This window comes from Pipistrellus hanaki, assembly GCF_964339955.1.
Source record: "Pipistrellus hanaki genome assembly, chromosome: 4".
Lineage (NCBI taxonomy): Eukaryota > Metazoa > Chordata > Mammalia > Chiroptera > Vespertilionidae > Pipistrellus > Pipistrellus hanaki.
In genome coordinates, this window is record NC_140506.1 from 78,438,454 (window position 1) to 78,509,760 (window position 71,307).

Here is a 71,307-nt window from a genome sequence, read left to right on the forward strand (position 1 = left end):
AGTTGAGAAATCTTTACCCTGTCAGAGATGGGAACGGGATTGGGGGTGAAAAAGGTGAAGGGATTTATAAGTACAAATTGGTATTTATATAATAGTAGGATATAAAGTACAACATGACAAAATACAGTCAGTATTGTAATAACTACATATGGTATCAGATGGGTACTAGATTTATCAAGGTGATCACTTCAAAAGTCAAATATCTAATCACGGGGTTTTACACCTGAAATTAATATAATGTTGTATTCAACTGTAATTTAAAAAATATATGTAATTTAAAGAACGTTTACCCTGTCAGATCTTTGGAGGAGCAATTTAGCCTTCTCACCTCGTCGGCAACACAAGGTTCCTTCGCCACGCCCCCCCAAGTGATTGATAGCGACTGCATCCAATAGGATATTTTTACGTGCGATTTCCAACCAATCGAATGGAAGCAGCGGCCTTGGGGCGTTACCACCGATGCAGATGCGGACAGCGTCCTCCCTACGTCGGTCTTGCGTCATCCGCCTGCGCCAAGGGCACGCTTGGCCCGCTTCGCCCCAGGGAGTCGTTGCTTTGTTGTCGCCGACAATGAGCTGCGCCCCGTTGATGGCGTCTGGCTCCCTGTGGCGGCTGTGCTTCGGTGCCCCACGACCCCTCTCAGGTAAAGGGGGAGCGCGGCCGCGGCCCCGCGCTGGGCGGGACTCCCGCCCGGGAGTGTTCGCCTGGGGTTTGGGCCGGCGAGGTCACGGGGGAGATGTTTACGGTAACGTCACAGGACTGCGACGGAGCGCGACTGCGAGGCTTGAACCTCGGGGTGCCGACGGCTAGGGGGCGCTGTTGTGCGCCGCGGGGATGCGGGCGTGGTTTTCCGCGAGGACTCCCAGGGGCGGCCTCTCAGGGCTGGCGCGTTGGGGAACTGCACACCTGTGCCGGCAGTCACTGCAGCGGTCGGGGTTCCGGGCCGATGACAGTTGCGGGTTTTGAAAGTTCAGTGCCCCGGGGTGTCCTCGTTGCCTTGGCTCAGGGCCTTGTCACGCGACCGGCGTCTGCTGCCCCCACCCCCACCCCCACCCCCACCCCGACCTTGTTAGAAATGCAGATTCCCAGGTCACTCCACTGACTTGCTGGGTGCTTTACCAGTCTGTGGTATTTTAAAAAAAATTTATTATTATTTTTAAAATATAGTTTATTGATTTTTTAGAGAGGAAAGGAGAGGGATAGAGTTAGAAACATCGATGAGAGAGAATCATCCATCAGCTGCCTCTTGCACACCCCCTACTGGGGATGTGCCCGCAACCAATGTACATGCCCTTGACCGGAATCGAACCCGGGACCTTTCGGTCCGCAGGCTGACTCTATTCACGGAGCCAAACCGGTTTCGGCAGTCTGTGGTATTTTAACACGCTCTTGGAATGAGAGCACCAGTCTTTGGACTAGGAGGCAGAAACTTGCAAGAGGCTAACCTTGACTTTATCAAATGTCTCAAATTGTTCTCCACATAAAAATATGGCCACAGTTAACATTGACCCATTGTCAGAAGGCACAGAACTGAGCAGTACATTATACCTGGCAGAATTTGGAGTGCAGGAACTGGACTAGTTTCTTGAGTCAAATATGCTCAGTGAGGTGGAGCAGGTTGTGCAGTGGAGTAGACCAAAGCTGGGTCACCATGCTTCAGACCTCCATGCCCTCCCTCACTTGTGTGTAGTGAGGCATTTAAAACTCCACCTGGCCAAAAAGTTCAAATGCAGAATAGTTCAAATTGACCCTAAATCCCACCAGGCCTACCCCATCACCTTATGTCCAAAGCACTCAAGCTTTTTAATGAAAAAACTACTAATGTACCCCAAATGGAAAATTTTTTTTCAACACATTTTCTGGGTGTTGAAATTAAACTAAATGAAAAATATTTGTTAAAGACAGAAAAACATGGTTGACATACATAAGGCTTGGAACACATCTCAAGGTGATTCCAATGCCGGTTAAAGTTCACTTTACAAACTAAATATTTTCTCTGGGTCTCCATTTCCATGTCTGCAAAATGGACTGATGACAACGTATACATACCTAAACACATTACAAAACTCTTCCCTCAGGGGAAAACCTTTTGGGATACCACCATATGAGGCTGAGAATACAAATCCAGGTGTCACTATTAGCAAATTTTTAAAGACAATATCTAATCTGTCCTGAAGAATTTACATTTTGAAGGCAAGAATAATTCAGTTGAATTGGATCTATACCATAATGAGATGAAACCTAAGTTCTAAAGCTTATTTATCAAAATCAGATGCTCATGGATATGGGTATTTTAAGAGAATTTAAATCTATGGTTCTCAACCTTAGCTGCAGAGAAGATTCCTATACAGAGCTTTTTTAAAATACCAGTGTCCCCTTCCAGAAGTCAATTGGGGAGGAGCATTCATGGTTTTGAAAGCTCCCTAGAAGGTTCTGTGTAGCCAGGGTTGGGAACGAAGTGGGCCCTGAGGGGTGAGTGAACTAGAGTGGTGGTCGCCAACCTTCCGGACCTCACGGATCACCAGTGGTCCTCAGACCACCGGTTTGCGACCACTGAACTAGGTCACCATGCCTATCTAGAGCCAGCTGCCACATTGACTGCCTTAGGAGAAGTTAGACTCAGCATTTCCATATCTTCATACACTTAAACCAGAAATCCAGATGTTTAGGTGTAGTCTTTTGATTTAACCCTTTGCACTCCGAACCATTCTGGACATTGGCTACCAGCTACTCGACGCTAACGGCGGAAACGTGCATTGAATTAACTCAATTCCCCGTAATCACTAATAAACTGCAATGTCCCCTGAGAGGGGACATCCGAGTGATATGCTAGAATTCCGATGTCCCCTGAGAGGGGACAGCGGAGTGCAAAGGGTTAAGTGTAGGTAGCAGTCACTTCTTTTAAAAACCAATATGCAGGATAAACAATACACTTAAGGGCATGTCAACTAAGGGGAACTCATTTGTTACCTTTGTTCTAAGATACTGCTTCCTTCCGTCTGTAAAAAGAAACATCTCAATTTTACTTGAGAGTAATGAAGAATAAATACTTGCATTGCAGCTTATGGAAGAAGAATCAGTGTCAGATTTTGCAGCTCAAGAATGACTTTAGACAATATCAATCGGGCAGCTGTGGATCGAATTATCCGTGTGGATCATGCAGGTGAATATGGAGCAAACCGCATCTATGCAGGGCAGATGGCCGTCCTGGGTCGCACAAGTGTCGGGCCAGTCATTCAGGTAGGCGCTGCTTTATGTCTCTCAGCCTGGTCCACTGAACAGGGCTTACTGGGGTGGGGACCCAAAGGCTTCAAGTAATGAATCATATCAGGTCATGTATTCCTAGGGGACGTACTCTTTGTCCCCAAATGAGTAAAAATTGGATATTGGGGAGAGAAGAGTGGAAAGAATATTATTCTTTCTACATATAGATTACAGATGGACATCCTATATAATAAAAGCCTAATATTGCTAAGTGTCTGACCGTTTGTTTGACTGTTTGACCAGTCGCTATGATGTGCACTGACCACAAGGGGGCAGACACTCTGACTGGTAGGTTACGGTAGCTTGCTGCTGAATCGGGACTGGGGGAGACGGACCATACATGCCCTGGATGAATCTGTGCACCAGGCTTCTAGCTTAGTACATAAACAGATAATACAGTATATCTGTAGTAGTAAATTTTTATAGTGGGGGTGGGTGATAATGAAAAAGGGGTCAAGCCCTAACCTGTTTGACTCAATGGATAGAGCATTGGCCTGCAGACTGAAGGTTCTCAGGGTTTTCTTTGTGTGTGTTTTTAAAAAATATATTTTATTGATTTTTTTTTTTTTTTACAGAGAAGAGGGAGAGGGAGAGAGAGTTAGAAACACTGATGAGAGAGAAACTGATCAGCTGCCTCCTGCAAACCCTCTATTGGGGATGTGCCCGCAACTAAGGTACATGCCCTTGGCTGGAATCGAACCTGGGACCCTTGAGTCCGCAGGCCGATGCTCTATTCATTGAGACAAACCGGTTTAGGGCAAGGGGGTCTCAAGTTTGATTCCAGTCAAGGACACATGCCCAGGTTTTGGGCTCAATCCCTAGTAGGGGGCATGCAGGAGGCAGCTGATCAACCATTCTCTCTCATCAATGATGTTTCTATCTCTCCCTCTCTTCTCCTGTCTGAAATCAATAAAAAAAAAAAAATTAAAAAAAAAAAGAAAGAAAAAGGTTCGATTTCGGTCAAGGGCATATACATTGGTTGCAGGCACATCCCCCGTGGGGGGTGTGCAGGAAGCAGCTGGTCGATGTTTCTCTCTCATCAACGTTTCTAGCTCTCTATCTCTCTCCCTTCCTCTCTGTAAAAAATCAATAAAATATATATTTAAAAAAGAAAGAAAGAAAGAAAGAAAGAAAGAAAGAAAGGAAAGAAAAAGGGGTTGAGAAACAGCTTTAGGTAAAAGTACCAGTGCTGAGAGGTTGCACTCCTGCCCCCAGTGGAGAGCTGCGGAGATATTTTATACTGAGAAGCAGAAGGAGAGACCTCGCTTTGTACTCACACAGACCCAGCTTCACAGTCAACTCTCTCCCACCCGCTACTGTGTGACCTTGGGGAAGTCACATAACCCATAGGTCTTCATTTCCATATTTGCAAAATGGGCTGATGACACCTACCTCATTGAGTTTTGGTGAGGAATAAATGGCTGGTATGGAGCAGCTTGACACCATGCCTGGCATGTAACAGACACTCAGCATGAGTTAAATTGCCTTTTCTGAATCCTCAGGCAAGTTACTTCACCTCTCTGTGCCTCACTTTCCTCATCTGTGTAATGGGAATAATAATGGTTTGTCCTTCACAAAGTGGTTGTGCAGCTTAAATGAGTTGCCTACATTAAACTATTTGACCGTGCCTGGCAGGAAGTGCTGTGTGTTAGCTGTTATTATCATCCACCCTTTCTTCTCTGATGTACATGATACTTTTATGCTAGCAATCTGGAAGGAAATTATGTGATACCTGATATTCTTCCCTCCTAATTTTAAATGAGCTAATAAACAGCTCATGTAAGTATGGCTCTACCTTTTTTAATAGGCACTTTGTGGGTCTGAGGGCTTCTGCTAGAATCATGGTCACGGATAGGACATGTAGCTTCCTTGGGATACAGCAGAGGCCTGCATGGGAGGCCTACATGTTCTTATTGTTATGTTTCTTACAGAAAATGTGGGATCAAGAAAAGGAACACTTGAAAAAGTTCAGCGAACTGATGGTTGCATTCAGGGTCCGGCCGACGGTTCTGATGCCCTTCTGGAACGTGGTGGGGTTTGCGCTAGGTGCGTGCCTGTCCAGAGAGCTTATGGGAGCTGGAAGGTCTGGGATGAACATATTCTTTAAGTGCCACTTCACAATTCTTGCTGTGTTCTTTTATGGTCTTTTTTTTAACTTAATTTTTTTCTGAAGTTAAATTGGCTGACTTTTTTTCCTCTTAAATTTATTTAAGATAAAACCTTAAGATCAGTAGTTTTATAAATAAGAGATACAGTAAAAATAGATACAACACAAGGGAAAACAAAACTTGTAGCCAGATAATGTTTCCTGACAAAGTTGCTCACTCTTAAAAAGGGAGAAAAGTAAATGGTATAGGAGGATCAAAGGCATACCCCAAAGGACAACTTTCTCCTTGGCACAGTCAGTTAGGGAGAACATTGAAAAGAGAATAGCCTTCTTATCGCATTAGTCAAGGTTTAACACTGTGACCTGGTACCACCTAAAACAGTGGTTTTTATGGGGTCACATTGCTCTTGAGGACACTTGGCAATATCTAAAGACATTTTGGGTGTCATATCTGGGAATGCCACCAGCATCTCATGGGTAGAGGCCAGGGATGGTGTTAAACATACTATGATGCATGGGACAGCCCTCACAACAAGGGTCTGATTATCCAGTCCCAACGTTTGTACTGCTCTACTTTAACAGTGTCAGTCCTCCCCTTTACTGCTCTGGCTTTACAATTCCAGGCGCAGGAACTGCCCTGCTTGGGAGGGAAGGAGCGATGGCCTGCACTGTGGCCGTGGAAGAGTCCATAGCACATCACTACAACAACCAGATCAGGACACTGATGGAGGAGGATCCTGAAAAATACCAGGAGCTTCTTCAGGTATTTGACTACACTCTGAAAGGGGCTGATAAAGGGGGAAAGGGGCAGACATGCAATTTAGTAAGAAGGAGGAAAAACAGAACATTAGGAAATTGTGGGACCTTAGAATCTAGGTCAGCACCTCATTTTAAAGGCAAGCAAACTAAGTACTGAGAGCTGAAGCTGTGTGCCCTGGTCACATGCTGGGCAGATATCAGAACCCCATGTCTTCTGAGCCCGGACCCGTATTCTCTCCACTTCTGGATTATTGGTAGGTCCTGAGCAATGCTGTTAGCACAAACCCTTCAGATTAAATGACCTAAAAGATACCCTCAGATTGTGAAAAACAAATAAATAATCCTTTAAAATTTTTACTAAAAATAAAAGATACTCTCAGATAATTCCCCACAGCATGTAAGGGAGCAGATTCAGGTCTGGCTTTTTAAATTTATTTTCTTTTTTAAAATATTTTTATTGATTTCAGTGAGGAAGGAGAGGAAGAGAGAAATATCAGTGATGAGAGAGAATCATTGATCAGCTGCCTCCTGCATGCCCCCTACTGGGGATTGAGCCTGCAACCCAGGCATGTACCTTTGACTGGAATCGAACCTGGGACCCTTTAGTTCACAGGCCAACACTATCCATTTAGCCAAACTAACTAGGGCAGGCCAGACCCTTTTTTTTTTTTTTTTTTTAAACTATATTTTATTGATTTTTACAGAGAGGAAGGGAGAGAGATAGAGAGTTAGAAACATCGATGAGAGAGAAACATCGATCAGCTGCCTCCTGTACACTCCCTACGGGGTATGTGCCTGCAAGCAAGGTACATGCCCTTGACTGGAATCGAACCTGGGACCCTTGAGTCCACAGGCTGACTCTATCCACTGAGCCAAACTGATTAGGGCATGGCCTGGCTTTTTTTAAAGCCTAAATCGGGTTGGTAAACTATGGCCTGTGACTGACCACCTGTTTATGTAAATAAAGTTTTGTTGGAACACAGCTATACCCACTTGTTCAAATGTCCATGGCTGCTGTCCCCTCTGCAATGGCAGAGTTGAGTAGATATGGTAGGGACCATACAAAGCTAAGTATTGCTTCTGTCTCTTTATAGGAAAAGTTTACCTACCCCTATCTTAGATGATAATATGAGTTTTTAGTCTCACTCGGAGAGTTGGAATGCTGACTTCTATTTCTTTTTATTTAACCAGGTGATAAAGAAATTTAGGGATGAAGAGCTTGAGCACCATGACATAGGCCTTGAACATGATGCAGAACTGGTGAGGACCTACCTTTACTGTTGCTTGTGGTGCTTTGGTTACCTTATTTGGAAGGCTGCGGGTGGGAAGGTGTCTGTTCCCACAAAAATGGATTTCAGAGTGACCGCCAAAGAAAGAAAACCAATCACTGCTTTGACAAAGAGCAAGCTCCCAATTGGGAAACTTCTTACTTCCTCCTTATTTTCCCTGGCAGCTCTTTTTCCCTTTCCAGTGAGAAACCAGATGACTCAATGCTTTGGCAGCAGTGGAGGCATTCTAATCTTTTGACTAGTTCACCCCCCCAAATTAAAGCGTATTATCTCTTAGATCTTCTTTCTTATCCAGAGAAGTCCCAGTCCTGCCAGGCACATCTCACAAGTCAAAGTGAACATAGTCTGGCCGGTGTGGTGCAGTGGTTAAACATCGACCTGTAAACTAGGAGGTCACAGTTCGATTTCCGGTCAAGGCGCTTGCCTGGGCTGTGGACTCAGTCCCCAGTATGGGGCAGGACCTCTCTCTGAAACTGATAAAATATATATATTTTTAAAAAGTGAACATGGAATGTGTTTCTTTTGCTTGCTTATGGTCTTTAACAGGCTCCAGCATATGCCGTTTTGAAGAAGGCTATCCAGGCTGGGTGCAGTGCAGCGATATATTTATCAGAAAGATTTTAAGGTATGTCCACTTTTCCCTGTCTGTAAAAGATGATAGTGATTTAACAAGTGATGGTGGCGGAAAAGGAAATGTACAGTTATTGTTACTGAGCAACAGCTTACTGTCCCACACGCATGGGAGCCAATGCTATGACGTCATCTTTTGAGAAAAGAAAAGGCTTTAATTGTGAGGTCCACTGGCAGTGAGACCGGAGGCGAGGCTCAAATCTGTCTCCCTGGTGAGGGTTTTGGGCTACGGTTAAAGGAAGGAGCAAGGGATTTTTGTGTATTTATAGGGTTACATTGACTCCACATAATAAGAGCCTAGTATGCAGATGCTTGGGAATCACAGCTTTTCATTCATTGAATGTTTGAATTTAGAGGGAGGGGTTTGTAGTCCACAGTGGATTTTGACCTGGTGTCTTTGAAAAGTTATTTTAGGGTAAATTTTTTCTCTAGTGTGTTGTCCTACTATTCCAGTACATGGTTTGCAGTCTTATTCTGCTAACTCTGAAAAACAAGTTAGTATTTCTTTTTTTTTAATATATATATTTTATTGATTTTTCACAGAGAGGAAGGGAGAGAGATAGAGAGCTAGAAACGTCGATGAGAGAGAAGCATCGACCAGCTGCCTCTTGCACAGCCCCTACTAGGGATGTGCCCGCAACCAAGGTACATACCTTGACCAGAATCGAACCCGGGACCCTTCAGTCCGCAGACAGATGCTCTACCACTGAGCCAAACCGGTTTTGGCAGAGGTTTGTTTTTTAATAAAACTCCGTGGTGATTTTTGTGTATGCCATAAGGCTGACAGTTCAGGTGCATTCAAATTTCAGCAAACAAAGCTGGTCAATGTTTGGGCCATAGCTAATTTTTTCCTAAAGCATCAAGAATAAATCATTAAGAAAGTTATAGGAATATAAAGGGAAAATTGTAGCTTATTGGTAACAAAATGAAATTGAAAACACAAGGGTATTTATGTTTGACACAAAGCAAGACTGTCAAGTTCATCAGGTAAGTGGAAGACTCACTGTTTCTTTTTTGAATTGTGGATTCTTCTTTTGGAGAATATACTAAATTTTGGATTATTTGCGAATTTGCGTTATAATAATTTTCTTTAGGGCTGTTACCAAAATATGGACCAAAATGGACTAAACTTTTCATACTGTGTCTTTTGTGATTTGCACATTTTTAAGTAATTGTGAACAACCTAGATCAGTGATTCTCCTCTCAATTCGAATGTCCTGAGGAGCTTTTTCCAGATGGCAAACCAAAGATTCAGGATTAGAGAGGGGCCCAGCATCAGAATGGTTTCCAAAGCTCCTAGGTGATTCTAATGTGAGTCAGGACCTAGGGACTCCTGGCCTAGCCTCTTAAGCTTCTTGTGGAGAGGAATTATAGCATTAAGGCTTTTGCCTTTCTGGGTTTAATCAGCACTGCCTGATGGGGCATGACTTGCCTCCTGGGGGTCCAGTTTTGAAGAATAGTGGACACTGGGATAGTTTGGTTTAGTCAACTTCTCTTTTTCTAAAGCAAGAGTGAGTTTAATTTATGTGATAAGTAAATCAGTCTTCTGATGATAATTGCAATAAGTTAAACATGGGAGAGAAAGGTCAAAGATAATTTAGATCTTCAGCTCTTCAGTGCTAGATTACAAACAGACACCTGCAGTGTAGTTTAGTATAATTATTTAACAACTGAAAAGCCAAGTTTCTACACAGTGACTGCTTCATGCCTACATTGTTTTATAAATGTCCATTTTATGTCTTTCCTATATAAGACAAAGAGGGCAAATAATCTTTTCCACTCCCTGACACATTGTAGGTGCCCATTTAAAAGAAGGAAGACAGGAAGGAATGAAGGAGAAGGAAAAAGGAAAAGAGGAGAAAGGAGTAGGTGAGGGAAGGGTCAAGATGTTACTAAGGCCCGGCCAGTGTGGCTCAGTAATTGAGCTCAGTCAGGGCACATGCCCAGGTTGCATGCAGCCATGGATCATTCTCTCATCTTTGATGTTTCCATCTCCCTCTCCTTTCCTCTCTGAAATCAATAAAAACATATTTTAAGAAAAAGATCTTAAGCAGTTGCAAAACTGCTATGAAAATGGCCTCCTATGCTGTTCCCCCTCTCCTTTGGATCTCGATGCTGGTGGTATTTGTTCTTTAATCTTTGAAGTGCTGGTAGTATTTGTTGCCCTCATGTCAAGGCTAATTTTGTAAGGATTGCAGTCAGGAATCTTAGGCATATGAAGGCATTTTGCACAATCCTTATTAAAAGCCCAGATTTGTTGCTGTTTGTTTAGCATCCCCTTCAGAATTGATGGCTGATGCTTTATGCTTGAGAGCTTCCAAAACAAGACCAGAGAGATTTTATGGATTTCCCTTTGGTTGTTTTTTATTTCATTACAGCTTGTCCTCATGTATTAACAGGGTAATCTTGTCTTTCCCTTACTTTACTGCTCTGACCTTTCAGGGAAAATGAGATTTTAAAATTGGACATCATCCAAAGGATGGCAACATGACAAAGGATGTTATTCTTGCAAGCAGTATTGTTCCAAAGACATGATCTGAGCTATCATTCTTTGCATAGGTGATCCTCTCTCGACTCAAAGTGTGGTCCAAGACCAACAGCAGTGCTATCAACTGTGAGCATGTTCGAAATGCAGAACTTTGGGCTCCTCCCCAGACGTACTCAATCAGAATATGCATTTTAATATTGTGTACTCCAGACCCAGTGGTGGTTTTAAAGTATGTCCACAAAGTCCTCAATACTCCTCTGCTCATCCGAACCTAATTCCCCTTGCCTTGAGAGGGGCTGTCCTTAGTGGCTTGTTTCTAGCAAACAGAATATAGTGGAAATGATGAAGTATGACTTCAGGGCTGGTAGGTCATAAAAGACACCGCAGCGTCTGCTTTTCTCTCCAGGATCACTCACCCTGGGGGAAACCAGAGGCCATGTGATGAGGACATTCAGGCAGGTACTCTGTGAGAGGGCCACATGTCCAAGGACTGAGGCCCTCTGCCAACAGCCATATTTGTGCAATATCTTGGTAGTGAGCCCCTCAGCCCCATTCATGCCTTCAGATGGCTGCAACCAACATCTTGACTGCAACCTCATGAGAGACCCAGAGCCAGAATCACCTGGTTAAGTCAGTTTTGAATTCCTGACTCAGCAACCATATTAGATAATAACTTTGTTTTCAGCTGCAGAGTTCTAGGCTGATTTGCTAAATAATAGATAACCAATATGTAACATTTGCAGGTGATTGGAAGCACAATAAAGTTTGAGAAGCACTGAACTAGACCATGAACTAGAAGGCAGAGACTGTCTTAATCCTTTCCATGTCTTCAGAACTTAGCACAATGTCTAACGCTCAGTACATCTTTCTTAGACTAAATACAAAGCTAAATTGCCTCTGGGTGTTTTGTGGGTTGTTTTTATTTATTTATTGATTTTAGAGGAAGGGAGGGAGAAACATCAGTTTGTTTTCACTTATTTATTCATTCATCGGTTGTTTCTTTGTTTGTGCCCTGAGCAGAGATCGAACCCACAACCTTGGTGTATGGGGACGATGTTCTAACCTGAGCTACCGGACCAGGGCTAAATTGCCCTGTTTTAAAAGATTAAAACTTTTTTTGTAGTAATGCCTGTGTGAACATGGTAAAATTCTCCATATGTGCAGTGACAGGTAAATCTCCATGTAGATTGCTTGCTTGTTGGTGGGAAACGGACCACTTGCCTTACTTTGTAGTTAACTATTAGCAATCTGCCACAGAGGACAGCACATTTTTTTCTTTCTTTTTCCCTTCCAAACGTAATGCTTGCCGCAAAATCAAACAGTGTAAACTACATGTAACTAAAAAAGAAAGCACCCTTAGAAGAAACCACTATTGATAATTCATTGTGTGCCTTTCCAGATGAAAAACCCCAACACTACCTTTTATCCACACATGGGCATGTTTGGGTTTGTGTTGTTCCTCAAATGGAGTGATACTGTGCATCTAGATCTGCAATTTGCCTTTTTCATTCAGTGACCTACTTGGCCATCTTTCCAAGTCAATATGTATAGATCTACCTCATTCTTTTAATTGGCAGCAGTACTTTTCTTCCCTTTTACAGCTGAGCCACTGTGGCATCGTGCCAGCTCAGACCATGTACTATTTTAACTGCTTTACCCCTGAACTCTCAGGACCACCCTAGGGGACCCGCACTCTCCTGGTCCCCCTATTTACAGAGTCTGCTAGGGGCTGAAAGCTGGCACTTAACCCGGAAGCTATCCGGCCTCTTCCTGTTCCCTCGCCTACCCTGTCGGTGGACCTTGTGGTTATTACAAACAAACTTTGGGGACCTCTAATGCTTCAGGGGGACCACATTTGAACATAGCTTCCATGAAATTTCAGGAGGAGGGACCCCTCGTAGTTCTTAATCCTTTTGGAGATCCCATACTTCCTTGAGAATATAATAAAATCTCTGGACCCCCACCCAGACTCCTAAAAGTCCTCCTTAGGACCCTGGGATCTGAGTGATTTGTGGAGAAGAAAACATGACCTTTCCCTACAGGAGGAGAACAAAAAACCTTTTCTCAAAACCACCTTTTTTGGCTCTGCCAGAGCACAAAGCACTTTTCTATTGAATATGTTTTCAACTGTTTAAAAGGCCCCTCTTGCCTTTGGGATGTATTTCCTTTCACTCCTGCCTCCTGAAATGGCAGCCCTACAGGACTGTGACTGAACAGGAGGGCCCTTTGATCCTGGTTCAGGAAGAAAGATCTGCTGCTGGGCACGCCAAGGGCAAGGAAGGTCTAGGGCTTCCCAGCGCCCGCCTATGGCCACCAGAGGGCGCCCTTGTCCCTAATTTCCGAGTCCAGCGGCCCGTAACAGCTCTGTCATTTCCAGAATGTCAAAGGGATGATAACCCCTGAAGAGCAGAGACAGGCAATTGCTACATGTGGTGATATTCTGGCCCCAATAATCCCACCTCCTGATTTTTGCCATTAGATGAGAGTGGACTGTCACATTTGCACACTGCAAGGTACGGAGGACTTGCTCAGCTGGCTGTTCTACTCTGTGCTGGGCAACTAGCTTGAAAGTCCTTATCAGGGAGAAGACATTTTCCTTTTCAGAAAAGGGAGAGAGAAAAATAGAGGAGGTCGATTAGTCTCTGTCTGGAGGGTACCACATGTGGAGAAACCCGCATTAAACACCATGTAGTGTCCAAGGGGCTGCACTGAATGAGTATTCATTAGTTGGCACTGCTCCCTGGACCCACTTTGCTCACCCCCACCTTCCTGCAGTCTGCATGCTCTGCCCTTCTATTGATTAAGGTGAAATCCTCCCGTACCCTCTCTCCTATCCCTGCATATCTAGCTTCTGTGTTGGTATTGCATTCTATAATTGTGTGGTTGTCACCTGCTTTCCTACCATTTCTCCAGCCTGGCAGCAAGCTTCTCAAAGGCAAGGGCTGTGGCCAGTTCCTGGAGCTTAGCAGGCCCTCAGCCAACTTTTGATAAACGAATCTAAGCTGAAAACCAATCACGTGGGCTCATGGAATGGAACAAAAGTAATTGAAACAAGTAATGACTATCACCTGATCTCGATATGAGCTCACCTAGAAACTTCTGGGTCAGAGTATGATGTGGGGAAGGAGGCTCAGACTTCTGGGTGCCCTTCAGTCCTCTTGTCCATCTGTACTCCAAACCCAGCGGAAGCTTGACAAACATTCACCTGCCACTGTGTCTCAACTCCTCCCTCCATGCTTTTTATTTATAGCTGCTGTGTGTGTGTTTTGAGAATTTTTCATCATGATATTTTTTGTTCCTTTTTAAAAAAATCTCAATTACATTTCCAGTTATATAGAATTTTCTAATGTTTATTTTTGGAATTCTTAATTAGGCCTGCAAATCAAACTAAACTCTTGAGGTTAAAAATATTGACTGATGCCCCTGCTTCCCCCAGTCCTCCTGAAGCAGGTGCTGCCGAGCTGGCCGAAGGGATGGGTCTAGTTTAAAAGCTCACACAAGGACTCGATGTGCACCCTGGTTAAGAATCGGTGGTTTAATTCCATAGGGCTTTATTTTAAATCTGCCCCCAAATTGGTGCTTTTCCCTGAGGGCTGATTCAAGATTTACATTCTGTCCCACTTTTCCACTGAGATGTGACTTGCTGTTCCGATTTTCTCCAGTCCACTTGGTGCTGTGACAGCTGGAAATATGTCCCAGATCAAGTTGTCTTCTTCAGGGGTAAACAGTGGTGACAGCAGTGCTCCCCGTTCCACGGGGGGTGGGTTAGGGGGGTGCCTTTGTGTAGTATTTTCCATGCCTAGCTTCCAAGCGCTTTATTGAAACAATAAAAAATTGCCTGGAGATGCCACCTGTTGCACTCACTTGCTGATGCTCTTTGTGTTTAAGACAGCATGAGATTAATTATCTCAGTTGTTTATTTGACTGCTTCAAGGGGCCATATTCTAAATGCTGTATAAGAAAAAAATTAAAACATGAAATTATTTCATATCATTTAGAAGAGTCACAAAACATTTCACATTTCTTCTAATAAGAAGAATGAAAAATTCAGAGGTCATTTTCTTCAGGTATGGCTTGACCCAGGAGCTCAAACCAAACACTTGGCTTCTCTTTCTCCTCTTTCTGCTTTTCATAGTGTTGAAATTGGGCTCACAATGGCTCCCAGTGGCCCTCCTCATATATGGCAGCAGAATTGCTGAGCCCCTTCATCACCTCTTAATACTCCTTCAGCCACATAGAGGGCCTCTTCCTCTAGCTTCTACAGAAGCAAGAGAAAACTTTGCTTTCCCAGAGCCCACAACAATGCCCCTCCCCCACCCCAGTCTCATTTTTCTCCAATCAGGTCACATTTCTTTCCCTCAACCAATCACTGTGGCCTGGGGAATTGTGATGCTTTCATTGGCCAGGCCTGGTCACATGGTTGCTCCTGAACCTGGTGGAGTGGAAACACCTCCACTCCAGCTACATGGCCTAGAGTTGGTAGGGAAGGTTCCCACAAAGGAAGCCAGAGTCCCCTCACCAGGAGAAAGGAGAACAGACATTAGAAAGGTAAAAAGGCCTGATGTCCCCTGAGCCCAGGAAGTCATGGTGGAGACAGAACTTGAGTTGATATAAATGGGGCAGTGGTTCAGGATGGACTGGGTCGGGGAGGATGCGATCAGGGGGATATTACATGGTGCTCCCCTTGATGGTGGGTGAGGACTCTTGTGACAGCCTAGCATAATGATCTAAAACACCTAGGTGTGAATTCTTGCTCTACCACTTATCAGGTGTTACCTAACTTTCCATGCCTTAATTTATCCACTTGTAAAATGGTTACACCTGGGTTGTCATGGATGAACCTGAAAAAGTATGCTAAGTGGAAGAAGCCAGTCACAAAGGACCGTGTATTATATGATCCCACTTACATGAAATGTCCACAACAGAGAAATCCATAGAGACAGAAAGATTAGTGGTTATCTAGGGCTGGGAGGGAATGGGGTGTTGGAGGGTGATAGCTAAGGAGTTCAGGGTTTATTTTCAGAATAATGTTCTAAATTTGACTGTGGTGATGGTTACAGGACGCTGTGCATATACTAAAAGCCATTGAAGTGTACACCTTAAATCCGTGACTTGTCTGGTATGTGAGTTATCCTATATAATAAAAAGCTAATATGCAAATGGTTGTAATGCCCTCACGCCATCACACCATAACAGTTCAGACACTCAACACTGGGGAGAGAGGAATTGGGGCCTGCCAAGCTGCAGCCCAGGAGAGGGACAAGCCACCTGCCCCTTGGTCCCAGGTACCTGCACCTGGCCAGAGGGAGGGAAATCCAGGACCCAGGTGCCTGTGACCAGTTGGAGGAGGGACTCCTGGGTCCTGGGTGTGGGGAAAAGCAGAGACGGTTAGAGTGATCAGACCAGCAGGGAAGCAGTTAGGGGCCACCAGGCAGGCAGGCAGAGGTGGTTAGGGGCAATCAGGCAGGTGAGCAGTTAGGAGCCAGTGGTCCCAGATTGCAAGAGGCAATTGGACATCCCCTGAGGGGTCCCGGATTGGAGAGGGTGCAGACTGGGCTGAAGGACATCCCCTACCACATGCACAACTTTTGTGCACTGAGCTTTTAGTGTGTCAAAACTTTTTTTAAAGGTAATATGTGTAGCCTTGGCTGGTATGACTCAGTTTGTTGAGCATCATCCCATCCATAGAGAGGCCCAGTTCCATTCCTGGTCAAGGCACATGCCTGGATTGTGGCTCAATCCCCAGTAGGGGATGTGCAGGAGGCGGCTGATCAGTGTTTCTCTCTCTAAGGTCAATAAAAAAAGCGTATTTTTAAAGGTAATATGAGTCAAGTGCTTTGAACATGGCTGGCACATTCCCTCTATCTGCCCCATCAGACCCGGGAGTCATAAAAGCTTCCAGCTGTCTCAGGACCTTGGAGATTTCACCATCCCTCAAGTTTAAGTTCCCTTCATCCTGCCCTCACCTTTCTGAATAAGTCTCATCCATAAACTTCACTCAGTTCTCCCATTTGAGTGCCTCTCATTTCTGCCAAGACCCTGACTGCATAGAAAACCCTTCTCCAGAAGAAGAGCAGGACTTGTTGGCTAATCAGTCAGGTGCATTCATAAAATTAACTAGTGATGGTCAGTTTTCTGTGTCCACTTGACTGGATTATGGATACCAAACATTTTCCAGACATGATTTTGGGTGTTTTGGGGGGTGTTTTTGGTTGAGATTAACAGTTGAAATTGGTAGACTGAGAAAGCAGATTGCCCTCCCTAATGCGAGTGGGCCTCGTCTAATCAGTTGAAAATCTAATAGAATAAAAAGGCTGACCTTCCTGAAAATACAGGGAATCCCTCCTGCCTGGCTGCGGAGCTGGGGCATTGGTGCTTCTCTGCCTTCAGGCTTGAACTGAAACATTGGCTCTTCTTGGGTCTGGAACTCCACCCACCATCTGCTCCACTGAGTCTCCAGCTTGCCGAAGGATTATCTTGAGACTTGTCAGCCTCTGTAATCACGTGAGCCAATTTCTTTTACATACACCACCTCCAACCCCCATTGGTTCTGTTTTTCTCTAGAAAAATACAGGACATAGAGGAAACATGAATCAGTGGTAAGTTTTAGGCTGAATAGGAAAATAGTAAAAATATGGGACAGAAATAAGGAAATCATGTCAAGGGAAGTGACTAATTTTGAAAGTTTTTTTTTGTGTGTGTGTTTTTCATTCACAAAATTTATTTAGCATCAGCCCTATGCCAGATAAAGGGCCAGCCACTGGGATTAAAAGATCTACCCAGCTGTGTAAACTAGAGGCCAAAACCCAGTCTTCTGATTCCGTTCAGGCTCACCATCCACATCGAATTAATTTTAAAATCTGTAATTTTTCCTCCTCAAACTGCTCTCAAATCCATTTCCTTGGCTTTCATTGGAATCGCCAAGCCCCATCCTTTTAGATCCACAACATTTTTTAAAATATATATTTTATTGATTTTTTTACAGAGAGGAAGGGAGAGAGATAGAGAGCTAGAAAGGTTGATGAGAGAGAAACATCCACCAGCTGCCTCCTGCACACCCCCTACTGGGGATGCGCCCGCAACCAAGGTACATGCCCTTGACCGGAATCGAACCCGGACCTTTCAGTCCGCAGGCCGACGCTCTACCACTGAGCCAAACCGGTTTCTGCAGATCCGCAACATTTTGTATTGATTTCACTAGGATTCAGGAGGAGCCAGTTTGAGCTGTTTGAAGAGTTACTGGATGTGGAATTGGGAAATGGAAAGTCAGGGGTATTGGTTAAAGTATATATGCACAAAGTATATTTCCCCTTCACTGTTACTTACGGTGATAAGGAAGGGTGCTGCTAACAGTGATAAGAGTTTATTAGGGGAAGAGATTATGTCTGAAGAAAAATTATCTGCAGTTTTTCTGTGAGATGCCATTAGTTAAAACGGACTAAAGTAGAGGAAAGCTAGGAGGAGAGGGCATCTCCGGATAGGGAGAAAAAGATACCCACGGTGACGGCTAAGGCTGAAAGTCTGGCCTCCTGACTTTATCTCCATACTTTATCCCCATTTGAGGAGAGGGAACCTTAAGAAAGCCACAGCAAGATGGGACAGCTTGGCCCACTCTCACCGCCCTGGAGTCCTGTGGGACATGATGCTCATCCATCCATTTCCACGAGAACCCAGAGGAGGCCCTCGACTTCTCTCTCTGCAGCTGGAGGTGCCCCTGGGTCTGTGTTTGGGTCAGGGATACATACACAGAAGCTCTTAGGTGGGATTTCCAGGGAAGGGTCAGACAACTAGAAGCTGCTTTTCTTGCCTTCTCCAAATTGTTCCACGCAGCCTACAATATGGAGATCAAGGCCGGAACTCCAGCAGCCATTCTGAAAATACACTACAGTTCAAGATGCGCAAAATGCCGTGTGTGCAGGTATTTGCTGCAGCATTATTTACGATAGCAAACTATTGTAACTGACTTCAGCACCTGACAGAAGGGGACCAGCTAGGCAGCTCACAGTTCAGCCAGGACAAGGGTGACTCTGTAGCCATTAAGAAAAACGAGGTGTCTCTGTTGTGATATGGAAAAATCTCTGACAATGACTGTAGTGAGGGGTAAACCCGGACGCCGAACTGTGTGTGGAGGTGTAGCTCAGATCCCAGCTAAGCCACTTCACTAGCCTGTGGAGCTTGAGCTCGGCTTTACCCCTCTAGGTCAGGAGTCAGCAGACAGTGCTGGAGCCAAATCCAGCTGTTGTAAGTCAAGTTTCATTGAAACTCACCCTTCATTTACCTATTATATTTTGGCTGCTTTCCTGCTTCATGCTACCTTCAAAAACTTGAAAAGTTGAAACAGTATGCTTGTGGCCTGCAAAACCTAAAATACTTACTTCCTGGCCCTTACAGAAAACATTTGCTGACCCCCTGACCTAGGCCTTATTCTCATCTTTAAAATGGGTTGTAAAACATTACTTGATTCATAGAGATTGTAGGAACACAGTTAATGTAAAAAGCTTCTTAGCACTTACAGTAAACTCAATAATATAGTAATGATTATGATTTTCTCATTGGTTTTATTCTGCTATTGCAGTAGAAACTTTTCCTATAACTATTTAACCAATATAAGTTTATTTGCTAATCCAGTAGATTGCTTTAGATATTAAAGGATCGTTTCCAAATCTAGTGTGTGTGTGTGTGTGTGTGTGTGTGTGTGTGTGTGTGTTGGGGGTGGGAGGGGGTCAGGGTGTTGACATGGAGTTGAGGGATGAGAAACCAATGGTTGTTAAACCTCTACAGCAGGTCCTTGAATGGCATCGTTTTATTATAACATTGATAAGATCCTGTAGGAGCTTAACTCTTGTTTATATCGTTTGCCTATAGTAAAATTGGTTTCATTATATGTCACTTTGCTTAAAGTCACAAAACCTGTCTACAGTGTTAAGTGCCATGTGTGGGCTAGGTCTTTCCAGGTGTTACTTCATGTAATCCATACTGCTAGGAAACCTGAACATCAGAGAAGGGATGAGTAGTTGATGTCACTCAGTAAGTCTCTGAGCTGAGACTCAAACCCAGCACTGCTTACCTCCAAAGCACATTGCTCTTTCTGCTCTAGAAGCACCTGATTACTGAGCACTGTCCACTACCAGCAAAGCCTTGGGCTGCTGCACACCTCCCCTGTGGTTTGCCCAGCATGGTTCTGGTCTGTGCCTGTCGTCCAATTTAATAATCCTCGGCAATCAGTTTCCTTCTCCAGTGTCTGAGTTTGGGCAGTAAATTCTATGGCCCCACTATAATGGACAAGGCTTTCAACGCCAGCTCAGTGAGGGCTGAGATCTTGTTTTGTTCACTGAATATATTCCAAAACACCTAGAACAGTATGGCACGGAGTAGGTGTTGAGTAAGTATGAGTTGAATCAATGAATGCTGAGTGAATTATCGATAATCCACACAGGTACCTTTCAGGTGAACAAAAGCCACTCAGAGGGATGAGGATGAGGATTGTTCTATTAAAATAGCTCTGAACATAGATGGATGCCTGGCTCTTAGTCCCTCCCTGTGGTTACAGCAAGCTGTGCCTAGTTTGAGTCTTGTGTTTTTACTTGTGCAAATCGAACACTGCTTCATTCCGGATAGTCTAGGTTGGTTATCGAAGGTGAGGAAGGAAGTGAGCATTATTCAAGGCCTCCTGCAGGATAGGCTGTTTGGGTGGATCCCTCATGCAGGGCCAGAAATAAAACACATCAAACTGAGCCCCGGGTGGCTTTGTGGAAGAAAAGGGAGGTGAATTATGTGCTTAGCACAGCCCTGATGTAAAGGTAAGGCTGATAATCTGTCCCTTTTATACACACAGTGTGTCGAGGGCCACTTGCAGCCGCAGGAGAAAGCCTGACCTTTGGAGAGGCAATAAAAGGTCACGTCTGTCTTCCCAGTGTGCCTTTCTCAAAGGGGAAAAGTGAAGGGTACACACAGGCAACTCAGCCTCCTGTCAAGCTGATGGCCAGATGCTGCTTAGGTTCTGGGCAGCCTGATGTGGCCGGAGAGCCCGGCAGTGTGGCAGTCAGCACACTGCCCTCTGGAGCCTTCGGGACAGGAGCAGGGAGGCAGTTAGGGAAGACTGCTCAGGAGCTTCAGGGCGGGGAGTCTGCGTTTACTGGCAGTGCTGGCTTTTGGAGTCTTAGAAATCACATCTGCATTAGTGATTGGCTCAAGTGGTCCAATGTAGGGTGTCACATCCTCCAGTGAAATTGACAAAGACATTACAAAGGATGAGTGGCAGGCTTCAGAGAATGTGGGTGGCTTGTTCCAGGGTGGAAATGAGATAGGGGAGGTTCCAAAGTTGGTAAGGATGGAAGGTGCGCATTGACAAAGAATTTTTTCTTTCTATGAAATAATTTTTTTTTCTTTTTAAAATCTTTATTGTTGAAAGTATTACATATGTGTGTAGTCCCCTCCCCATCGACCCCCTGTTTACCCCCACCCCAGGCCCTTACCACCCCATTGTTTGCCTCCACTGGTTATGCATATATGCATACAAGGTCTTTGGTTGATCCCCTCCCACCCACCAACTCTCCCCCACTCTGAGATTCTGCACTCCAAGATTCTGTTTCATGCTTCCATGTCTCTGGAGCCACTCTGTTCATCAGTTTGTTTTGTTCATTAGATTCCACATATGAGTGAGATCATGTGATACTTGTCTTTTTCTAACTGACTGATTTCACTTAGCATGATACTCTCCAGGTGAAACCATCTCTTAAACTCCCTAGACAACACAGCACTGTGCTGTCTCCCAGGATCTTCCCATACCTAGTAGATTTTTTCCCAGGGCTGGAACCCATCACTGTGTTTTGCTAATTGAGCACTATAGGAAGGTGTTTCTTAGGACCTTGTTGAAGGGAAATAGCCATTTTTAAATACTACTTGCACCCAGCAGGTGGGAACTGGGATGGAGTGAGAGAACAAGAGCAAATATACAGTTTCTATCTGCCCACCAAAAGGTGTGCTCACAGACAAAAACAGGAGGTAGATGGGTAGGTCCCCCACAATGTTTACATGGTGATCCCTCTCCCTCTCCCTCTCCCTCTCCCTCTCCCTCTCCCTCTCCCTCTCCCTCTCCCTCTCCCTCTCCCTCTCCCTCTTCCTCTCCCTCTCCCTCTTCTTCTCCCTCTCCTTCTCCCTCTTCCTCTCTCTCTCCATTTTTATTCCTACCTCTTCCTGCCACATACTATGATTGAATTCACATAAACTAGAAAGGATGGTTTCTCTATTTGACCCTAACAGGAAAACCATAAATGGTAGAGGTTTGAATGCTGTGGATAGATTCAGATACCACCAAAAAGTTACCAGTGTCCAAAACCGGGCACCTTTTCCAGGTGCCTGTTCGTCATTAAATTAGTATGTTACCGTATCCCTGACATCTTTTCTGAAAAATCCTTGCAGACTTACCCTGTCTCTGTTTAAATCAAAGCAGACACTTCTGTGAAACTCACCTCACCTGTCTTCCTTACCAGCCTGTCCCTCCCATTTCCATGGAAATCATTTATTTCAGTAGAAGGATACCAAAAGTTAAGCCATGAGCTCAAGTGGAATTCAAAGCTGAATGTCTGTGTACCCCCAAATTTATAAGTTGAAATCCAGACTCGAAGTGGTGGTATTAGGAGATGGGGCTTTGAGAGGCGATTAAGGAGGGCGGGCCCTCACATTTGGAATGTGTCTTTATAAAAGGGACCCCAGAGCTCCCTTGCCCCTCTGCCATGTGAGGACACAGTGACAAGACAACTGTCTGAACCAGGAAGTGGGATCTCACCAGACACTGAATCTGCTGGTGTCTTGACCTGGCATTTTCCAGTTTCCAGAACTGTGAGAGAAATTTTTGTTGTTTATAAGCCACCCAGTCTATGATACTCTGTTATAGCATCTCACACTGACTGAGAATGACAGCATTCAATTATGGAGGACAGCTGTTGCCACCACTTAAGAAGTGGGCTATGAGATGCTTTGGGAATCTGAGGGAGGTACTCAGAAGGAAAGAAACCCTCTTTTCTCTCACTTCCAACCTCAGAGGAGAGACTCAAATCAACTTAAATATAGGCATGAGTGGAGCTCAAATGAAACCATCAGTAGTTTCTATCTCTAGTCTTGGTAGTCCTTTCGTCTCCAACAAGCCTTTCCCCCGTGTTGGCAAAGGTGCCTGCCAGCATCTCGGGGCTTACAGCCTAATGGATCAGCAACTCTGATAGAAAAAAGGACTTCTCTTTCTCAATCTCCCAGTGAAAATGGACTCTAGAGTAAATGGCAAATGGCCTCAATTCTTTGCAGCTTCTTTCACCAAGAGGTGGAATATATTGCATCATTTGTTGCTGGATGATCTTATACTTGTGTTGACCAATGGAATGTAATAAAAGTGACAGTATATGAGTTCCACGCCTAAGTCTCAATCTGCTTTTCAGTCTTTGCTCTGGATTTCTTTGAATGCTGCTCCCACAGCAACAAGCCTGGAAGAACCTACCAGAGGATGAGAAATTACATGGAGCAGAAGCATGCTGTTTCACCTGTCCTTAGACAAAGCAGTCTACCAACCACGGGACCCTGAGGCCATCCTAGACCATTCAGCTCCAGGCAAGCCACCAAGAGACCAACTGCGCTGGCCTAGAGCAGATGAACCACCCTGCCTACCACAGAATTGTGAAAAATAATAAAAGTTTGCTATTTAAGTCTTTAAGGTTTGGGATGTTTGTTATGTAGCAAAAGCTAACTAAAACGTATGGATCAACTTGGGTCACCTCTTCACTCTGAATCACATAGTGAGCAAGGGAATACTGTACTCTCAACAGACTGGCCTAGGTCATGTGTCTATTCCTCGAGCTGTGGGTTGTGACCAGTGACATCCAAATCAAACAAACAGAGAGCTGAGGGAGGGGAAGTTACCAAGAAAAACCAAGCTGTTACCACCAGGTGGATACCAAGAAAGCAGAAACAAGAGATAGCTACTGGAATGATCTAACCCAGACTGATAATCTAGGGAGCCTGCATTAACGGCCTTAGTTCTAGTTCTCATTTGCAGCATAGCCCTAATGACAACACTGCCTTTTTGGCATTCAATTCAAAGAGCTGTCATGGTAAGGGCATTGGGGTGGAAGTTCAATGGAACTGAGTTTGATTGTTGGTTTTATCTGCTCTTGGCTGGATGGTTTTGTAATCCCTCTGAATTTTAGTTTCCTTACCAGTAAAGTAGGAGATGACATTAATACCCACCTGTTACATACAAGTTGGCTATGAGCATTCGTGATTACACATATGAAAGCACAGTGCTTGACACATAGCAGGGGCATAGGAACAGTTGTGAGTTTGTAAGATGCACCCAGGTGCCGAGAAGCCGGTCTCATGAGTAAGTGGCAGAACTCCCGGAGTGCAGGGAAATATGGTCCCCCATGGTGGTCATGGGTTCTTCTCTGCTGTGCCTCCTCCTCCAAAAGAGATGCAAATCCCAAGTGGTCAAAACACAAGGATCCTCTGGGCTTTTGAGGCACATAAGAGAGTAATATTTTCCCTCCTTGAGAGAAAGTTGTCCCAAGTGGAAGGTGTGGAGTATGAGTTACGCTGGGAGGATCCTGGACAGGCTGTGGTTCTTTCTGTTCTTGCTGGTTGGAATGCCTTGACAACTGCGTCCTTAGATGATCACAGGATGTCTGTATCTGTCTATCTGTCCGGAGGTTTAGTAATGACTTCTTGCATCCAGGTGCAGGCTATTTTCTCCCCAGCCCTTTCGATTTCACAGGCTGGTAAAATAAATTCAACAAATATTTATTTATGGAATGACACTTGTGCCAAGCCCTGGTGAGATAAGGGGCCACAAAGCAGGTAGACAGAGCCCTGCCCACATACAAGTGGCGGATGAAGTGATTTATTGACCTAGAATTGCCAACTTTTCATTTTGCTGTTAGGACCCAAGGAGAGAAACCAACTTCCCATGATTGTTATTATCATTTTTTTTCTTAGAAGAAAATGGCTTGTTTGTTTGTTTTTGTTAATCCTCACCCTAGGATATTTTTCCATTAATTTTTAACAAGAGTGGAGCTGAGGAGGGAAGACTGAGAGAAACATCAGTGTAAGAGAGACACATCGATTGCCTCTCACACACTCCCTGATTGGGCTGGGGATTGAGCCTGCAACCTAGATATATGCCCTTATATGGAATGGAACTCAGGACCTTCAGGCTGATGCTCTGTCCATTAAGCCAAAATGGCCAGGGCAGAAATGGTTATTTATTTATTTTTAAATATATATTTTATTGATTTTTTTTACAGAGAGGAAGGGAGAGGGATAGAGAGCTAGAAACATCAATGAGAGAGAATCATTGACCAGCTGCCTCCTGCACACGCCCTACCGGGGATGTGCCCACAACCAAGGTACATGCTCTTGAATCGAACCCGGGACCTTTCAGTCTGCAGGCTGATGCTCTATCCACTGAACCAAACCAGTTTCAGCAGAAAATGGTTATTTTAACCTTCAACAGAGTGGAAGGGCATACTCTGGATTGATTTTTTAAATGACTGTATTAGAACCAAATCATTTGCAAATTTAAATTGTTATGGCTTAGCTACATAAACAAAAATGCTTCGGGCCAAAACCGGTTTGGCTCAGTTAGAGCGTCAGTCTGCGGACTGAAAAGTCCCGGGTTCGATTCCGGTCAGGGGTATGTACGTTGGTTGCGGGCACATCCCCAGTGGGGGGTGTGAAGGAGGTGGCTGGTCGATGTTTCTCTCTCATCGACGTTTCTGGTTCTCTATCTCTCTCTCTTCCTCTCTGTAAAAAATCAATAAAATATATATATTTTAAAAAATACTTCGGGTGTGTGAGAAAGCACTTTAAATAGTATGGACAATACTGACTACTTAAAGAGCTGATCTCGTCTCCCATTGTCCATGTCTTACAATGGCTCATTCACCATGCTGAGTGGTTAAAGATACATATTAATTCACATAACTTGGCCCATGAACTTAAACCAGTTCCTTCATTGGGTGCTCAACTGATGAAACTTTGGTTTTGATGCTGGAAAAAAATCTGACTGTGATGGCTAATGAGAGACAGGATATCAGCTTCCAAACTAGCAACATCTTAACAGATTTTAAATGTTTGTTTTTTTTCCTTCTCAATATTATATTAAAACTAGTGGCCTGGTGCATGAAATTCATACACAGTTTGGGGGGGTGTCCCTCAGCTGGCCTGTACCCTCTCCAATATGGAACCCTTGTGGAATCGGGTCTAAACCAGCAGTCGGATATCCCTCTCACAATCTGGGACCGCTGGCTCCTAACCACTCACCTGCCTGCCTGCCTGATAGCCCCTAACCACTCTGTCTGCCGGCCTGATCAATCCCAACTGTCCCCCCTTCTGTGGCCAGATCACCCCTAACTGCCCACCACCGCTGGCCTGCTCACCCCCAACTTCGTGTGTCTACCCTCCTCCCCCATCCCCCACTGGCCTGATTGCCCCCAACTGCCACCCTGCAGCCTGCTCATCCCCAGCTGTGTCCCCTGTCGGCCTGATCACCCCCACCTGCCCTCCCCTGCTAACCTGTTTGCCCCTACCTACCCCCCTGCAAGCCTGCTTGCCCCTGCCGGCCTGCTCACCCCAAACTTCCCTCCCCTGCCGGCCTGATTGCCCCTAACCAAATCTGCCTCAGCCCTACCACCATGGCTTTGTCCGGAAGGACATCCAGAAGGTCTCCTGGTCTAATTAGCCTGTTACCCTTTTATTAGTATAGATAGTTTTTCAAGCAAACAGGGAAATCAAAAGACCTGTTACAGAGAACATTCATACACCAACCACTGAGATTCTACCATTAATGTTTAACTTTACTGCCTGTATCACATGTCTATCCACTTATCCATCCCTCTCTCCACCTGTCAGTTCCTCTGATTTTCTTATATATTTCAAAGGCAATTGCTGAGACCAGTTCACTTCATCCCTAAACACTTCTGCATGCATTTTACTCACTAGAATCCAATATGCGTTTGTGGTATTTTTGAGATGAAATTTAGATACAGTGAAATGTGTAAGTTGGAAGTGGACCATTAAATGTTATGACAAATGTGTAATCCTAGCCCTATGCCAATCTGGCAAGGGAAGTTTGAACTAAATGCAATTTTATTTTGCTGCATGCTGATTTTGAAGTGTCCCTACCCTGTAAGAGGAGACTCCACTGTAAATTGGGCATTATGAAAAATTCCCTTTATATGTCTTACTCTGGTCTTTTCCCCCACGTCCTGGAAAACATTATCTGATGTCCATTTGGAAAATGACTGACTCAAGATAGTGTGTAGGATTGTTAAAGGTATCACCATGGGAGGCATGGGTTCGAATCCCAGCTTTTCCACTTTCTGGCTATATGACCTGGGACAAAGTGTGTATTCTGCCTATGCCTCAGTTTTTGCATCTACAGAATGGAGATAAAAATAGAACCCACCTCATAAGGTTGTTCTGTGTGGTGAGGGCTGAATGAGTGAAAACCATGTAAATTGCTTAATTAGGACATCGCTTGTGGAACAGGAAACACTCAGGAATTGCTGACTCTTACCTCCATGCTGAGAGCCGGAGGCAGGGAAGAAGGGGCCTCGTATGTGACTCTTAACTTTGCAGACAGTGGTTTTCTGAACTCAGCGATTCTGTGTTCCACTCAGATCTGAGTCTCTTTTGGCCCCATTGGCCCTGCAACCAGAAACTAAATGACTGTCAAAATTCTCATCGTGGTATCACCAGACAATGGCAGTGGGAAATCTATGTCCATAAAATGATTCAAACTAGAAGAACTGGAGCAGGTGGGGAAGTGGGTTCTTACACTCTAATTGTGTTGGGTTTACCGTGTAAATCTCATGGCCTTGAATTTAATATCGCACCATTTTATTGGCAAAAAATTGCATTACAGACTTATTAGCTCTCTCTTGGCCCTTCATCTCTGCTGGACCAAAGCTTCCCTTTGACTGATGCTGGTTTCATTATTCATGACTCATAAACAGTGGTTTTCTAAATACAGACCAGGGAAGAATATTCTCTAATGAAAAGCTCTTTATGGGACTACTTTGCTGGACTTCTGAAATAAGGATTCGTTCATTCTTTCATTTAGTTGGTCATTCAACAGTTAGTGATTAAATGTATAAAGGACAGATAGGTCACTATTCCATAAGAAGAGATTACAGTATATTTAGAAATACAAACATTTAATTAGTAATCACACAAGTAATGAATCACATTTAGGATAGAACTGATTCCATAGCAGCCCCTGGGATAGATACTGTTGGTTGACGACCGTGGCAAAGGCTAGTTGTCCCCTAATATTCATTCTCTCTCTTTCCCATAATGATAAAACACATTTTTTTTAGCAGGATACATGCTCTAGGATAATGACTACATTTCTCAGTGTCCTTTGATTTTACATGTGGTTGTATATGTTACTGGAACCAATTCCAATGTGTGGAAGGACATATTCCCACATCACCAAGCAATTCTTGGATGCCAGCTGGGTGCCCTACAATTGAACTCAATTTTTACACTGTCTACTTAGGTAGCATTAGGTAGCACTGTCTACTTAGGTAGCATCTACTTAGATCCCACAGATTAAAGGCTCAGGCCTATAAGACTGCCCCTACCCCCCATCTCAAACGCCAATTGCAAGTCCAGGTTGTCCCCTGTGCTTCTGACAGGCAATGAACCCTCTTCCCCTTGGATTTGATTAATTTGCTATAATGGCTCACAGAACTCAGACAAACATTTTACTTACTAGATCCCTGGTTTATTATGAAAGGATAGAACTCAGGAACAGCCGGATGGAAGGATGCATAGGGGAAGGGCACCCAGCTTCCGTGCCCACTCCAGGCACACCACTCTCCCCCCATCTCCACGTGATCACCAACCCAGAAGCTCTCCAAACTCATCCTTTTGGGTTTTTATGGAGATTTCATTATTCATTAAGTCACTGGATATTGGTGTTGGAGATCAATCTCTAGCCATTTTCTCCTCCCTAGAGATGAAGGTGGAAGGGGGAGTGGGGAGGAGGAACTGGAGAGGTCTGAAAGTTCCAACCTCCTAATCCCCTGGCTGGTTCTCCTGGAAAACAGTGCCCATCCTCAGATGCTGGTGAAAAATGTCACCTCAGTAACATAACAAAAAACACCTTGACACTCTGGTCACTCAGGAAATCCCAAAGGTTTTAGGAGATCTGTGCCAAAAATAGGGACAAAGACCAAATTTATGTTTCTTATTAAAGATCACAGTACCATACCACGTGCCTAAGTTCTGGTCAATGTAATGTGCAGTGTGCAATTAATTCCACGTCACACCCGCCCTTCGTTCGTTTACTCCTTCCCACGGCTGGAATGCCATCTCGCACTATAGGGCAGCACCTAGGCAGGTGGAGCAAGGAGATGGAAGAATCCCGAGTTCCCAACACCATAATTGTTTCATGAGAGACAAGAAAAGCGTCTCTGTAACAACAGCAGAACTTATATTTTAATTAATATTTTCATTGATATTGTAATCCTCCTTCCTTACTAAGAGAACCCCAAATTTATTCGGCTACCTACTCTTAACGAAGGTGACTATAGCCCTAGCTCAGAGGTAAGTCCTCATTAATGTAAGCCAATCAGGGCAACTCCCTTCCTCTGGCCAGTGATCGGTTTGGGCCTGGACATGATGCAGTTGTAGACCATGGAACTTGCAGGAAGTTCTGCGGGGAATTCCTGGGAAATATTTCCTTGCTCTAAAACAGAGATCCATAGGAGACAGCCACCTCTATAAAGTACCAGACATGGTGCTAGTCCATCTTCTGGTGGATGTTTGTGTGTGTGGATGCGATGTTGGACCCATGGCAGCCATAGTGGAACCAGAAGGAGAGCTAGTCCGGAAGGTAGAGCAGAAAGATGGGAGGAACCTGGTGATGTGGGTGCGTGGAGCCACTTCACCTCCAGACTTCCATTTGGTGAGGTGGTAACATGTTACTGTTATTTAAATCAACTGAGTTGGGGTCATTTATTACTAGTAACCAAGAGTTTCCTAACCAAACAATATGGTACACAGGTTGTGACCAGATCTCCAGTCTCATCTCGCAACATTTCTCCCTCCAGCCTCAAACGTCAGACCTACTGAAATCCAGACCATGCTCTCTCATCTGTCCAGGGTTCCATACACAAAGGGACTTCTGCACGTTCTATCCTTCTCTGTCTCCTTTGTCTGGCAATGACCAGTTCATCTTCCAGAATCAATTCAGCAGACACCTCCCCAGGAAGCATTCTGCACCAGACCCAGTTGATGGGCCACCATTTGGCATTGTCTACTGGCCTTGCTTCTTGCCCAGGGCAGCTCTAGTGACCACTTCCTCCATTATCAGTCACAGTTGGAAAGAGCACTGCCATCACTGCCACCAAACAAGGTCTTCCTTTGCATGGAGCCAACCAAGAAGTAGAGACTGACCGCATGTGTACAGACTAAGCTAGACCTGCAGAGACTCTGGCTTCTCCATTGACCTGGAGACACAGCCAGGAAGTGCTGGCATTTCATGCCTAGTGGGCATACTTAGACAGATGAGGGAGAGGAAATGGCTGCCCACTGAATTGGCTGCCCTTTTTTTCCAACGGCTGATTAGAGATAAAGGGGCTCTGTGCAGCATCTATGGTGACGGTGGAGCCAGCTGTGTTTGCCGCAGAGCTGTGGCCAGCTTGGTAATGCACCACATGTATACACCCTTCTTCCCTCCCTGCTTTACTTCCCTCTGGTTTTGGCTTTGTACTCCCCAGAACACATTCCATGCAAGCTGTCCCCTTAGGTCCTGTTTTCTAGAGGACTGAGCGAAAATGCCTCCCCACTCATGCCACAACCACCCCTGAGTCTAGCAGGGGTTGTTATAAGGATCCACAGGGAACCGAGGCAGCAGCTGCTTGCTCTGATGGGACGGTCTAGCTTGTCACACAGGCGCACAGCAGCCCTTGTTCCCAAACATCAGCTCTGATGCCCACCGTTCTCAGATCAGCTGCTTGCTGTCCTCGCTCCTTCCTCCCCTCCCCTCATCTGCTATGGTTTTTACTTTCTCAAAGCCTTTGCCTGTTCCATGCCTGCTGCTTAATTCTGAGTTCCGCTTCCTCGTGGTTTCTGTGTCCCATTCAAACCAGGGAGCCAGCTATGTCTGCTGCAAAGCTGTGGCCAGCTTCGTAAGGCACCGGAATGTATGCACCCTCCTTCCTCCCCCGTCTCTGCCCACACTCTTGCTTAGATAGGTTTGGGTCACTTGGTCACCATCCAGTACTGGGTGGCATTGTTGGCAGAGCTGTGTGTCAGGCCCCCTTGTGACTGGCTGCTCTGCTCCTGTCACTTTAGAGTAAGTGTTGAGAGACATCTGCATCAATTTAGTATTGCTCTGACAACCACAAAAGCGTGATTGATGGGCTCGTCTCTCTGAACAGAGGATAGGCCATGTGGGTGTTCTGAGTAGCATGTGCCATGTGCTGTGTAATAGTCATGCATAGTAGAACTAACTGGACATTTTTAAGAAACAGCAACAGATCATTTATTACAGTTAGTTTGAGAAGCTGTGGGAAAGCTGCAGGAGAGGACTCTGGGACTTCCAGAAAGGATTCCTAAGTTACACAGCAGACTGGGCCACTGAGGGAGCTGCTGCCTCCACCCACCAGGGAGCTGCCTGTGGACTCAGGGCCCAGCTGTGGGCTTCAAAACCACCCACCTCTGCTGCCAGCTGCACTAGCAAAGCAGGTGTCCCGGGCAGCTCCTGTCCCCGTGCCAGGGAATGTGGGAATGCGTTTCGCTTTCCAGCCCCAGCTTGCAGAAGAAGGCTGGAGTGGATGGTCACTGAATGCCACAGTACCCACTCACCAACTCCAGACTTCTGCAACAATAGGACCGATGCCCTGTCTCCCCCAGTCCCCAACTATCACATGCTCCTGGACCTGAGCACTTACACATTTTGTTCCCATTACCTGGAATGGCCTCTCTGAATTTCTGCTGGTAGAAGCATCATTCATTCATTCATTCATTCATTCATTCATTCTTTCAGAAAATCCCCATAATGTTCCAGGCCCGGTATTGGGTGCTTCTGATACCAAGATGACTATAGCAAAGTTCCAAGAACCTCATCCGCTGGTTAGTGAGATAGATACAAACATACATTAACCCGCCTTCCCAGAATGCTCTTTCTGTGCAATAAGACCCTTTATGATGTGAAAGGAAAAAAAGCACCAGGAATAAGAGCCCAGCTCTGAAGTAGCCTTGCCAGCTATGTGATTCATCCTCTCTTAGCCTCACTTCCCCCTTGAAAAGGCATTGATGACAGCACCTCTCTCACTGGGCTTGTTCTGAGCATTTTAAGAGAAACTGCACAGGAAAGGCTGTGTCCAGGAGGCACATGGTACATGTGATACACAGGGTTGTCTTTTCCCGTCCTTCACAGCCTAGTCATGTGTCTCCTCCCGAGAGCCTTCCGGGCCTCCATGGGAAATGAGTTACCTCCTCTTTCACTTTTCCTCTCGTCAGTGTTGGGAGACACACCTCTGGGATATCAGAAATGTTGGGAGGGCTGTGTGTATATATTTGCTAAACTGTTAAAAAAAAAACCAACAGGAGTGGCCTTTGTCAAGTATTAAACATTAACGGAAATTTTTAATGAAATAATTATCAAAAGTCTACAAAACCATTTTCCGAATCCACCCATATTGTGCGGTGTTTTAATCTGTCAGCTGGGAGCGCCCTGTTTTCCTTCAGGTTCCCCTCTGCCTGGCATACAGTAAGAACCCACAAAAGTGGGTAATAAACTAATAAATAAGTGGGTTTGTATTTGCTCTGACAAATAGAGTAGATTTTCCAAGGTCAAAGTTCCGAGGCCTGTAAATACCTGAACTCTTTGGAGGAAGTAAGCTCTGGGAACCAATTGCGGGCTGGGAAAGCAGTACCAGAAACACTCACTGACTCAGCGGTGGGGTGAAGTGTCCCGTGGGAATTTAAAGAAGACACAGGAGGGAAAAGTGAGCTTTTTCAGTATACCTCCAAAAAGCTATGTCCACATCCCAACACTTGGAACCTGTGAATGTTACCTTACTTGGAAAAAGGGTCTTTGCAGAAATAATTACGTTAAGGATCTCTGCATGAGACCACTGGAATTTCCCAGGTGGGCTCTAAATTTCTTATATGAAAGAAAAGAAAAAAATACAGACACAGGTCCTGTCTGGGTAATTCAATTGGTCCAATACACCATAGTTGCAGGTTCAAACCCTGGTCACATACAAGAATCAACTAATGAATATATAAATAAATGGAACACAAATCAATGTTTCTCTCTCTCACTTTCCCTCCCTTTCTCTCTCTCTCAAATCAATTTTAAAAAAAGATACAGACACATGTGAAGATGAAGGCAGAGGTTAATGTGATACAGCCACAAGCCAAGGAATGCCTGGAGTCATCAGAAATTGGACAAGGCTGCCGGCCGGTGTGGCTCAGTGGTTGAACATCGACCTATGAACCAGGAGTTCATGGTTCAAGTCCTGGGTTGTAGGCTCAGTCCCTAGTGTGGGGTGTGCAGGAGACAGCCGATCAATGATTCTCTCTCATGATGGATGTTTCTATCTCTCTCCCTCTCCCTCTGAAATGAATAAAAAATATATTTTAAAAAAGAAAAAGAAAAAAAAAAAAAAAGCTGGTCAAGGCAAGGAAGGATCCTCCCCTACAAACTTCAGAAGTAGTACAGCACTGTTGCCCTTAAGAACTGTGAGAGAGCCCTAACCGGTTTGGCTCAGTGGATAGAGCCTTCAGACTGAAAGGTCCCGGGTTTGATTCCAGTCAAGGGCATGTACCTTGGTTGCAGGCACATCCCCAGTAGGGGGTGTGCAGGAGGCAGTTGATTGATGTTTCTAACTCTCTATTCCTCTCCTTTCCTCTCTGTAAAAAAATAAATAATATATATATATTTTAAAAAAGAACTATGAGAGGATAAATTCCAGTTCTAAGCCACCCAGTTTCTGGTGCTTTGTTACAGCAGCCCCAGAAAATAAATGTAGCTGCTTTGAACTACAGCAGCAGCTCCCCCCCCCCCCCCCCCCCCCCCGTAGTTGTAGCAGAGATTGTATGGCCCACAAGCCTAACGTATTTACATAGAATGTTTACTGACCTCTGATCTAGAGCATCGCCCTTTTTGTATGGTTGATGACAGCATGCCACCATATCTACTCAGGGAAAAACAAGTCACTCTGTTAGTATTACTCCTGATTTATAGAGGGGGAAATTAAAGCAAAGTGAGATTAAGGGGTTTATCAAAATATGGTGGCCTCCTGTTGCTTTTGAATGCCAAAACACCCCCTCCCTCTTCTCCAGCAAGACATACTGACTTCTTTGGGGAACACCCCACCATAGTCCCCATGGTCTGGGCAGGCTCACCTCATCTCCTGGTTTCAGGGTTGGGTATCCAACTGCCTTGGTCAGCTGGGGCTGTATATACAACAAATGCCACAGACTGGGTGGCTTAAAAACAAATTTATTTTCTCACAGTTCTGGAGGCTGGAAGTCCAAGGTCAAGGTTCAGCAAGGTCAGGCTTCTGGTGAAGGCTCTCCTGGCCAGCAGACAGTCACCTACCTGTGTCCTCGCAAGGCCTTTCCTTGGTGTGAGGGAACGAGAGACCTTTCTCTCTCTTCTTATAATGATACGGGTCCTATTGGATTAGGGCTCATCATTCTGACCTCATGTAACCTTAACTACCTCCTAAAGTCCTTGTTTCCAAATACGGTTATGTTGGGGATAAGGGCTTCAACCTACGAATTTTGAAAGGACACAATTCAGTACATACCGCCACCACAGGCCAGGCTAATCAGTGTGTTCTCTAACTTGGATGCTGGTAGCATATGACCCAAGGGTATCCCTAGGCATAGCATTTGCTGCAACTTTCAGGCAAGCAAAACTTTTTCTTCGCAGTGAGGATAAATGAGGCTAAAGTGAAGCTAGAACAGCCAGGGGCATATGGAGAGGGCCTGGGCTGTGGGCTGTCCCCAATGTGAGGTGTGCAGCCAACTTGGAAGAAAACAGAGCTAAGAAGCGTATGGAGAGGAATTAAATCCAGCCTTTCTGAAGCAGGATCCCCTAAATGTCTGTTAACATGATACCATCAATTCTGTTTGAGCTATGTTTCTGTCACAACCCAAAGCATCCTGACTGACAGACTGCTGTCTAATAGCTAATAGTAGTGGAGATGGGATCTGAAAAAGCAGGTTTGCTTAGGTCTACCAGGCTCAGCTTAGGATTTCCTGGGAGGAATCTTGGTGCTTAACCCAGGAGCCATCCTCAGTCTTGATTCCCAGGTGGCAGCTGGATTCTGGACATTTTCTTCTATGAGACCCCTTCTCTTCTGATTATTTCTTTCTTTTAATCTTTCTCTCTCTCTCTCTCTCTCTCTCTCTCTCTCTCTCTCTCTCTCTCTCTCTCTCTCTCTCTCTCCCCCCCCCCCCCCCTCGGCGGCAGGCTTTATGAAGGACAGAAACTATATTTTGTCAGCTGCTATTTTCCCAGCACCTAGCCTCCTACTTGGCACATAGTAGGTGCTCAGTAAATACTGGTTTGAATAAAGACAGCGCCACTCTGGAAGGGACTGCTTTCTTTGGGGGCCTGCCACCCAACCAATACCACGCCACCACGACTTGCTGCGCTTGAGCTCTTTTCTCCTTTTAACTTCCTAGTGTAACACGCCTGAAGATCCCCTGGACCAGGCCACCGCCCCGGAATCTGGGCCTTCCCAGTTCTGCCTTAGAGGAGGGAGAATGGGGGTGGCCCGCCGAAGACCAGTTCCCAGCGCGTCCTTAAGTTCCGCGTCGCTTTAAGGCGGAGGCCCGGGAGGGGACCGACCCCGCCCGCCGGCCGGGCGCGCTGGTCCAGACTCCGGCATTTCCTTCCCGCTCGCCGGCGCGGCCTCGCCTCCCCTCGGAAGAGGAAACTCCCGGCCCGAGTAACGGGAACGAGCGCGGAGGAGAGCGGCGGGGAGCCCGGTGTCCGGAGGGCTGCCCGGGTAGGCGGCGAGCCGGGCGGGCAGAAGCTGGCCGCGGGCAGCGCGCCGGGGCGCTGGGAGGGGAGGGCCGCCCGGCCGGACGCGGCGCGCCGCCGGCGCAGGGCGCGGCCAGCAGCCTGGGAGCCGAGGGCGGGCCGCAGCTGGAAGGAGAACTTGAGCTGGGAGAGGAGGCCGAGCCGGGAGACGGCTTCCCCCGGCCCTGCGAGGGGGGAGCCGCCGCCGCGAAGGCGAAGGAGCCCGGGACGGCGGAGCTGCTGGGGTGCTGCGCGCATGCTGGGACGGGGGCACCGCCGGGGCTGGCGCCCGGCATGTCGGTGCATTACACCCTCAACCTGCGCGTCTTCTGGCCCCTGGTGACCGGCCTGTGCACCGCCTTCGTGTGCCTATACCATGTCCTGCGAGGGAGCGGGGGCGCCCGGGCCGAGCCCCCCGACGGCGCGGACGGCGGCTTTCCGCTGCTCAAGATCTCCGTCCTGCTCCTCCTCGGCTACGTCCTCCTCCGCTGTCGCCACGCCATCTGGCAGCGCTTCCTGCCCGGCTCTCCCCGCCTGGGCGGCCACTCCACCTTTTCCCCGAGACACTTCCAGGAGCCCAGCCTCGACATCTTGCTGGAGAGTTACTACGAGCACGAGGTGCGCCTGTCACCGCACGTGCTGGGCCACAGCAAAGCGCACGTGAGCCGGATCGTGGGCGAGCTGGTGCGGGCTGGCCGCACTCGGGGGTCCCCAGGCCCTATTCCCGGGGGCACGCTGGCCTTGGCCTTCCGCGGAGACTTCATCCAGGTGGGCAGCGCCTACGAGCAGCATAAAATCCGCCGGCCAGACGCCTTCGACGTGCTGGTGCCGCTGCGTCTGCCGCCGCTGGTGGCGCTGGAGCCGCGGGGCCTGGGCGCGCAGCCCGCTGTGGCCCCGGCCCTGCACGGCTGCTTCGTGTGCGCGCTCAGGGCGCCGCCGGGGGCCTCGGGGGGCCACTGGCTCCGGGACTGCAAACCCTTCGCCGAGGGCTTCTGCGTGGACGTGCGCGGGCGGCGCCTCCTCTCGGCCGCCCTGGTGCTGCGCTGGTTCCAGGCGCATCTGCAGCGGTCCCTGGCCACCGTGCGCTACAGCCTGGAGGAGCGCTGCCGGGTCACCCTGACTCCGGGCGGCCTGGAGCAGCCTCCCACCCTGCACATCCTGCCCTGCCGCACCGACTACGGCTGCTGCAGACTTTCCATGGCCGTGCGGCTCATTCCCGCCGTCCACGTGGGCGATGGTGTCTTCCTCGTGGCTCCACCGCCGCCGTCCTCACCCGCTGGGCCCCCGTCGGAGCTCCCGGAAGGCCTGCGTGCAGAAGCGCTTTGGGGCGTGAACACAGCCCGCCAGGAGCAGAAGCTGCTGGGCTGGCTGCAGGAACGGGCCCCTCCAGGTGCCTGCTACCTCAAGTGCCTGCAGCTGCTGAAAGCCCTCCGAGACCTGGGCGCCCGCGGGCTGGACCCAAAGGCTGCCGCCCAGTGGGGACGCGTCCTGTCCTCGTACGTGCTCAAGACGGTGCTGCTGGCGGTGCTGCTGTACGAGAGGGCGCCGGAGCAAGGCTGGGAGGAGGCCCACCTGGGCAAGCGCATGGACCAGCTGGTTCGCTTTCTTAGGGACTGCCTGTTGGGACGCCAGACACTCTTCCACTGTGTCCTGGGCCCCGGCGGGGCAGCAGCTGAAGTGGGCCCGCTGCCCAAGGTACTTCGTGAAGCCTCCCCAGTTGACCTCCTGGCTGCTTTCGACGGTCACGCCCGGGAACTCGTGGCTGCACGGTTGCTGTCCACATGGCGAAGGCTGCCCCAGCTTCTGCGGGCCTATGGGGGTCCCCGCTACCTTGCCAGGTGCTCTCCACCCCGGAGTCAGCGCCCCCAGCACACCCAGGGTTTCCCCAGAGATGAACCGTAAACCCGGATGGCCCAATGCTTCTAAAGCCTCTCCCACCAGGTGGGGGTGGGGTGGCCATGAAGCCAGTTCAACTCCAGAAAGACGAGCTGCAGAAGGTGTTGGAAAATTCGGAGGATAACATTTGGTGGCTTCAGTGACACCCTTGGGTCCACAGTCCACTATAGTTATGGCAACTACTTCACACCCACCAGAGTGTCCTAGGCAGGCTCCAGAAGAACATCCAGCAGCAGCAGCTCAGAGTTGTTCCAAATGTTGGTTTGTGTGGGATGATTCTGAGGAAGAATCTGCAGATTTTAGGAAGGTCCCGGGAAGGAAGAGAGAACAAGCAGCAGGGAGACTTCACTATGTTGGTTGTCACAGATCTCTCTGGCCCTAACATTTAAAGAAGTTATTATTATTATTATTATTATTATTATTATTATTTGGCATGACTACTTGCTAGGTCTTGGGTTCCTGATTGATTGTTTAAAAAAACATAAATATCTACACCTGGAATTGGAGTTCTAGTCTAGGGGCTACTGTTCTGAGGAACATAGTTTCCACTCTTCAAATGAAAGTTAATGTATTTTTTTTAAATGGTGCAATTATTCTTGTTTGATGGGATTGTGAAGAAGTGAGTCACACAGGTTGAGAGGCAGTCAGGAATTGATTAGAGAAACTTCCAGAGCAAATAGCACTTTATTTTAATCCATCATTTTGTGGTCATCGCTAGTGCCAAGTGTTGCATCTGAAAGGGAGACTAGGTAGGTTGACTGTTAAGGAAGGTGCGGTCTGGAAAAGCTGGCTGGCTTTATTTACATCCCTCCAGGCACGTGCCAAAATGTGGAGCAGTCATCACCATTCACTGAGCCCATGCTGTGATCCAGGCAAAATAGCAGCAAAGCGGCGAGGGTGGAAAACATGTTGGGTCTCGAGAAAGATGTATTTTGGGCTTTGCTTCTCCAGGAGTCTCACTGGAACTTGCTGCTGGCTGGAGACAAACACCTTTTTTTTAAGGCTTTTAAGCAAACTCCTTTGCATGAGATTTCTTTCGGAGTTTAATGAGACAATGAAGAGGAAATGCCTGCCTTGTAGTTAGTGCTCTCGATGCTCAGTAATGGTAAGTGGTTGAAAGTTATTCTCCCATTGCCCAAGTTGCCTGTAAGGGGTCCTAAGAGCAGTTGTCAGCACACGTCTTGCAAAGCATTTCATTATATATAGTTCAGTATCTGGGGTTCTTTATTTGAAGATCCACGACTCCCTGGTCCATCAGCAGAGGAGAAATACAGAAGAGAGCCTGAGGAGATGGGTGAAGGGAGATAGCCCTTGTCGGCTTATTCCCCCCAGCCCCCGTCTTTGGGCAGAAATATCACCAGGTTGGGTGTGTCTTGCTCCTGAAATCCCTCTTTGTCCTCCCAAATTTCTAACAGCCCACAGTTCCAAGTTTAAAATGGCCCAGCCTATGCTCTCCTACTAGAAGCTGCAGCCAGTCCCAGAGTTATACTTTGGGATTTTTTTTTTTTTTAAACAAAGGCATGTACTCTCTTAGGCTCTTAAAGGGTGAAACTTGGAAGACAGAAATAGCCACCTGAATAGGGCCATTGTTTAATTCCTGAGTTATTTCGAGGGCACTCTAAACTTTCTTTAAGGGACCTAGCTGGCCACTGCAGGAAATCATTGTGAATAAATGATTTGTAGGAAATCCTCATCAGAACTGCAAGAGAAACAGTTGCGGATGCTCTGCTTTCTTTTGAGGTTGTTTTGGGGAGAGTTCCCCTCGAAACCACAAAGGCCATTCCTAGCTTTTGAGGTCAGTGTTAGGTTATAAGGTACTGCATTTAGCAAAGGGATCAGTCTATCGACTTTCTGCAAAGATGTAAACTGTCCAGGGTGCAGTGTCCCCTGTAGTCATTGAAGTCTACTGGAGTGGGGGACATTGGCTCTGGAGGGATTCATAAAGCTTTAAAAGCTGAATTTTCCAAATATTTCTAGCTAAGTTGATAGGTTCTTTTTTTGTTGTTGTTGTTGTTTTTTTTTTTTTAATCTTAGTAGTGTTTTGAAGTTTAAGTCTGGTAATATACTGTTCTTATAGTTGTATTTTTTTTCAGGTTAATTACCCAAAGCCTCATCCATCCTCAAGATTTTAAATTTTTATTATTTTTTTTAAATTAATGGGCATTGTGTTTGTTAATTTTTTTTTAATATTAATGTTTTATTTAAATGCCATGCTGAGCAATTGTTCTCTGGACATGGTAACCAAAACTTGAGAATTTTCGATCGATTTTGATCAATGTTTAGTAATCCCAAACATGTACTATGTACAAATGAAATAATATGGCATATTAGCCAGGCGTGATGGCTGCCCGAGGCACTTAAATTAAGCTCAGTTCTGAGCCTTAAATTAGGGCTCCGTCATGATCTTGATCAGAAAAGTACACATTTTTGGTGTACACCTGGTACTGGAGACTCATATTTGCAAATATTCTTATACAGGAAGGCTCAGAATTGCTCATGTTAAAAAAAAATTTTTTAATTGTCCAGCCAGTGCCCAAAGCAAATGGAGTTTGGAGAAAATGACTCAGCCATTTTGCCACGAGACACCCTTCAGTAACTCTGCTGAGCGGTCTGGGAGCCATCCTGGAACGCTCCAGGGCTGAGAGTAGGAGGAGGGGTTGGCAAAATGAAACTGAAGTGAAAGAAGGGAGAATGTGAGTGAACCAAGAGAAATCTGAAGGACTCGGGAAGTAGGATCTAAGATGGAAGTGAAAGGCAGGAGAGCTGGGGTGGAAATCGTGAGCATGGGAGAGAGGTTTGGGTTAGGTAACATAATTTTAGGTATGTGCTATATCAAAATCAGGGGTCACAAACTCAGCAGCCTGCAGAAGCAAGGTAGAGAAGGGGTGGGTGGGCAGTGGGGACCCCTGTCTTAAGGGGAAACAGCCATTACTCTGCCCCATGCAGGGGAACGGGGTAGAGAGGGGCTGGAAATCGGGATTTTTTTTTTAAGTGAAATTTTCGGATTTTTAAACTAAGTCATTTTAAAATTTTCAAAGCACCGTGTGGGCCAAACAAAACTTGGTTAAGTCTGCAGGCCACCAGTTTGCGACCCCTGACTTACACAGTTAACCCCCCAAGTATGTATAAGGTTATATTTATTGTTATGGATATGATGTTGTTATACTTAGTTGGGGGAGTGATAGTTCAGTATTCTTTATCTCTCAGAGCTAAGCTTTATTGTAGAAACAAACCAAAAATATTAACATGGCCACAGAGGACACTTAACTTGCAATTCCCAGAAGGCCCCTCTCTCCTGGAGCTGTTCTTTGTAGCCAGATTCTCCAGCAAACCACGGGGCCGTTTTTGGCATTTCCTTCCTGGTGAGTCCAGGCTAAACGCCTAGGCTGTGTTGGAGTTTGAAGATGAGTCATCAGAAAGGATTGCAGAATAACTTGTGTTTTGTTTTTTTATTTGCATTTTATTATTTTAAAATTTATTATTATTATTATTATTATTATTGTTATTTTTAATTTTTTTTATTTTTAGTAGCATCCTTGCCTGTGCCTTAGCAAGGATAGCTGGTGGCCTTGAACACCAGAAAAACAGTGCTGGCTCTTTGGGCCAACCTTGTTGCCATTCCCATTGCCAAGAACACTGTCCTGATCAGATGTGTCCATCCCTTTCTGACTCAGTGGCTCCCACCAAAATTAACCTCCCGAAGGAATGAACCTAACAGCTTCCAGAGCGTCTCTTTTATCCTCATGGAATAAGTCACCTTTTCTCTAAAATGTGGCTTTTGCTTAAGGCTGAAGGTTTAATTTTCCCCACCCACCCATGAAGAGGAAAAAATTGTGTCCCAGTGATGGAAAAAATGAATCTCGTGAACATTTCCAGTGTCCCTTGAGAGGGAAAGAAGTTGAGTGTTATCATGTGGCATTTGTTAATTTCTTTAAAATCTCATGTCTGTTACTAAGACACTACTGTTTATTTTTCTATGCCTATACAGCACATGATTTGGTGGGGATAAAGCAAGTATAAATTGGGAGCAGGTGAAGATACATGTGATCATATGTACAGAGAGAATTGACTAAAATGTGCAGCTAAATTATATGTAATCTGGGTTTTGAAGTATCAGATATTCAGGAATATTTTGAGCATCTTTTGCCTTAAAAAAAAAAAAGTGCCTTGATTTAGTCACTTGACTTTAAACATTCCTCTTATTTTATTGTGATTTTTAATGTGTGTTCTGACCCCAAACTGTGTATTATGATGCAGCGTGTCAGCTGCAGTCAGAGCATATGTTTTGTTCCAATAACAGAGACTAAAGAGTTAATAAATATGGTTCAGCTGCTACACTTGTGTGATTAAAAGGCGTTTTAATCACACCAAGTTTCTATGGCCCCAATAGCTGAGGCCTGCCATTTGTTTTCTGTTTCGTGCTGGAGTAAATTTGCACTTTTAACCACATGGATCGTTTGGGGGCCTTGTCCTTTTATACTTTGCTTTGTTAATAAAGGAACTTGTAGAAACCTCTGGCCTGGACGTCGGATTTGGGGAGGGGTCTCCTGTTCCCTGCGGCTGCCCTGGCCCAGGACTCCTTCCTGAAGCCTTACCTGCCCTCAGCGTCTGGGTGTACGGGAGGCTCTCCCACGCAGCAAAGCTGGGATTGTCATTTGTACAGAACGGGCTCCGTCCACAGGCGGGAGAGGCCAGTTCATAGCTCTGCAGGCTTACAGGCCGGAGTCCTGTCTTCCAGGCTTCGTTTTCCTTGCCTAGTACCTTCTGCCCATGCCCTTCTCCTACCCTCCTCTCCCTCCACTTCCACACACACTCCTAAATGCAGTTCAAGTCTTGGCCTGTGGCTAATTCACAGCTCAAGAATTTTACCCAGAAATCTCTCAGGCCCTCAGGCTCTCTGCAAATGGTAAACATTTACTAATAGGAAAAACCACCGGTTTAGTGAGAGATGGCAGCTGGGAGGCCAGGCTGGACTCTTCAAAGCCTTGGAGCCAGTGGAAGTTCAGGGAAACTTGTACCCACAGGCTGACTAAACAGTAGTTGTGTAGGACACTCGCCCAGTGGAAAAGGAGGTGGGGTGTGTGCTGCCTTTAGTTTTTTAACACGTGGTTATTTAGTAGCTATTGCCCGGGGCATGGAGGACACACACAGTGATGACCAGGACAGACGAGGTCTCTTTCTCAGAAGCACACAGACAGTTACGAGAGGCGGGCAGGTAAGATGTCCGCACACAGTGGTGGATGTTGGGTGGGGGGAGGTTTATGGAAGCTCGGAAGAGGGCACCTCGTGCAGTTCCGGTTCAGGGAGGGCTTCTTGGAACAAGTGATGTCTAAGTCTAGATCCAAAGGTTAGGAGCTCAACTGGAGGAGAATGCATCTAGCACAGAGGTGAAAGGAGCATTTGGCTGGAAAGTGGGGATGGGGTGTGAGCATGCTTCAGAGACCAAGGATGAGATGGGAGATTTAGTGAGGCATCGGGACACCAGGGGTAATGAGGCCAGAGCTGTTCAAACCGGAGTGTGCAAATCACCCGGGAGTCTGTTAGGATGCAAGTTCTGATTCATCCATGGTGAGAGAGAATCATTGATCAGCTGCCTCCTGCACACCCCTTACTTGGGGATTGAGCCTGAAACACAAGTATGTGCCCTGACCGGGGATTGAACTGTGACCTCCTGAGTCATGGGTCAGCCTTCAACCACTGAGACACACTGGCCGGGCGAGATTGCTTTTCTAACAAACTTCCGGCTGAGAGTGCTACTGCTGGTTCAGGAGCCATGCTTTGATTGCAAAGCTGTAAACCACACTGCAAGTTAGGACTAATCCAGAAGATACTGGATAGGCAAGAAATGGCAGGGTCAACGTTTGAGTTTGGCTCACTCTGGCTGCAAGGAGGAGACCGGATTAAGCAGGGGTTGGCAAATGACTTATTTATTTTATTTATTTTTGTGTGTGTAAGTAAAAGTTTTATGGGAACACAGCCGCACCCATTCAGTTACATACTGTCTCTGGTTGCTCTCACCCTGTGGGTAGAGTTAATTAGGACGCAACACTGAAAATGTTTAACTCTCTGGCTCCCTACAGAAAAAGATTGCTAGGAGTAATCAAACTGGAAGTCGTCAGAGGCTGCAGTGGGCTGGGCCTGGATGGGGCGGGTTGAGTGGGATTGAAATAGGAACAGGGAGACCAGTTACCGAAGAGACAGAACAGTGTCAGAAGGAGGGCCAGAGCTTTAATACCAAGAGACCAGTCATCAAGTCTTGCTTCCTGCACTTATGTGTCTCTCTCTCTCTGCAAATTACCGAATCCTCTCTGAACCTCAAGTCCCTCCTCTGTAAATGGGATTCACAATAGAACCTCCCTCATAGGAGTAGTTGGGGATTAGGTGAGCTGGTGCCTGCCATATATTAAGCACCCAGTGCAAATCAGTGTAGAAATAATGATCAGAATGGGATTGTCCTTTAGTCTGTGTTTCCGGCCTCTTCCTCTGCTCCCTTTCCAACTCATTCTTTCTCCACTGCAGGGTTGTTTCCATTTTGTCCATCCAGCCATCTCTCTGCTACCCAGATTTTGTTTCTCTCTTTCCTTGATGCCCATGATGAGAAGCTCTATGAGAAGCTCTCACTCGGAGTACTGTAGTGGGCTGATTATAAAAGCAGTCCCTGTTCTCCAACCCTTCCTATACCCATGCCCTTTGCAAGTGACTTTGCCGTCTCTCCCATCAAAAAGGGGAGGGGCCTTCTGCCTCCCACTTGAAACTAGAATGGCTTTGTGACTTATCCTTAGTCAATAGAGTGTGGTGCTGCACATTCCTTTAGAGCACGATTTAATATGATATCACAATAGGCACTGTGCTAGTTCCGGGCCTAGGCCTCAAGACACCTTGCCTGCTTCTCATAGTTTTCTTGGAAGCCTGCCGCCGCCACCACGTGAGGATGAGAGACCCTGTGACCCAGCCAGCCCTCTCATCAGAGCTGATAGCCAGCACCTGTGAGACAGGTGGTGAGGCCATCCCAGACCAGCCCCACGGCCCGCTTTTCCCCAGCTGACATGACCACAGACTGACTGAAACGCTTGCGGGAGCCCATTTAAGACCAGCTCCAGGGGTCTTCAAACTACGGCCCACGGGCCACATGCAGCCCCCAGGGGAGTCTGATCCTGCCCGCCAAGTTTTTTGGTCAGTGAGCGCAGCCAAGGTGTTACAGTAGGGATTAGTAGTTCATATAGTCCGGCCCTCCAGCTCTCTGAGGGACCGTGATCTGGCCCCCACTTTAAAAAGTTTGAGGACCCCTGAGCTAAACCTTGCCCAGGTCAGCAGGACCACTCAGCTGGCCCATAGCAGTAATCGACATTGTTTTAAGCCACTGGGTTAGTGGTCATTTCTTGCTCTGCAGCAGCCAACTGATACGGACGCTAACTGATATAGATGCTAGCTAGGGCTGCACTGGAGTAAATACAGGCTGTCCTTGACTTCTGTGCTTCTGACTTTCCAACAGCCAGACTTTGATATCAGCACTGAAATGACAGTGAACCACCTTCCCCACAGTGAACCCAGGCTCCCTCATCAGCTGAAGCCCAGAGGGCGGCTGGCCTCCCATCCAGTGGTCAGGAGTGGCAGCGCTGCCACCTCTGAGCAGTGTGTTTACACAGCTGTCGCACTACGTGCCTGTATTTGCCCTTATCTTGTAAAAACAAACGGACGCTGGGAAAACTAAGCGCTGACTCAGGTGACAAAATGCCACAGGTCTCAAAGGTAATGCAGTTATGACATTGATTCCATATCCCCAACATGGCTCAGCTTTGGCTTCCGTCAGATGCTGGCTGGTGGTAAGCTGGTGGGCATCACGTTCAACTGTAAAGGACTCAAATAGCAGTGGTGAAGGGCATTTAGGAAACAATGTCATTTAGGAATACATTTGGCCACAATTTATAAAAACCCAACCTACAGTGATAAACAAATAGAGGCTCATATTTTCTCATTGGCCAGAAGCCTACAGGTAGGCAGCCAGCAGTACAGGGATGAAGCTGGGATCCAGGCATTGTTTTGCTCTGCCATTTTCATTTTTATTCTTATGCTTGTCGGGTCAAGATCCCACAGTGGCTAGGACAGGCATGGAGAAGAGAAAATGGATTCGAGAACACCGTAGGCTTCCTCTTACATCTCATTGGCCAGAATGGTGGCACATGATAATTCTTAGCAGCAAGGGAAGCTGGGAAAGAGGGCCTGGTACCTGTCACACAGCAGCTCTGCGCAAAATAAGCAGGAAGAATGGTGTTTGTGGATAAATAAGATTCTGCCTCATAAGTGCCAGAAACAAATAGAAGATTATGTCAAAGTAGTGAGAAGTAATTAGAGAATTTATAATTCCATAATTATATAATTTATACTTGCCTAAATCCTAGAATATGATAAATGCTTCAAAAATGTTAGGGTTGACATCTTAGCTCTGCCATTCACTGGCCATAATATTTTGGGCAAGTCAGTTAATTTGGGCATTAGTTGTATGATTTGCAAAATGGGAGTGATAGCACTTCCTTTTATATAGGTTTGTTGTTTGAATCAAAGAGTGATGCATGTGAAATTGAGACGTGCTATCCAAATGCTAGTTGTGGTCTCTCAGGATTGTGCCCCAGCAGCTTTGGGACAACAGAAAGGGGGATCCATTTCTTAAGAGGGAGTCACCCTCAGGCACTCTGTCCCGTGCCTCCCCATCCCCAAGCCCCCCTTCCCACAGGACTGCGGGCGAGCCTGCATTCTGAATATTTGTTGGCATGTCCCCAGAAGGGAAGGACATTCATTGAGAGGACTGACCGCCCCCATATCTCCTTTTAAATTGTGTCATCTTCTTATAAGCTCTCTCCCCATTTCATTTCTCAAATGAAATTTGATTTGCATTGCTTGAGTCCCGGCGAAAAGCTCGAGCTAGAGGTTCTCAGTTCTGGAGCTATAATAATAACCAGGGGCTTTATAAGATTATCCATGCTCAGAGCTCCACCCTGGCCCCAGGAGGTCAGAAGCTCAGGGGGTGCAGCCAGGCATGGGCACTGTTCACAGGTCCCCAGGTCATTCTCCTAGTAGAATGGAGCCAGGGCTGAGAACCACCGACTTCGGTGAGATGGCCCTTCTGGCGCCTGTCAATGGAGAACCTTCGATTTCCCCACCAGGTGTTGTGGAAACACCGGCTGGCGGGCGTGAAGTCTGCTTGGTGGTAGAGACAGACGGCTGAACGGGGGTGGTGCTGGAATAAAGTCCGAGGACGGAACTCTTTAGCTGAGAGACACAAGGCAGCATATCACTGCTAAGCAGGCACAGAGTTTGCTCCCATTGGCCGTTCCCCTTTTCTTCAACCCCAGGGAGATGGAAACGATGAAAAATATTTGGGGGGGAAAAAAAGTCATTAGAGTCACCCTGATATTTCTCAGCTAAGAAAGGCCTCTCTATTTAGAGGGACAGTGACCTCAATCTAGTGTGGAGGGAACATATATCCGATCCAGCCTGTCTTCACAAAATGCTGGCTCTTTTCATGAAAATTCAGTGGTTTTGCCCATACTTTGTCCCAGTCTCCGCCCCCAAGGTCCTCAGATGCTGGGACTTTGAGCTAGCACTTAAAAAAATGAAAGTCTATCAAGACAAGAGGCCTTCCAATGAAGTCGGTGGGGTGGAGTGAAGGAGGGGCGGGGGCGGGTTAGGAATCCCACTGTGTGCCAGACTCAAGCTAAAAGCTTTTAGGGACCTTGTCTCATGAAAAGATTTTTATCTTCATGGTTTATTTAATCATTGGTCTCCCGGAAGTAGGGGCCGTGTCTCTGACGAGCAACTGTGGCTCCTTGCCGAAAGGAAAGGATGAAAACATTTCACCCTTGTAGGAAAGCGGTGTGGCATTTGGAGCTGAGGGCCCCTCAGGTTCTTGATTTCCTCAGGGAAATCACTTCACTGCTGAAAGGTTCCAGAGGCCGCACCGACAACACTGCTGCATATTTTAAGCAGAGGGTTTGTGATGATTATTTTTCTTCTGATAAATACCAGGTTTTTCAAAAGTAGTCTCATTACTAGGAGTCTCACTCGCCAAGTGTTCAAAACGCATCTGCATATCATCTCACTAAACTGGGCCCCCTGAGACCAGCTGAGAACTCTGAGCCCCTTCCACACGTGGCACAGGTCCTTCTGCTTGCTTCATATCCCTGAGGAACCCCAAATCGCCCAGCTCCCCTACAGGTAGGAGGGCCAGGTGGCCGGTTCTGACCAATGGGCAGGGAACAGGAGGGACTTCTGTGTGACCTTGGGAGGTGCTGTGGCCAAGTATGAAGATGGCAGCATCACCAGATGGAACCGAGTCACTACGAAGAAACAGCTGCCCTTGACAGTCACGTGATTCATATGGGACTTCCCATGAGTGACAGACAAACCTTTGTGATGTTAGGCCTGTGAAACATTGGGGCTCTTTGTTACTGCAGCCTAGCCCCACCTAACCTAACTAATACGACAGGAGGCTGAATGGGGCTCCTGTTGTCACCATATTCTGGAAGACCCCATTGGAAGGTCCTCAAGGGGATGTGTTGATTAAAACACGGGAGAAGATGCTCTTCTCTAGGGCCTCAGGGAATTCCAAATTATGAAGCGCTCCATCTCCATTCACTCACTCAGCAAATAATCATTGCGTGCCTACCATGTGCCTGGCCCTGTGCTGGCACCTGGGATGGAGTGGTTAGCAAAATGCATTTGTCTGCAGTGTCCAGTCTGCTGTAGGAGACAGATGCTTGTCAAACAAGCATGCCAGTGAGCGCTGAGTCACAGAGGTGAATGCTCTGAAGGAAAGAAACAGGTTTCTGTGACACTAAATTAGAAGAGACCTTACGGAAGCCCAGAGGCATTAAGACAGGCTGCCCTGAAACCTGGAAGCCCAGCACACTGCCCCATGTGGGTTTGTCTCAGAGGGTCACCTCGCAGGGCACTTACTCCATGCCAGATGCTGGGCACATATCATCTTCAGTTAATCACTGCAATATTCCTAGGAAGTGGTACTAACATCATCCCCATTTTGCAGGTGAGGAAACTGAGGCCCAGCAAAAGGAAGCCACATGCCCAAGGCCACTGAGCAAAGCAAGTGCAGATAGGGATTTGAATCTGCCACCCTCCGCTGCTCCCTAAAGGAGCCCTTGCTGCCCTTCTGGCCCTTGCAAACCCAGCCAGGAAGTTAGTCATTCAGGAAGTAGTCTCTCATGAGTCCCACAGCGGGAGATCAAAATGAAACCAGCAGGCAGATGTTTATAAGTTGCCTAAAAAAGCCACCCACCCAAGAAGGGGAGCTTTCTCCCCTCCCCCACCCCAAGCCCTTCCTTAAAAGCTCCAGAGTTCCTTTTTCAGTTTTACAGGGTCCCCTCCCCCTCTCCCTTCCCTTCCCCCCAGAGAGGTGACCTCATCCTCCTCTCTGCAGAAGGAAAGGCGGGGGCGCTGGCTCTGCAGTAGCCCAGCCACCAGCCATGGCTTCCCTCCAAACTTAACCCAGATGGACAGGGGCATAGCAGCTCTTTCTTCTCTCGGCTTTCTAAGATGCTTCCCTTTCTCCCCAGAATAGAAGCGGGAAGGCCTGGGGTAGCTGCCTTGAAATGTGGGCTGGTACAGCTAATTGCTTTGTTTTTACAGGACTGAACAGATTAAGCACATAGACACATTTACACTTATTCAGACACATGCTCCCCACACAGATATGCATGCACATATATGCATGCATACACATCAGTGCTCTTGAACTCACACATACACATGGATAGCTAACACTGGGCAACACGTTTACAGCACTGGGTTCCAGGCAGTTTTCCAGGTGTGGGCAAATGCCTGCCGGAGGGCCAACATCTAGCCTGCCTCCTGTTTGCGTAAATAAAGTTTTGCTGGAATGCAATCGTGCATTTTTATCGACTCAAACCATGAGTCATTGCAACAGTCCTAGTCATTATCTGTAACTGCTTTTGCAAAACCTGAAATATTTACCACCTGGCCTTTTTAAGGAAAAGTTTACCAACTCCTAAGTGCTTAAAAACTCCACAAAGCATTATATATTGTATTTTGACTCTAAGGAGGAATATACCTGTCAAAATGGACTCCTGTGGTTAACGAGGCCCAAATTTATGATCAGTCTAGCAGTGCTGTTTATAGGGGACCTCTTATGGCGATGCATTTCAGGGGAGAGCCACAGACTGAACTGCCAAGTCTCTTGCACTGTGTTCCTGCCAGCTCTGCTGACCCTTATAAAGGAATTCCTTGTATATATTTCAATCAGTGGGCTGAGGCAAGTCCCATCAAATTGGAGCGCACAGTTCTATCCTTATTTGCATCTTTACTTGGTGCCATAATGGCCAACCAATCAGGACACGTTATTCTGACCAATCCAGACAGTGCAATTTGGACCAACCAAACTGCAAATTTAGATCCTCCATTTGTATAAAAATGGACCAATCAAGGACCAGAGTGCCCCTTCTCGGTATAAATAGGCCTCCTCTTTGTCTGGAGGAATGTACTCTTGGTACTTTCTTTTACCCATTTTATAAACTATTTACCTGAATAAAGTCTTGCCTTTTACTGTACCCCAGATTGGGGCAGAGGATTGGTGGCAGTGCCCTTTTGATGGCAATTTGCTGCATAACTAACCATCTGAAAATGGCTTTAAACCAACCACCACCATTCTCCCACAATTCTGTGTGTTAACTGAGATCTGCTGAGGTTTTGCTCAGCTGGGACCTCAGACTTCTGAGGATCCACTGAGAGGGATTTTCCTTCCCAGAGGGCTTGCTCGATGGCAGGCAGTTGGTACTGTGGTGGGTTGTGAGCTCAGCTGCCACTGAGGACCAGCATGCCTCAGTTTCCCTCCCTGTGGCCTCACCTTTTGACTCTAGCTTCTCGTCGCTCAGGCCGTGGGTTCTGAGAGGGAGTGTTTCGCGCGTGCAAATGCAGAACTGCGATCTTTCAAGGCCCAGATTCTACTGGTCAGAATGAGTCACAAATCCATCCCAGATTCAAGGGAACTGACATGGACTCCCCCCCACACACACCTATCACTCCATGGGGAGAATGGCAAAGAATTTGTGATCTCCTTTAATCCACCATGGTAAGTACTTGCCTTCACTTTAGGCAGGGAAACTGAGGCACAGAAATGTTAATTTGCCCACCAAAATCCAGCTAGTAACAAACACCCTCGTACACATACAAATATGCACATGCTTACATGGTGACACATTATACATATATCCCTCGCATACACATCCACAATTTACATACCTATGTACACATACTTAGTCATTTGTTCACATTCTCATATAGACAAATCCTCATGCAAAGTCACATACACATGCATTTATATTTGCACATAGCATTCACAGACTCACTCCACTGCAGTAACACACACACACACACACACACACACACACACACGTTTTTGACATTCACACACTCAGAGGCACCCCGTCCAATCTCACATACATAATCACATGTATACTATTATGAGTACATGAATACACATATGTCCACACTGTTTCCTCCCTCTCCATTGACCACAGTAATTTGCTGCGTGGATGCAGGAGACCTTTTTCTTTACCTATTACACAAGGTCTTCTCTTGGTGCCAGAAAACCCTCCTGCCTTCCCACTAAGTGCAGCTTCCCTCTACCACAGAGAGGCCCATAGGCTCAGGACCCTGAGTCCCCAGCCCTACTTGTAATGGCCATGGCACTTAAAGCCCAGGCGCCTCAGTCCATTTGGATGTGGAGGAAAACAAAGCACAAAGTTAAGTTGCCATGTTCCCCAGCATGAGCTGAGAGTGCGCACTGGCCTCCCAGTGTTCAGCTGGGCCAGGCCTAATGAATGAACAAATGATTTGAAGCACTTGTTCAAAATTGAGTTTAAAAAAACAACTTTATTTTAGGAGCAGTTTTAGGTTCACAGCAAAATTGAGAAGAAGGCACAGAGATTTCCCATATCCCCTCTGCCCCCCACACATGCACAGCCTCCCTCATTATCACTGTCGCCCACCAGAATGGTACACTTGTTACAATCACTAAACCTACATAGACACATCATAATCACCCAAAGTTCACAGCTTACATTAAGGTTCACTCTGGCCTCGTACATTCTAGGGATTTGGACAAATGTGTAATGACGTGTATCCATTATTGTAGTATCATACAGAGTAATTTCACTGCCCTAAAAACCCACTGTGCTCCATCTATTCATTCCCCCCAACTCCTGATCCTTTTAATGTCTCCATAGTTTAGTGTTTTCTAGAATGTCATATAGTTGGAATCATACAGTGGGTAGCCTTTCTAGAGAAGTTCCTTCCACTGAGTCATATGCATTTAAGGTTCTTCTGTGTCTTGTCATAGCTTCTTCCTTTTCGGTTCTGAATAATATTCCACCATCTGGAAGTTCCACAGTTGATTTATCCATTCATGTACTGAAAGACATATTGGTTGCTTCAGGATTGCTTTTTTGTTAGTAGTTGTAGAGCTCAGGTGGGACAGAAATGCTCCCCAGGCCTTATGAGTCAGACACCAGGGATGTTAGAAAGAGACACAAAATATAGAGAAGAAACATCCACCTGTACTCCTTCATTGTGTGACCATCTATCACAGCCATCTTTAGCCCTAGCCAGTCATTATGGTGACCTGAAGATTTAAAAATACCAACACCTGGGCCTCACTACAGAGCCTGTGATTCACTTGGGTGCAGTCGGGGAACAGGACTTTTGAAAGCTCCCCAGATGATTCTCATGGGAAGGCAGGGTCAAAGGGCCCAAAGCAAGGTCAGAGCAACTCGGCTAATGGCGGGGCCCCTCAGGGAAGTGACATCGGACTGAATTCAGACTTGGGAAAAGGACTTGCCGGGCAGAAGATGCAATGTGGTTTGATTTCAGAACTTTGGGAAATCTTTTTGTAACCGGACAATCAGTGGGTCCGGGCTGCCTGTCACTACTTGAGCCAATTCAGCAGAGACAGGTGTTGAATCATATATGAGCGTTTATTCCAACACTGCCGACAATATGGGAGAGCAGCAGGTCATCCACAAACATCTGCTCTGCCCCCTAACATAAGCCAGCTGCTTATATTGGGACAGGGATTACAGGGGGAAGTAGGCAAAAGGGTATGCTAGATGGGCAGTTTACAGGTGATGCGGGCTGGGGGTTTGCAAAGGCCTGTGGGTATGCAAAGGACTGGGGGTCTTCAAAGGGATGGCACTCCGGTTTCTGCAACAGGTTGTTAATCTTTCCATGATAATAGGCAGCTCCCTGATGTGGAGGATGGATGCATTTCCGGGTCCCACATGCAATTCCCAGCCAGGTTAGAATGTGCATTCTTTAATCAGAACACCTCAGTCAAGGTTAATAGAGCATGATTAATATTTCATACAATTATAGCTGATCCCTGATATTCTATTTCTGCCCCTATCATGCTTGCCTCTCTGACTCACAGTTTCCTCAACTGTAAAATGGGAACCTGCCTCTTGGGCCCTGTGCAGATTAAATAAAATAAAGCATTCAAGATATTTGGCATAGAACATAATGAACACTCATGAATAATTTTTAAAAAGGTGCCATTTGTTCAGTGCTCGTTATGTGCTTGGCACCTTGCTAAAAAGTGTGTGGCTCTTTTGGGCCTGGGCTGTGCCTGCAGAAGCAAGTGAGAAAGAAGTAAAGGTCTTTGGACACCCCTAGATCTTCTGGGCCCAGCTTCCGGGTGAGCAAGCAGGAAAGAAAAGGGCTGCCCTCAGAAGGCCCCTCCCACTTGCCTTGCCCATCCTTTCAGGACAAAAGCAGGTTCCCCTGACATCATGTTTCTGCCTGGAGGCTATGGTGTTAGGGACAATGTCAGGATGTGGGCTTCTAACTTCGAATTCTGACATCAGCCTGGTTGGAAAGGGCCTGGCCTGGAGCTGGGACTTCCCTGGCCAGGGCCTCCAGGAGGAGGGTGTTCAGCTTGCCTCCAGATCTGTTCCCAGAGTGACTCTCACAATACACCCGGCATCACTCAAAAGGTGAATTAACTCCTTGAATCCTCTGAGGCGACCACCCTAGCAACCAGATACTGTGGACAAAAAAGGGCCACAGACTAAACCCGACAAGCTCTGGGGAAGCCTTACAAACTCAGAGACCAAAAGTAACCACATAGGATGAACTGAAATGAAAACTTCCTAACTAAGTGAGTCATGACAGGCAGTCACATCCTAAGCCAGCGTCTTCCTTAACAAAGGTCAGCCTTTACCTTAGCTGAGCCTGGCTATGGTCATTTTGCGTCTATGATAACATACCTTTGAAATGTCAGAGTAATCTCCTTTTCCCGACCCCTCAGGGCACCCTCATGGCACCAGAGCGCAGACCACACAACCCTTATTGTTATCTTGTTCCCCAAATGCCATATCTCTATGCCCTGTTAATGTTAACTGTTAATTATCCTGTACCCACCTATATAAAATAAGTACCTTCTCCGTTTCACTTTAGCCAGCCCCAGATATTTTCCCACTTTGCTTTCTTCTGCCCCCTCATATACCAGCAATGGATTTCATATAACTCTCCTTATGCCTGTCTCCTCCTCTGATTCGAATGTATAGAATAACCTGGAAAACTGCCATTCTCCACAGCATTTTCTCAACCTGTTGAGATTTTGCTTCCTAGCAATTGCCATCCATTTGGGTCAAATAAACTCATAAAAATTCTCTGCGGGTTTAGACATTTCTTAAGTCAGCAGTGCAATTATGCCCTTCTTGTAGAACAGTGTTTCCCAAACTTTTGGCATGTGTGTACCCCTTCTATAATTTTTGTAACGCTGAGTACCCCTCGTACTCATGAGAACGTAGAATTAGGCGCAGCTAAGCACGGTGCAGTGCATATCCCCACCAAACTCCGGTGCAACGCGTACCCCCACCAAACTCTTCCTGTACCCCTGGGGGTACGAGTACCACACTTTGGGAAACACTGTTGTAGAAGCAGCAAGCTCAGAGAGGTAAAGATCTTTTCCCAAGGTCACACAGCTGGTGAGCATCAGAGCCAGGATTGGTGCTGGTTCCCAGCTTTGAGCTCTTCCTCACCAGCCTTGTGTAACGTTCAGAACAGCCAGATGTGGGCTCCTGTATTTAGAGTCCTCATTAGCTACATTAGGAAATCGGGGCTTTGAATGGCTGAGTGACTTGCCAAAGAGAGAGCCAAAAAAGAAGTTTAAGTTCTTGGTATGGAGAGCCAGCTCTTGGTACTGAGTTTCCCCAGCTCCAGTCCTTGAGGTACCACCTTCATAGTCTTTGCTACATCAGTATACCTTATGTAGTTATTTTTTTCTTTTTCTAAAAATATTTTTTTTATTGATTTCAGAGAGAAAGGGAGAGGGGGAGAGAGATAGAAGCATCAATGACAAGAGAGAATCATTGATCGGCTGCCTCCTGCATGCCCCACATTGGGGATTGAGCTCACAACCCAGGCATGTGCCCTGACTGGGAATCGAACCGTGACCACCTGGTTCATAGGTCGACACTCAACTACTGAGCTACGCTGGCCAAGCAATCTTTTTTCTTAATGTTGCTGTTTTTCTTCTGGCCTCATTCCAGACAATATCTGTAAAATATTGACTGCACTCTCACAATACACCCGGCATCAGGGAGAGGGAGAGGGGAGCTATGGCGGGGGGGGGGGGAGGGGGTAGAGAGGGAGGAGAAACAACTGTAATAATCTGAACAATGAAGGTTTAATTTAAAAAGAATATATGCACCCCTATGTTTATTACAGCATTATTTACAATAGCCCATTAGTAGATGAGTGGATAAAAAAGCTGTGGAACATTTACATGTGGAATACTACTTGGCCATAAAAAGAAGGAGGAAATTCTACCTTTGCAACATCATGGATGGGCCTGGAGAGTATTATGCTAAGTGAGAGAAAGACAAGTACCCTAGGATTTTATTTATATGTGGAATCTAATGAACAAAATAAACTAACAAACAAAATAGAAACAGACTCATAGATACAGAGAACAGACTGACAGATGTCAGAGAAGAGAGGGTAGGGGGGTTAGGTGAAAAAGGTGAAGGGGTTAAGAAAAACAAAACAGACACAGGCTGTATGGTGATTGCCAGAGGGAAAGGGGTTTGGGGGAGGTGGAAGAGGACAAAGGGAGGTGGGCAAATGGTAGCAGAAATAGACTTGACTTTGGGTAGTGAGCACACAGTGCAGTATGCGGATGATGGGGTATAGAGTTGCACACTTGATACCTATATGGTTTTATTAACCAACTAAAGGCTCAGTGCACAAAATTTGTGCACTTGGGGGTGGGGAGGTCCCTCAGCCTGGCCTGAGCCCTCTCACAGTGCGGGAGCCCTCGGAGGGATGTCTGACTGATGGCTTAGGCCCACTCCGGGAGGGGAGCCAGCAGTTAGACATCCTTAGTGCTGCCACGGAGGCGGGAGAGGCTCCTGCCACTGCCATTGCACTCGCCAGCCACGAGCCTGGTTCTGGCTGAGCGGCGCTCCCCCTGTGGGAATGCACTGACCACCAGGGGCAGCTCCTGTGTTGAGTGTCTGCCCCCCTGGTGGTCAATGTGCATCATAGCGACCAGTCATCCCGTCATCTGGTAAATTTGCATATTAGCCTTTTATATATAGGATGTCACCCAATAAATTAAAGAAACCTTAAGAGTTTCTCTGACTAGACATGAATTCCACCTTTACTGAGCTTGTAATTGAGTTAGATTGTCTCTCCTCCCTCCCCCACCCCCCAATTCATGTGTTGAAATTGTAACTCCCAGTGCTCAGAATGGACCTGTGTTTGGAATGTTGATTCTCCAACTCCTTTTTTTTTTTTATGTGAGAGAGAAATAAACTTTTATCTCAGCCTTGTTATTTTAAATTTTTTGTTATAGGGAAGGGAATCTAATCCTAACTGATTTAGCTGCTTACAAATATAAAAAGATGTTACATTCAAATCCAAATTTCTGTCTTCACTTGAAAAATAAGCTCTGGCCACAGTGAGCCCTCATTTCTCTGTGGCTCATTGGGGATGGGGGTGAGGAGGGCCCCTTTATTCTGGGCGTGAGCTCCCGCCTCCAGTTCATAGGGTTCTCGCTGATCTCAACTGATATCTTACATCTCCCAACTTCCACATTTATAGTGCCTGCCTGCCTCTGCAGGCATTTCCGTTTGTGACCTCTGACCCATCTCCTCTGAGCCTCAGTTTCCTCAATGGTGAAACGGGGCTAATAGGACCTCCCTTTTAGGCTACTGGAAAGTGGGAAGATTAAATGAGTTACTAGGTATAAAATACCAAAGTGACATTCACAAGTCTCACTGTTATTGTTCCCATCATCGTCTTCATCTATATGGGAAGGAATGTGACTTTTTTGGTGGATGATCTAAAATCAGACACAAAGCAGGGGAACAGCTCAGACTCTGGTAAGCGTTTCCTGCATGTGATCACGCCTGAGAGCAACTTCTCTTTTCAGCCCAGGGACAGTTTCCCTCCCAATGTTTATGTCATCTCTCCCTTTAAAAGTGTTAGCAGCTTCTTGCATCTGTAAAGCATGGAGCTGCTTTTGATCTTTCCATCAGCTCCCAGCTTCTCCCTTCCGAAAGGCAGGGCCACCTTTGGCTTCTGTCCTCAGCCCCAGATCTGTCCAGCCCAGGCCCGTCTGCCATCACTCCTCTGTGGGGCTGGAGCTGAGGGCAGAGCCCACTGAGGAGGGGGCTTCCGGGTGAATCCACAGAATGAGGGAGAGTGGGCTTTTCCTTTGCGCCTCATTTCCCTGAGGCCGGGACCTCCCGAGGGAGAGGCAGTAAAAGGAGGACATTGTGTGGCCTAACTCAAGGTGGAAGGAGGCAGACACACATAGTGTAGGGAGGTCTGGGGTTATGCTGCAAAAGTCACCCTCAGCGTGCGCAGTCATGCTGTGCTGACCTCCTCTCTGCGAAGGCTGCCTTCTGTGAGCACCTGCACCTCCAGACCTGGGGGTGGGGGGTTCTTAACTGGCTGCAGCAGGTCGCTCCATTGTGTGCAGGACCAGAGGCGTGCTGGAGAGTCAGGCCCTGGAGCAGCCGTCAACTAATGACGCTGGGACTGGTGGAGAGACACTCCCTCGCCTTGCAAATAAGAGAGCTCGGGATGCATGCGAGGGGTGTGGGAGAAAGGGTCTGGTAGAGACCAGGAAGGAGGCCCATGCTAAGAGGGTGAGCTGACTGGACGAGGGAAGCCCCTCCCGTCTCACCCATGCACTTCCTGTTCAAGTGGAGAACTCGTGGGCCTGTCCTCGGGCTGCAATCCGAGCCTGCTCGGTAGGCCGACAACCAGGTCATGCTGTCCCTGACGCCCCGGGGTGCCATGGGGACGGGGGACGGGGGGGGGGGGGGGGGGGGAGGGGACAGCGGTCAGGAGCTCAAGCTCTGGGATCAGATCTTGTTTTTCTGACTCACAAGCTGTGTTGATCGTCAGCAAGTCTCTTAAGCCCTCTGAGCCTCAGTCTGCCCTCCCGGTATCCCTGTGATGAGCATCCCTGCCCCCATCCCCGTGGACAATGGACAGGAGTTTCTCCGGAGAAGCTGGGTGGTAGGAAGTGGGCGCCGTCAGTGTAATGAATGAAGGCCGGGGTGCTCTGCACCGGTGAGCAGTCACACTCCCACCCGGGTGTGTGCGTCCCCTGCTCCTGGGCGTCTCTATGCAGCACAAGGTGCACGTTCCTCAGCTTGCTTTGTTTTCCCCTTACTGTGTGCAGATATTTTTATATCAATCATCTAAATATGCCTCGTTTTTAAAACAACAACAACGAAATTTTATTGAGTTTTAACATAATTCTAGAAAAGTGCACGGTGGGATGAATTTCCAGTGAAAACCACATGAGTAATCAATGACTACTGAAATCCAGAAACAGAATGCTCCCGTCACCCCAGAAGCCCCCTGCCTTCCCCTTCTCGCTCCCTGCCAAAACGCCTTGGTAAACAATTTGTAGTGTGTGTGTGTTTCCTTTGGATAAACATTATGTGTCAGATTATCTGTGTTGTTGCCTGTAGCGACGTTTGGCAATGTCTGGAGACGTTTGTGGTTGTCACAGCTTGCAGAGGGGATGCTGCTGGTATGTGGTGGGTGAGGTCCAGGGATCTGGCTACACAGCCTGCAACTCACAGGACAACCTCACGGCAGAGAACACCCAACCCCGTGTCAGCAGTGCCAACACTGAGAAAGCTGTTGTAGACCAGGCTGAGAACTTTGGATTAGATGTATGTTCAGATTAACTAGATCCCGCCAAACTATTTTCCAAAGTGCTGTGCCTTCCTTCTTGATTAATGCTTGCATCCTTTTCCATCCCATGGGCATCATTTTACCAGTTCCCATTGATTAACTTTATAGAGTGTACGACAATCTTTCGACCTTTTCACCAGTGTCAAAATGCAAACCCTCGTCACAGTGTATTTAGAGAGAATATCGTGTGTATATATAAACACACAAACTCTCTCTCACACACACAGTCTCTCTCTGGAGACTCCAGACAATTCGAACAGGACCAGAATTTAATGTAAGCATAATTTCCTTCACCCCAGCATGTCGAACATGGAACTGACGTACAGAAATAGCTCCTGTCATCTTGGCTTCTGCTGCGAGTCCTCATCGAGTGCAAGCGGACACACGGTCTGGAAAGATAAACAGGAAATGCCTGGCTGCCTGGGAAGATGGGGCAGGCCTCCGTTCCACCCCGAGCTGGGACCCGAAAACGCGCCGTGTCAGCCCGGTGGCCCCAGAGGACCCGAGCTGACCTGCCTCCGCCCCCAAGCAGGACTGACCAGCTCCGCGGATGATTTACAGGCTTCGCTCTGACTGCTGCATGTGAGCTAACTCCGCTTTGAAACGACTCTCCGGCCTACAGGCATCTCCATGCCTTTTATCTTTATCTAAAATGCAAACAATGAGCAATGCTTTGATTTCAAATGCACTGCTTTAAACTATAACGACGTAATATGTCCTTATCGTTTTATCAGGCCTAGTTTTTCAAGCAGCTGGCATAACAATTTAAAAGAATAAACTCTAAACAAATATTACAGGAACAATAAAGTCAATAGGACAGAGATTTTAAAATATGCATCATATAAAGGAAGACAAAGCCCAGACTCATCCAGTTACTTTAAAAAATTTTTTAAATATGTTTTATTGATTTTTAGAGCAAAAGGAAGGGAGAGGGCGAGAGAGAGAGAGAGAGAGAGAGAGAGAGAGACAGAGACAGAGACAGAGACATTGATCAGTTGCTTCCCCTTTACACCCTGACTGGAGACCAAACCTGAAAGCTGGGTATGTGCCCTCACCAGGAATTGAACCAGGAACCTTTCAGTGCATGGGATAATGCCCAAGCCACACCAGCCAGGGCAGATGCAACAGGGACCAGAGCGTTCTGAGTCCATAAAGATGTCAAAAAATAAAAAGATAAATACTGGTAAGTGATTGTCTTACTCTGCAAATTTAAACTGAATGTAATCAGCCATATAAAAGAGCATGGACCTTTTTTCTCCCAGGCGGCTGCCGAAGATGGCGGAGGGGCAGGTCCTGGTGCTAGATGGCCGAGGCCATCTCCTGGGCCGCCTGGCTGGTGGTTGTGCGTTGTGAGGGCATCAACATTTCTGGCAATTTCTACAGAAACAGGTTGAAGTACCTGGCCTTTCTCCGCAAATGAATGAACACCAGCCCATCCCGCGGCCCTTACCACTTCTGAGCCCCCAGCCGCATCTTCTGGCGGCCGGTGCGAGGCATGCTGCCCACAGACCGAGCGCGGCAGGCCGCCCTGGGCCGCCTCAAGGTGTTTGACGGGATCCCGCCGCCCTATGACAAGAAAAAGCGAATGGTGGTTCCCGCCGCCCTCAAGGTTGTGCATCTGAAGCCTGCCGGGAAGTTTGCCTACCTCGGGCGCCTGGCTCATGAGGTTGGCTGGAAGTACCAGGCCGTCACATCCACGCTGGAGAAGAGGAAGGAGAAGGCCAAGATCCACTACCGCAAGAAAAAGCAGCTCATGAGGCTACGGAAACAGGCTGAAAAGAACGTCGAGCCAAAACCGGTTTAGCTCAGTGGATAGAGCATCAGCCTGTGGACTGAAAGGTCCCGGGTTCGATTCCGGTCAAGGGCATGTACCTTGGTTGCGGGCACATCCCCAGTAGGGGGTGTGCAAAGAGGCAGCTGATTGATGATTCTCTCTCATCAATGTTTCTAACTATCCCTCTCTCTTTCTCTCTGTAAAAAAATCAATAAGATATATTAAAAAAAAAAAAAAAAAAAAAGAACATCGAGAAGAAAATTGACAAATTCACAGAGGTCCTCAAGACCCATGGACTCCTGGTCTGAGCCCAATAAAATTGACTGTTATTCCTCATGCTTGGCCTGGCCTGCCCTTCCTCCATCGCCGCCCTAGGATATGGGGAGCTCAGGGGCTGTTCCGGGGCCACAGGCACCTTACCCTGGGCCTTAGAAGGCTGGGGACACAGAAGGCGCCTTAGTCACTGCTATTTAAAGAGAGGCCTTTCGAAAGTTTTACGTGGCTCTGTCAGTTGGGCATACTTTGCCTGTGACCTACTCAGAGTTTTAGGAAAGCAGCAGCTGGAACAGCTAGTTCCCTTTAGCGTTTCTAAGCTGAAAAACTAAACTTCCCACAAGATACTAGCTGTTAGGATGTAGCAAATGCTCGGGGGCAGGATGGACCTGGGATTGTGCAGAGGGATTGACAGATGCACTGGCAGGACGGCAATCACAGTCTCGGGCATCGCACTTGCACGTTCCTGTACCTTGTGATCAGAAAATGAATAAATTATTTTTAAAGAAAAAAAAAGAAAAGCATGGAAATAGAGCTGCAGAGAGACAATTTCGACCTCCTCCCACTGAGTGTATGATCAGACAGTAGAGAAAACAGGACAAACAATTCCTTCCTTAAGATGCCATAAAAAGAAGGATGCCTTAAGAGGAAAACCAGAAAAATGTTTAAAATACGAATTTCTTAATTTTGGGGTTGGAAAAGTGGGGCGTCTTATGCATGGGGGTGTCTTATAACAGAAAAATATGGTACTTATTTATTTCTAATATATTTTTATTGATTTCAAAAAGGAAGGGAGAGGGAGACAGAAACATCAATGATGAGAGAGAATCATTGATTGGCTGCCTCCCACACACCCTTCACTAGGGATTGAGCCTGAAACCCCAGCATGTGCCCTTGAATCAAACCCAGAGCCCTTCAGTCTGCAGGCCGACACTCTGCCCACTGAGCCAAACTAGCTAGGGCGGACACCTTAAATTTCTTTAGCAACTACCAAGTGCCAGGCACATCGTAGGGCATTTTGTGTAATTGTGAGGGGTATAGGTTGAAGTTAAGAGAGTGGCTAATTTGGGCTTACCCTGCTTCTTACTAGTCATATGACTTTAGGCAATTATTTAACTCCTTTGAGCCTCAGTTTCCTCACCTGGAAAAATGGGCAGATAATGGTGCCAACCTCAGGGGGTGCTGTGGGGACTCAGCAAATTGATGCCTGGGGAGGACTTAGCACAGAATCTGGCCAGGAGGGTGCCCATTGATATGCTCTTAGTATCAAGAACCCTTGGTGATAAAAAAAAAAAAAAATACGTAGTATAGCCTGGCCAACATGACTCAGTATTTAAGTGTTGACTTATGGACCAGGAGATCATGATTTGATTCCAGGTCTGGGCACATGGCCACTCTCAGGCTCAATTCCTAGTAGGGGACATGCAGGAGGCAGCCAATCAATGATTCTCATCATTGATGTTTCTATCTCTCTCTCTCCCTCTCCCTTCCTCTCTGAAATCTATCTATCTATCTATCTATCTATCTATCATCTATCTATATATTTTAAACAATATGTGGTATATACATAGGATGAAAGCTTATTCATCCTTGATAAAGAAGAAAATCCTGCCATTTGTAACAACTAGAATGGAACTAGAGGACATTAAACTAAGTGAAATAAGCCAGACACAGAAGTCAAAAATTACATGATCTCATTTATGGTGGAAGCTGACATAGCCACATCCGTGGAACAGTGGTTGCCAGGGGCTGGAGGGAGGGACAAAGGGGAGATGTTGGTCAAAGGGTACAGAATTTCAGTGTGCACAGTATGTTCTGGAGCTTTTCTGTATAGAACAACATAAGGCCTGTGCCTAACAAAACTGTATTATATACTTAAAATTTTACTAAGAAGGTAGATCTCATGTTAAGTGCTCTTATCACAAAAGAGAAAAAACGCAAAGAGGGTAGAAGGAAATGAGGTGATGGATAACGTTATGGCATTGATAGTGATAGTTTCATGGCTGTATATCTGTCTCCCGATGCATCAGATTGTGTACATTAAATCTCCATATAGATATAGATTTAAAAATCCTCAGTGAGACCGGAATGGCCAGCTCTGAGCCTCAGGTGGGATCACTCTCTCTTCCCCCCTTTATACCTTTCTTCTTCCCAGCCCTGCACTTCCCCAGATCTCTAGTTGCCCTGTGGTGATGTGTGTGTGTGAGTGTGAGTGTGTGTGTGTTGTGGGAGCAGGGGGTGGTAAGAGGAAGGTGAAAGAAAACAACCAGGACAGTGGCTGGAGTTCAGTAAACATGCTTCCTGTGAAGTGGGCAGAAGGCCCCTGCTATGAGCTGTCTACTTGGTTTTCACTGCAAGCTTCATAATAATGCCTTCCATTTTTATTTATAACATGTTCCCCTGTCCACGAAGCTCACATCTGCCTGCTAATTGCCTCACTCCACTTCTCTAGCAATTCTGTGAAGGGACAGGATTCTCATCGCCATTTTATAAATTAAGCAAAAGAGGCTAAAGGTCACCCAGCAGAGCAGACACAGAACCCAGCTTGTCTGGCACAAGTTCAGGGCTTTCCTCTCCCACATCCTGCTGCAGACCAGCAGCTGATAAAGCTGTTTCTGAAATAGTTTAAGACCTAGAGCTGGAAACAAACAAACAAACAAAAACATTTTGAATTGGCCAAGAGAGGTTTTGAAAAATAACATGTCAAATCCTTGGCTTTTCTCCTGATGTGGCTGCTTGTCCCTCGTCCACTATTATCTTCACCCTGCTGTCCAGAAACAAAGCAGTGGACTAGCTAACTCATTCATTCATTCATTCATTCATTCATACATTTCCTATTATAGATGGCACTAGAGGCCTAGTGCATGAAATTCATGCACTGGAAGGGGGTCCTCAGCCTGGCCTACATTCTCTAGCATTCTGGGACCCCTCAGGGAATGTTGGGCCTAAGCCTGCAGTCAGAAATCCCTCTCCCAATCCAGGACGCTACAAGCACCAGTGACCATACTTTTCATACAGGTGAAAGGCTTCTTGCTGCTGTATGGGCAGCTACATTTTTTTGCCCTGACTATAAAAAGTAGTACATAACATGATCCCTCTGAGGCAGTCGTACCATTTCCCCCATCTTATGGATGGAAAAATTGAAGCAGAGAGAAGTTAATTGGCTTTGTTACACACTTATATGTCAGAATCAGGGCTGACCACATGCCAGAGTCCATGCATGTCATCGCTGCATCATCCTGTTTTTCCAGTGTTAGAGTAGCCTTGCCAGGTTTTAATTTTTAAATCTAAGAGACTGTTCCCAATATATAAGGTAGAGACCCTAGGCCTGGCCGGTGATTAGGGCTGATCTGTGGGGTGACTAGCAGGTAGGGGTTTGGGGGGGGTATCCCCGCTGGCACCCGCCTTGGTTGGTGACCTGGTGCTGCCTGCTGGGGTGGGGCACTCAATGCAACTCCTTCATTGAGTGTCTGCCTCCTGGTGGTAGTGCATGTCATAGTAACCGATTGTTCAGCCAGTTGTTCCACCGTTTGGTCAATTTGCATATTAGGGTTTTATTATAAAGAATTGTATCTGCCCTTCTCTCCCCAGTTCATATGTTGGAAGTCCTAATCCCCAATACTCCAGAATGTGACTGTATAGGGAGGGACAGAAGTAGGTTTCCAGTGGTTTGCATGGAAAACAATAAAATAATTACTAAGTAATAATATAAGAACCAACTCATTTTTCGTATGCACAACTATAAACCTACTTTTCTCCCCGTATTTGGAGATAGGGCCTTTAAGAAGAGATATTTAAGGTAAAATGAGGTCATATTGGTGGGACCTAAACCAATATAATGGGTGTCCTCACAACGAGAGGAGAATAGGACACAAACACATAAATAGAGAGGCAACCATGTGAGGAAAGAGCAAGAAGGTGGCCATCTGCAAACTAAGGAGAGAGGCCTCAGGAGAAACCAGACCTGCTGACACCTTAATCTTGGACTTTCAGCACTTTGAGAAAGAAATTTTGTGTTTAAGATTCCCAGTCTGTGCTATTTTGCTGTGGCAGCCTCAGGTGACTAATCCACTCACACATTCTTTCATTCCCACTTTTATATACGGTACACCTTTCTTCGTGCAGGCCTTTACTTAACTGTCACCCAGCAAGGCTTCCGTAGCACTATCTTTCAAGTTGCAACCCCATTTCCTCTGGCCTCACACCCCTAGTCCCTTCTCTGCTTCATTTTTCTCTAGCATTTATCACTATCTGGAAACCCATATATTTGCGTGTTTATTGCCACACAACAAGGGGAAGGATGTTTGTCTGTTTTGTTCACTGCTGCATTTTCAATGCCAAGGGCACAGTAGATGCTCAGTAAGTGTATATTGAATGAATGAGGTCATGCACCCACTCTACCAATCAACAGCATCTAAGCTATGCTTTAGCAGCAGTACTATGTCAGGGGCTGGGATATACCCGGGGGCCTAAGAATCTGTTTCCTATACTGGATGAGAGATACCACGTAGTATTCATTTCTGTAACCTCCACATCCACCCCGGGATTGGCCTGGAGGCAGAGCTGGACCATTCATTTGGGTGAATGGCCTCACTGTGGGGTCATGATGTGGCAGGTAATTTATTACTTATTTCTAATGAAGTGCCAAAGTCGGCAAACAGGAATAGAGGATGTAGCCTCCTCCTCCATTACTTGATTCAACTGCATGCTCCTGAGCATGAGCGATGCTTTGCAAGGAGAGACGTGCCCAGAATTCCTAGAGTGATCCACACTGCCCACCCTCCTGGCTTCCTTCCATCCAGGGCTTGGGGGGCATTGAGCTGTTGTTTTAGAACTACATGCATTTGCCTTTAATTTTACCCACGGAGATACGTTTACTGAGGTGGAAGACCAGCGGGGTTGGAAAAAGCATGAGCATGAACACTTTCTGGGGTGATGGGGATGACCTGTGTCTTCATAGGGGTTTGGATGGCACAGCTGTGTGCCTTTGAATAGGTTGCTTAAGATTAGTGCAAAGCACTCTATGTAATTTTACTTGTAAACAAATACGTACCCTAGGGAATGATAACCTTGGTGAAGTGTTTTTTTGTAAATATGTTTTTATTGATTTCAGGGAGGAAGAGTGAGGGAGGGAGAGATAGAAACAACAATCACTGATCAGCTGCCTCCTGCACGCCCCACCCTGGTGAAGTATTTAGAAGGAAGCCAACAATATCTGCAACTTCCTTTGGAATGCATCAAAACTCAGATGGATTAACAGATGGAAATCGGGATGGGCAGATTCGTGATAAAGGATGAAGTAAAATATTAGTGATGAAGCCTATGTAGACACCGTAAAATTCTTTAAACTCTTTGGCATGTTTGGACATTTTTATGACCAGACATTGGGGTGGAAAGCATGAGCAGAGCACTCCGTCTTTCTGGGAGGGGGGGATACACAGGTTTGTTGGACACGGTAGTAAGGGAGCCGGACAGGGAGTGAGACTGAAGTGCCGTTTTCAGAATAGGTTCCACCTGCTCCTGATTTGCTGCTCCTTCTTGATTGGAGAGTTGCAATGGTGATGGCATCTTAAACAGACAGACCTGTGCTACCCAATTTATTCCAATGCGTCTCAATTTATACAGTGGGTTGCAGGTACTTTAGCAAGCCTTGCAGTATTTCTAATATTTAATAGAATCATTATCAATATTAATAAAAATTAACAGTCTTTCTTGGAATTCGGGGACACTTATTCACTTATTCATTTTTCACCCACTCATCTCCTCTTTCCTTCTTTCTTCCTTCTCAATCTTTCTTTCACTAACTCCTTTAAGCGCTCATTCATGTAGAAGCAATTCTATGATTAACATAATAGAATTAGTATCAGACAAGTGAAATGTGCAATAGTGTTTTTATATTAATAATGTGTTAAAATCCACACAGCCTATGTGCTGTACTTTAAAATAATAAAGTTTATTTATGCTTCTTAATCAGTGACACATCTGGACAGGGTTGCCAGATATAGGAAATACAAATACAGAACCCTAGGTACATTTGAATTTCAGATGAACAGTAAATACTTTTTTAGTTTAAATATACTCATGAAATATTTGGGATATATTTATACTAAACATAATCATCATTTTTCAGAAATTCTATTGTAAATGGGCTTCCTGAATTTTTATTTGGCAACCCTACATGCAGATTCATCTCATGTATATTCCTTGTAAAATAGAAACCTGGAAAACATTAACATTGATTTTTTTAAAATCTTTTTACTTTGCAATAATTTTGTATTTACAGAAAAGTTGCAGTGATAGGCCAGGCAGTTCCAGCAGGCCCTTCACCTCATTCTCCAACGTTAACATTTGACAAAACCCTGGTGCATTTCACAAGACTGAGAAATCCATCGGTTACAGGAGGATTCACACTTTATTCGGACTTATCCTAAAGATCCACACTTTATTCGGACTTATCCAACTCCTCCACTGGTGTCCTTTTTCTGTCCCAGGGTCCAATCCACACCGCATTTAATAACTGACTTTCTTTTAAAGTGCCATAATTTTGGAAGTGAGGTCGGGTATGTTTATTCGCCTTTTCTTAATAAAAGGCAACTTTTTGAGATTTTTTAAATGACTGTTGTAAATTTTCATAGGCTGGCAAATGTTAGTAGGAGAACCATCGCGAAAAGAATTCAATCTTGAAGCACTGATTACTTTCTAAAAGGTTTTTGGTTTTGTTACAGCCTGGATGTGCTATGGGAGTGAATTGTATGCGTGAATGTCTCATGTAGCTGAGCCGCAATTATAGCAGCATTATTTATTGAGCAATTACGATGTGCCAAACATTGTGATGTTATTATTATCAGATCAAGAGCCCCATGAGGGCAGAGACAATCCTTTACTCGTGTTGGCAACCCCAGCATAGTATAAACATTTACCAAATAAATGAGGTATATAATTGTTTGCCCCAAGTCCATCACAACCAGTTTAACTGGTTTAGACGTTTAGATTTTTCATTAGTCAGACGAAGCTAAGTTATACTGTGGTAATAAATGAATCCCTGAATCTCCGTGACTTACCAAATGTTTATTTCTTATTCCTGCTACCTGTCTAACTTAGGGTAGTGGGGGCAGAGACTCAGGCTGACAAATGCCCATATACCTCAACCTCTGCATTCTTGGTCCCCAAAGTAGAGTAGGAAAGAACTGAAGGCTGCACCCTACTTTTTTTTTTTTTTAATCCTCACCCGAGGATGTGGAGAGAAAAAGAGAGAGAGAGAGAGAGAGAGAGAGAGAGAGAGAGAGAGAGAGAGAGAGAGAGAGAGAGAAATACTGATCGCCTGCCCTCCCATACTCGCCCCAACTGGGGATTGAAGCTGCACCCTAAGCATGTGCCCTAACCGGGAAATGAACCAGCGACCCTTTGGTGCGCAGGACAATGCTCAACCAACTGAGCCACTCCGGCCAGGCTGCATCCTTCCTCCTAAAGACATTGGTCACTTGTGCCACAGCCCTTTGGTTAGAACGAGTTAAATGGCCTCAGCTAGCTGCAAGGGGGCTGCGACCCCACAAAAGGGAGAAACGAAAGGGGGCTGGCTTGGTGCATACATGGCATCGTGTGCCATGTGTTAATTACTCTGGTTTAAGTGGAGCATACCGGTGATGTGCGCTAACCTTCTCCAAGGCGGAGAGAAATCCATTTCTGTCCACTTGCCAGCAGAGGTTGGCACCAAAAAGGTGCACTGTCAGGACCTATGGACTGAATAAATCAGACGAACCATCACCTCACTTTTTGCCTAGCTTTGGGAGGCACACGCTCTGAGTCATGTTTAATTCCCTTACTCCCAGGCAGAACCCTTTCAAAGACCCTAATTAGATTCTTAGAAGAAATAATACCCATCAGGCAAACAAATGACAGGATTTTGCCTGTGGAGCAAAACTCGGGCTGGGAAAATGCAATAGGAGGGTCCGTTCCCCGGGGGACTAGACAGATATGAGGGGAAAGGTCACGCCCATTCACAGCGGGCACAATGCCCACAGACAGTGCCCTTCAAGGACCAGCGCCCTGCTCGCTGTTCGTCTGACAGGGAAGAGAGGACACGCTTATGGAACTGCAAGGACACTCTGTTTCTGATCAGTTAAGCCTCAGAGATAAATTAAGTTCTGATCAATGAAGCTCCAAATTGTTGGCAAGGGCTGTGCTATGCGAAATACGGGGAATTCCAGAACCATCTCTCTGCTGCACTTTGGCAAAGCACCAGCCGTTCACCTTGGTGCTCTGGCCCGTTCATCATCCCCTTGTGTGGATGCACACGGGTTGTCACAGTATCACAGGGTGTCACCTGGGACCTCAGAATCATTTGAGAACAACCAGCTCAATTTGCAGACGAGGACAATGGAGACCAGACAGGTTACACCCAGCTCGGTTTAATGTCTGTCAATAAGCAGGCTGTGCTCACGGAGCTTACAGGGTACGATTAACACAGGCTCCGTGTGAGTGACGCCTCCGGGGATAGTCCTGTTTTCTTCCTCGGTGAACACAAAACGACCTCTTGTTGATTTGAATGAAGAATGTGTGTACATTTCAAGTATCATTCAACTGAGATGATTTGAAGAAGGTTAGCATAGCTTTGTAAATTGTAATTCTCAGAATCCTGACGAGTCCCATATTTTTTATTTCCTTTTTAAAAAGTCAGGATTTTATTGCAGCTACAAGTAAGAGCTCCGACTCTGGAATCAGACAGAAATGTGATCTGACTCCTAATTAGCTACGACCTTAGGCAAATCACTTCAGCTCTCTAACATGAGGCTCTTCGTTAGTAATATGAACATAGTATTATGCCTGGGTGGGACAATGTTACCTACAAATTACCCATCTTCCCCACCCCAACCTGGCTTCTTTGCCTACTCTGGATTTGTTGTAGGCAGGAATGGGCTTGCCTTAGACTATGGATCATGATTGGGTTCAGGGCAATCAATCTTGCAATCCCATTCCCTGCTTTTTGAGACTCCTTTGCAGCTAGGGGTAGCCATGTGATCTGTTCTGACCAATGGGAATATTGCTTTACTTTCAGGAGATTCAATTACACTTGGTTTCCATTTCATTCTTTAAAGCAGTGTTTTTCAACCTTTTTTGGGCAAAGGCACACTTGTTTCATGAAAAAAATCACGAGGCACACCACCATTAGAAAATGTTAAAAAATTTAACTCTGTGCCTATATTGACTATATATAAAGTAATTCTCTTGAATAGGAATCAAATAAACACAAAGAAAGTATTTTATAATTACTTTATTATGAAATATTAAGTAAACAAAATAGTGAAAAATTATAAAATTCTTGTCTTGTCTGCACCTACGGCACACCAGGCAACATCTCGCGGCACACTAGTGTGCCGCGGAACAGCGGTTGAAAAACGCTGCTTTAAAGAATTAGATAGGTCTTGAAGGGGAGTCCAGTTGGTAAGAGAATCCATCTGTGCCAGTGGCTCTCTTATATGACCTGGGGCTAGACACTTGCCTTTGGGATCTTGGTTTTCTCATGTAAAGTGAGGAGGGTTGGATAGTATCTGGCAGATTATTTATTTATTCGTATGTAGTATAGGCAGAGAGTACTCTTCAGACCTCAAGCCTGGCCACCCACTGCCCAACACCCTTTTAGCTTCTCTCCAAGGGGAAGGTGCTAATGGGCTCCCTCAGAGTCTGGGACACTCCTGGGGCCATGTGTCTTAGTGTGAGGGGTCACTGTGTGGCAATGGCTGTAGCTCTGCTCTGCCTCCTCCCCCACTTCTCGAGGCTGGGTAGGACCACGATCTAACACCTGCTTGAAATTTTGTACATTCCTTTAAACATTGGCTACAGGATTGGGTTATATATTAAAGTTGATAAGACTCTAAGACTAAGTTCATGGTTGGGTTGGGGGATTAGGAAAACTGTTTGAGTCTGGAGTTTAAACCAAGTGCTCTAATTTAATATTTTTCTAGAGAGTTCTGCATTTGGTGATTATTAAGCCCAGGGTCAACTTTTAATAAGTGTCCAACCTACTATTCCTTTAATATGGCTCCCTGAGGAACTTTGGGAGTGGGGTGAATGGGAGGGAAAGTATAAGGAGATTGACAGGGGCAAGATATAGGCATCCCTGGATCCTAGTTTCAATAGCATCAACAATATTAGCAAAATCTCAATGCAAACTAATTCCTATTAAACTTTTAACAAATATTTCACAAGCACCCATTTTATGCTATGCCAGCCATCTCTGATGTTCTAAGATGCTAAAATTCTACCCCATTGATTAGGATGGACATTGAACCCCAAATTCCCATCTTCCCAGTGGTTTGTGGTTTCTACTCCTGAGACTGAATACCAGTGGTGACTCCGAGGAACAGTGTTTTAGGAGGGGCTGGGAAATCCCCATATTTCAGCACAGCCTCCTCTCCAGTGCTCTAAGCCGTCTCCAGCCCTTCCTTTTTCTGCAGGATAGTTTGCACTTTCTGACCTCCCATTTGGTTTATTGAGGGAAATTTGTGTCTTGAGCTTCAGATCTTAACTCTGAACCCA

At 46.2% G+C, this 71,307-nt stretch overlaps 2 protein-coding genes and 1 pseudogene across 7 annotated transcripts; all 3 read left to right on the forward strand.

Annotated features, from left to right (window-relative positions):
* The first annotated feature begins 478 nt into the window (after positions 1 to 478).
* On the forward strand, positions 479 to 33,178 carry COQ7 (coenzyme Q7, hydroxylase). Of its 5 annotated transcripts, none has more exons than XM_084880740.1 (7): positions 479 to 643; positions 3,062 to 3,240; positions 5,196 to 5,310; positions 5,995 to 6,134; positions 7,322 to 7,390; positions 7,966 to 8,044; positions 32,907 to 33,178. In XM_084880740.1, exons 1-6 carry the CDS (start codon positions 571 to 573, stop codon positions 8,041 to 8,043), a joined length of 654 nt encoding a protein of 217 aa, XP_084736866.1. In that variant the 5' UTR covers positions 479 to 570; the 3' UTR covers position 8,044; positions 32,907 to 33,178. The 5 variants fall into 5 exon arrangements, with proteins under 5 accessions (XP_084736866.1, XP_084736865.1, XP_084736864.1 ...); XM_084880739.1 differs by lacking the exon at positions 32,907 to 33,178 and adding an exon at positions 23,006 to 23,240; XM_084880738.1 differs by lacking the exon at positions 32,907 to 33,178 and adding an exon at positions 22,969 to 23,240 and having other exon boundaries at positions 480 to 643.
* Positions 33,179 to 35,371: 2,193 nt separating this feature from the next.
* Positions 35,372 to 41,987, forward strand: ITPRIPL2 (ITPRIP like 2). The gene has a single exon (XM_084880705.1). The coding sequence runs from the start codon at positions 35,874 to 35,876 to the stop codon at positions 37,479 to 37,481; it is 1,608 nt and encodes a 535-aa protein (XP_084736831.1). The 5' UTR covers positions 35,372 to 35,873; the 3' UTR covers positions 37,482 to 41,987.
* Positions 41,988 to 59,829: 17,842 nt separating this feature from the next.
* Positions 59,830 to 60,834, forward strand: LOC311620939 (large ribosomal subunit protein uL13-like; annotated as a pseudogene). Its single transcript has 2 exons — positions 59,830 to 60,504; positions 60,744 to 60,834. The product of its transcript is annotated as a large ribosomal subunit protein uL13-like (transcript).
* The last annotated feature ends 10,473 nt before the right edge of the window (positions 60,835 to 71,307 follow it).

What these genes read in the sequence shown, in the direction of transcription:
- COQ7 (XM_084880740.1), top strand. Translation starts at nt 571, where the DNA reads ATGAGCTGCGCCCCGTTGATGGCGTCTGGCTCCCTGTGGCGGCTGTGC. An exon ending in TGCCCCACGACCCCTCTCAG is followed by an intron (nt 644 to 3,061) that starts GTAAAGGGGGAG and finishes CTTGCATTGCAG; the next exon opens with CTTATGGAAGAAGAATCAGT. An exon ending in CGTGGTGGGGTTTGCGCTAG is followed by an intron (nt 5,311 to 5,994) that starts GTGCGTGCCTGT and finishes TTACAATTCCAG; the next exon opens with GCGCAGGAACTGCCCTGCTT.
- ITPRIPL2 (XM_084880705.1), top strand. Translation starts at nt 35,874, where the DNA reads ATGTCGGTGCATTACACCCTCAACCTGCGCGTCTTCTGGCCCCTGGTG.